The 72,089-nt window shown below is 46.1% G+C and overlaps 1 protein-coding gene and 1 long non-coding RNA gene across 2 annotated transcripts; one reads left to right on the top strand and one right to left on the bottom strand.

Annotated features, from left to right (window-relative positions):
- Positions 1-30,589: 30,589 nt before the first annotated feature.
- On the top strand, positions 30,590-37,017 carry LOC123054580 (uncharacterized). The gene is made up of 2 exons (XR_006426251.1): positions 30,590-31,496; positions 36,386-37,017. It is a non-coding gene; the product is annotated as an uncharacterized lncRNA (long non-coding RNA).
- A 487-nt stretch (positions 37,018-37,504) lies between these two features.
- LOC123050049 (uncharacterized) lies at positions 37,505-38,143 on the bottom strand. Its single transcript, XM_044472893.1, has one exon. It carries the CDS (start codon positions 37,981-37,983, stop codon positions 37,744-37,746), a length of 240 nt encoding a protein of 79 aa, XP_044328828.1. The 5' UTR covers positions 37,984-38,143; the 3' UTR covers positions 37,505-37,743.
- Positions 38,144-72,089: the final 33,946 nt, after the last annotated feature.

The following is a 72,089-nucleotide window of genomic DNA, read 5'->3' as shown; positions in this document are numbered from 1 at the left end:
TATTTTGCGGTCGAGGCTTTTTGCGTGGTCTGCTAGAAATGCTCTAAAACCTTCCCAAGACCTGTGGGGGTCACCCTCCGTTGTAGACTTTTGAGATTGATGCAAAAGTTTTGCGTCAATGCAGCCCTTTCTAAAGGTTTGTGATTTTCGAAGTCCACAAAAAATATTGGTTATGTGGACAAGGGATATTGATAGGTTCGGACTCCTCGGGATAATGACCCTACTCCTGCATGTATTGCAATACAAATGTTTGCTTTGCTAACCCCTTCCCCTTTCAAAGTTTATGGATCTTAAACCATGCTTTAGGCCTTTTGCCCTCTTTTGGTTTATAGGAACTTTGTATGAATTCTGAAGGATAGGTGGAGAAGTAAAAATGAGAGATAAGGAGAGACATAGAGGGAGTGAGAAACAATTGAGAAGACAAAAAAAATCCTGCCACTACCATTTTCAGTTAAAGGGACAAGTATTTTATTCACATAAAAAAATACTTCTATACTCACCAAATATCTCTTGATTTTTCTATATACATACTCCTACCTTTTAAAATTCGACTACTATTCATTTTACCAATCGTCTACCTTGGGATCAAACTTGGTCACCAACTTCGCCCCCAGTGCCGCCTCGAATTCTATTCTGATCAATGGATGCCTGATCAAGCGGACCGGGGTTGCTACACCGCTCGGTTCAGTGACTCAAAATACGCCATTGAAGAACATGAAAGGTTGTGAAAACACGTTGTAAATTTCATAGAACCTGTATCATGGAGTTTCCCTTATTTTCGTGGTTTTGGATATGTGCACATAAGCCCTATACATCTTTACTGCTCGTTTGATGCTGTTGGGATATTATTATTTGTTTGATCACCTTGACAACGCTTTGATATATCCTATATTTAGACATACCAGCTCGCCTCAAATTAAATATACATGCCAGTAGAAACGAATTCCAAAACTTTAGACATTTTCTTTTACCAGAACAACTCCAGAGTATGGTGGGCTGTAGGATATAAGTGTTCTTTCTGATATAGCTTCTGCGGTCTTTGGGGGCTGATGGGTATATCTCTTTTTTTTTTGCGAGAAAACTTCCCATGTATTTATCTTAAATCATGGTAATACAACGAACACCAGAAATAATAAAATTACATCTAGATCCATATACCACCTAGCGACGACTACAAGCACTGAAGCGAGCCGAAGGCGTGCCGCCGTTATCGCCCCTCCCTCGCCGGAGCCGGGCAAAACTTGTTGTAGTACATAGTCGGGAAGTCGTCATGCTAAGGCCCCATAGAACCAGCGCAATAGAACATCAACCACCGCCGATGAAGAGTAGCGTAAATCGGAAGGATCCAACCTAAAGAAACACACCCGTAGACAAACTACGAGCAGATCCAAGCAAATTCATCAAGGATAGATCCGCCGCAGACACACCTCCACACGTCCACCGACTATGCTAGACACACCACCGGAACAGGGATGGGCGGGGAAGACCTTATTCCATCTACAGGGAGCCGCCACCGTCTCGTCTTCCTGAGCAGGACACACACCCTAACAAAATTTGAAGAAACATCTAAAATCGGAGCCCTCCCACCGGCAAGGGCCGGGATCCACCTCGCCGCCATGGCCCTAAGGCCACCGGAGACGAGGCGGATCGGCGGCGGCGCCGGCGGGAGGCAAAGAAACCCTAAGCTTTTCTTGGGTATATCTCATTTTGCTCCTTCAGATCATGTGTCGTCGTTTCCTAATATCTCTGCTTGCCCTTAGTAGTTTGTATAACAAGATACTGTGGTTTCTGTTAATGAAAATCGGAGCGGAAGCTTTCTTTATCAAAAAAAAAGGAAACTCCGGAGTCGGGACCTTGTGATCAAGTGATGAAGTAGTAAATTGATGATGCAAGCTGCTGATATGTATCCAAGAAGGTACTCACGATGACAAAGTAGTATTTATTAGGTTGACGATACATCATACTAGAACATGAACTGAAAGAAAATACAGAGGAACGGAAAATACTAGAACATGAACTGAAAGAAAATACAGACGATAGGATAGTTGATACAGACGCTCATTAAGGAACATGGAAATGAGCCGGCGTTTATCTTACGGACGGTGCTACCTAGAAGTCATAAACCTACAAGTTCAGCTTCAGCTTGTAAGCCAGCACATGAAGTGGAGATGATCATGGGTGTGCCGGGATCCCGGGAAGGGCAGGAACCACCACCACAGGGCCGGTAACGGTACTGGTCCCTGTAACAGTTCCCACAAGCGGCAGCTCCGGCAACCCCAAAACCTTCTCCTCGCGGACGCCACCACCGGCAGCACCGGCACCGCGTGCCGTTGCAAGTGCCTGGTCCTTCTGGTTCAGCTCCCTCCCGTCGCAGTACGCGAGCACCACCAGTAGCAGGAGCGCGACGGCGAGATACTTTGCCATATTGCTAACTGGGAGGCTCTGATGTACTGAGGAGATGGTGTTGTGTGGCTGCGTTTGAGTGAGCTTTGGCTTAGCATCGCGTGTACGCTGCCTTTTATAGGCGAGTTTTGGTTGGTGGCACTTGCACGTAGGTGCACTGCGCGGCACGGCAGTGCGTCGTCGGCGCAGGTACGTGTTAGGAGACGGCAGCTGCCGTCGATCACCACTGTATAGTTGGGCACATGTGCCCCGTCGCAGACCCATGCTTCCATTTGAGTTGTTCGTATGGCTGTGTGTATCGCAATAATGCATATAGGCTGAAGACTTCAGCCTCATATATTATATAATAATAATAAATGGTTATCATTTCTTTCTGTGCCATATGTATTCTGCAGAAGAAAATCAGGCGTTCCGTGTCTCCTGCAGCCAAAACAACTTAGGAGCAGTCAACTTTTTATTTGGATTGCTTAGCACATGTGCACGTGGCTGTGTGCATCTAACTATGCAAAGACCAGACTTTCTTTCGATGCGATTGTATCATCTGGATATATCTATTCAATGAAAAGTCTTTTATCGAAAAAAGCACATGTGCACGTGGTAACCTAGGAGCAGCCAAGTAGTCCTGCTGCTTCTCGTCAGTCGACCGCGAGAAGAAGACGCGCAATCGTTGATTTTGGTTTGGAGTTTAACTAATTAGACAGAGTGATTTACTTCCTTGGAGCAATTGACGAAGAAACAGCCAAAGAAGGCGGAAGGTTTCACAAATTCTTCTTTTTCGAGAAAGGGAATATATTAATATTATGAAGATACCAATTACACTCGGTCTCTGTACCAACAAGAAGTCCAAAGACATCAAGGATACACACGGTCAAAAAAGAAAAAAAAATCTTCTGATGATGATCGATTCAATCTCTGAACAAAAAAAAACCCGCCACGGTGATCAGTCACTAGCAACAACAACACTCTAACCGCCATCAAAGACAACATCCCGGCATACAAAAAAGTTCTCCAAAAGCAACAATGTGCCTCGTGGCTCTCGTCGGTGGCGGCGAGGAAGGTGGCGGCGGGGTAGGGAACCCTAGGCAGTGACGGCGGCGGCGGCGGTGCGCTCCCGGGTCACCCGCGGGGAGGGCGACACGGGAGGGGTCGTGGAAGTTTTCTATCCCTTTGATCTAAGTATTTATTCTTATCTCTGCCTTGTTTATTGCACCTCGTTTGATCCATATGGTGCTGGTTTAGCTGCTGTGCCGCGTAGTTTAGGAGAGCGGAATGGAGCATGGCTTCGTTTTCCCGCAGTGGCATACGTGCAGAGCACCCTATTGCAATGGATGCTCGATCAGGTGGTAAGCCCTAGTACGTAGTTCTCCCTCCGTTCGAAATTACTTGTCATAAAAATAGATATATCTACAACTAAAATACATTTAGATACATTTATTTTTTGAACAAATAATTTCGAACGGAGGGAGTAACAGTTTGCTAAACCTTTGGTCCAGCAGCGCCTATGTACACTAATACACATCGTCGGCCTCCATGCTGGAAATAATCCAAAGTTCCGAGTTCGTCCCGACTCCGAGACAGAATCACAGAACCTGAGAGGTCGAGAGATAAAGAAAACGAAACTGTTTGATATTTCTTTTCGCGAATAAAAACTGTTTGATATGATCGTGAGACGTGAGACCGGAAGACAAGACGAGAAATAATCCAAAGTTTGGATTATTAATTACGTGAGAACGTGAGACAAGACGTGCCATTGGCAAATGTTCTCGACCGTGTGTCGTTTTCTTGTATGATGTGATCCATCCAACAATTGATAGGTGGTCGGCACTACAGTACTACGGTACCACCATAGCCTACTCTCATTATATTCTCCATGTTGGGTGCACGAGTTCCAAGTTCCGACTGGTACGAGCGTGTTTGGTTCACTACTTCAGCCCGCCACGCCAACCTGTGACTTGCCGCAAATGAGGCGTACGATTCGTCCGCCGCACCTTTTTGATAAAGAAAACACGAATACATCAATTAAATGGAGCCTATGCACCAAGAAGATATCGAAAGAGATACACATGGTCAACCCGTCAAAAAAATAAGAATACACATGGTCAAGAATAAAAATAAAAATAAATATAAATATAAATATAAAAACAAAACCCCATCGCAATGATGAAACACTCGCAACAACAACACTCTAACCCCCACCAAGGAAACACCCGGACTACAGAAGAGGTTCTCCAAACGCGACGCTTTCAAAAAAGAAAACAATGCACAAGTGTTGTCGTCGCGCGATTAAGGATCTTCAGTTTTCACCTTGAAGAGAGTCCGAGATCTAAAAATAATGCCTTCACAAGACCATTGCCAGATACAACCAATGAAGGTCAGACCTTCACCTTGGAGATTGCGGCTCGGTACTCGAGAAGCACCCCCAAAAATGTTGTCCGCCTGTGTTACCGCCCCCTCCTGCCAAGGCCGTCGCTGCAAGTCCTCAACACCTGACACACATGAAAAAACCTGTGCCGCCATTTCTCCTCTCCGCCATTACAACTCCCCGATCGCATCCACCATGACTTCCTTCACTACAGTCAACACCATGGAAATCTATACTTAGACATGTCTCATGGCACTGGCAAGACAGCGAAGCTTCGCGCCACACCCTCGTGAAGCCTCTCTAGCCGAAGATGAGGGTGCGCCCGACCGAATCAATTCCGATCTAGATATCCATTGGTGTCATGTGCCAAAAGTTGAGATCTCTGAAAGAAAGATCAGAACCCGTCAATGTACAGATTGAGGAGGCCAGCATGAAGCAGACCGAAGTTCTGAAGCACGGAGAACAACAGGGCTAACCACCGCAGGACTCCCCTGGATCCCGATAGAACCGATCTGGGCAGTGCCCCCGCCAGCCGGCGCCAACCCAGGGGAGAGCTGCCGCCGCTGTTAGAATAAATCTGAGGCATACCGTCGATCATCCGAGGACTAAGCAATCACACGAGGCACGACACCGAGATTTGTTAACGGGGTTCACCGATATGGATACATCCCCAGGGCCTGACTATGGGCGCTCCTCCCCATGACATCGCTACAATACTGCACCCGGTCGCCCTGATCGACGCCGGCACATGCCGCCGGCTACCCCTGTGTTCCTGTGCTATTATGTTGGCATAGGTTACATCGTGTGTCTACCCTCGCTATATCAGAGAGGCCTAACATACAAGTGTTCTATTAGGACACGACTCCATATCCTATTTAAACACAATACAACTCAGAGTCCAACCGTGACCTACCTTATACACAATATTCGGCACAACTCTAACAGTCGCGACCACCGGGACGAAGAACCGAAGACCGGCCGCCTCCGAGCTCCGCTCAGCGCCGCCGCGCCCCGCCCGGGATCGCCCGCCCGCGCTAAGCACCCACATGCGGAGAGCAGCGAGGACCCCGCCGCCGCCAGTACCAGCCAGGCTTTGCCCGGCGGCGGCGACGGTAGGGGGGATGGAGACAGAGGACTCTGCTTCGGCGGCGACTGGTTAACCTCCCGTGACGCGCGTGCGGGGCACGTCGCGGGGACGATCTATTTTCCACGGATCCCGTCCGCCACACCTTAGGCATGGAAAAATGCGGAGTTAGTTTTGCTATGGCGTACAAGAGCGTGGCAGGAAGCAAACAGCTGCCGGAGATTGTTTGACATCATCGCTTGTTTGAGTGCAGCACAGCAGTTAGTTGTGCGGTGTGCGGCATAGTTTGACTTGTTTGATTGAGCTTAGAGCATCTACTGTCGGACTTGACAAATCCGATCCTTTATATGTTCACGGACGCGTCCGGATACATCCGCAAATGCATTCAGACGGACACTCATCATATCTTGTGTCCGGCATTCAATAACTCAAATCCGGACTCCTAAAACCATGCAAATATCATACACGTCAATGTCGCACGTAAATAAAGATACTGAAAATACAGTGTTACCATAAAATTTATTTTAGGTGCGCAACTCAAACATCAGCTCTTTGGATTGCATTGTGGGTCCATGTATGGTTCACAAGATCACTGAGTAGTTGCGTGCGCACATAATGATCTCGAAGATTCTAATGCATATGTCAAACACATTGAGTGCAGGGGGCTCGGGAGTTGCCGGACGTACAACGGTGGCGTTCGGGCCGGCGACGACGTCCCCAACAGCGAGGACGGGAGACAGGAGCGTTGTGCTAGTGTTGGCGGCGCACAGGCTTAGAGCATCTCCAACAGCCGCCGAACGCGCCGCGCGCTAAAACCTACTTTGTCGCGCGCCCATCGCCTGGTTTGGCGCGGCGGGCAGCGCTGGCTCCAGCAGCCGCGCTAAAATGCAGCGCGCAAAAAATGCAGCGTGCGACTCGCACAAACAACATATGCATTTCAAATAGAAGCAAAAATGATCAAACTATAACAAAATAAATCAACAATAAATAGTTCAGTTATGTTATTACAATCCAAACAAATAGTTTATCGTTCAGTACAACAAATAGTGCAATAAACACAACAAATAGTTCATGAACAATACAATGTCGAACGCACAAATCATGCTCTTTGTCGTCCATGCCATGCCCACCACTCCTCAATGAGATCCTTCTGAAGATCATTGTGCGCTGCGGGACGCCAAATGGCATGATAGGAGGCAACAAAACGGGCCACCCTTTCAGCCCTCTGTCGCACTCGCACGGGATGTCTCAAGAGCTCATACTGTGAGTAGTCACTAGTGCAGAACTGGGCTTTAGCGCCGGTTCGTAAGGGCCTTTAGTGCCGGTTCTGCAACCGGCACTAAAGAGTGGAGACTAAAGCCCCCCCCCCCTTTACTACCGGTTCGGCACGAACCGGCGCTAAAGTGCCACCATGTGGCACGAGCCAGGCTCGGGTACTGGTAGACCATTAATACCGGTTGATAGCATCAACCGGTACTAAATGTTTGCCGGGGTTTTGGTTTTAATTTTTATTTTTCCATTAATTTTGTGTTTTCCATTTAATTCTTTTTTGTTTGCTAGTATTTTACGATACTACATATTGTACATGTTATGCATATATATAAATAGATTTTCTCGTAGAACCGATCATATATATATAATCGAATGTCTCACAACCATCATTAATTATTCACACATACACATGTATATATATACAATTTCTCCTACATGTTGCCTTGGTGCCTTCGGAGCACGATGACAAGTGGTTCATGGAGGCGGTAGCGGGTAATAGTATTCTCCTTTGGGATCTATGATCTGGTCGAGCAAAAATCCCGCTATTTCCTCTTGAAGCGCTCGTATGCGCTCTGTTGGTAGGAGCTGGTCCCGCACGTCTTTGAACTGTTAAAAAGGAGATCAATATGCATGTGTATTAGTTGTGTGACTAGATATCGACAATCATGTAAGATTTGTTAATAATGTTCTGGCAAACGTACCCATTGCTGTCTATCAGATCTGCTCCTTTCGGACGCCGCGCCATCATGCGAATGTTCTCGCAAACGTAGTATGCACACACTTCAGTCCCCGGCGCCTGCTTCAGGGCCTTTACGAGAATAGAATTTAATCAGATAATAATTAATCAAGCATGTTAATTAATTAATGGTATTGAAACAAGAATTAAAGAGATGGTAGCTAGCTAGCTAGCTAGTACTCCCTCCGTAAACTAATATAAGAACGTTTAGAATACTAAAATAGTGATCTAAACGCTCTTATATTAGTTTACAGAGGGAGTACTACTTAATTACTTAATTACCTTGGGTCGATACCAAATCAGCTTTTCTGGCCATTTTCCTGGAGTCACCTTGATGTACTTTGCCCAAGCCCTGCCCGCCGGCAAAGAAAATTAATAAATGGGTTATTAAAAATAGTTCATATCAGGAAATGACGAACTAAATAGGCCGAGATATAGTTAATAATGATTGAAATTACCTGTTGACTATCCCCTTCACGATGATGTAGTCACTATCTTTTTTAAGTAGTGAGTCCCGTACTTCAACTTTTCCTTCATCAACTTTAATGTCTAACAAGATCCAGTGGAACCTGCATGCGCATACGTTTGCATGTATAAATTAAGCGGGCATGTGCATAACACTAATCAACTATAACCCTAAACCCTATACACTTATTAACATCTAGCTAGTAAGCAAAAACAGAATTTGTAGTACAAGACAGTGTGACTCACTCGAAGTTGTAAGGAAGTAGTATATCTTCATTGCTATTGAGGCACTTCAAGAACTCTAGCATGTTTTTCTCTACATCTTGTCTACACCATTCCAATTTCCATGTGTATTCATTAACGGTATTTGGGTCAATGAACCCAATGCCATAGCGTCCAGCTTTTTTCATTTCATACATCTTCATCCTGCATAATACCATAGAAAAGAATATATAGTGAGGATATATAATTACAGGTAATTAATGAGCAATCAATGAGCACTAGAGCTAGCTTGAGACTTAAATTACAGAAAGAAATCACTTACAGACAATAGCAACTAACGATAGATTTGTCGAGTGCATATTGATTGAATAACTGAAATAGTTCTGAATACTCAACGGACATAGCTTTCTTATTGAAGTAATGATCTTCCTGGACTTGCACCATGAGGGACTCTCGATTGGAAATCTTGGTAATTTTCATGTACCAATCATGCAATTCATACATTCTCGTTGGGAGGTTCTTCACCTCCTCGGGCTCGACCAAAGGTTGGCCCTGGACATATTTCTGTTTTATTTCCTCCTCTCTAAGCGGAGACATGGGCTCGATATCGAGGAGTTGTCCAACAGTGATCTTGAGCATTTCAGCCTGCATTATATGCTCCTCGGTTATTACCACATCGCCCAGCTCGGGAACGTAAACGGTTTGCCCACAATAATATTGGGCGCGCGTACTCTCATGTGTTGTTGGCACAACAAGTGGGGGGGTCGATTGCGCCGCCTGTTCTCCCAGCTGGGGAATGGTTTTCCCGCATCTTTTGACAGCTGCTTGTTGGCTCGAGCTCGAGCTCGCTTCTTTCTGTAGTCGTGCTCGATGTGCCTTCCTGATTTGGCGCTCATAGTCTGAGTCAACAGGCTTGGGAGCTGGTGGTCTAGCCATACAAATGAAGTGGTCAATCTTTTCCTCAGGCACTTTCTCCCTCAGCGGCGGCGCCGGTTTCGGTCCAAAATGGGCGTCCACTTCGGCCCGCACTATGGCATCGTTTTGCTCCTCGGTCATGTCGTAAGGCCTCTGAGGAAGAGGAGCGAGGCTGCTTGGACCATATCTATATAGCTTGTCTCCGCCTGTACTTCCTGTACTACCTCGACTCGTACCGCTACGCACCATAGCTGCGGCGTGTCTCTTCTGCGATTGCTTAGGCGGCGGAGACGGCTGACGTGGCTTAGTTGGAGCAGGAGGAGTGGCCTGACGCTGTGCCGGACTTGAAGCAGGAGGTGTGGCCTGACACGGTGTCGGACTTGAAGCAGGAGGTGTGGCCTGACACGGTGTCGGACTTGAAGCAGGAGGTGTGGCCTGACGTGAAGGAAATATGCCCTAGAGGCAATAATAAAGTTATTATTTATTTCCTTATATCATGATAAATGTTTATTATTCATGCTAGAATTGTATTAACCAGAAACATGATACATGTGTGAATACATAGACAAACAGAGTTTCACTAGTATGCCTCTACTTGACTAGCTCGTTCATCAAAGATGGTTATGTTTTCTAGCCATAGACAAAGAGTTGTCATTTGATTAACGGATCACATCATTAGGAGAATGATGTGATTGACTTGACCCATTCCGTTAGCTTAGCACTTGATCGTTTAGTATGTTGCTATTGCTTTCTTCATGACTTATACATGTTCCTATGACTATGAGATTATGCAACTCCCGTTTACCGGAGGAACACTTTGTGTGCTACCAAACGTCACAACGTAACTGGGTGATTATAAAGGTGCTCTACAGGTGTCTCCGAAGGTACTTGTTGGGTTGGCGTATTTCGAGATTAGGATTTGTCACTCCGATTGTCGGAGAGGTATCTCTGGGCCCACTCGGTAATGCACATCACTATAAGCCTTGCAAGCATTGTAACTAATGAGTTAGTTGCGGGATGATGTATTACGGAACGAGTAAAGAGACTTGCTGGTAACGAGATTGAACTAGGTATTGAGATACCGACGATCGAATCTCGGGCAAGTAACATACCGATGACAAAGGGAACAACGTATGTTGTTATGCGGTCTGACCGATAAAGATCTTCGTAGAATATGTAGGAGCCAATATGGGCATCCAGGTTCCGCTATTGGTTATTGACCAGAGAGGTGTCTCGGTCATGTCTACATAGTTCTCGAACCCGTAGGGTCCGCACGCTTAAAGTTCGATGACGATATAGTACTATGAGTTTATGTATGTTGGTGACCGAATGTTGTTCGGAGTTTTGGATGAGATCACGGATATGACAAGGAACTCCGGAATGGTCCGGAAGTAAAGATTGATATGTGGATAGTAGTGTTTGATCTTCGGAAAGGTTCCGGAATCCATCGGAAGGGGTTCCGGATGTTTCCCGAATTGTTTGGGCACGAGAACACTTTATCTGGGCCAAAGGGGAAAGCCCACGAGGTTTTTGGAAAGCACAAAAGGAAGTCTTGCGGAGTCCAAGGGCCAGACACCAGGGTCCCTGGCGTCTGGGTCCAGACGCCGGGAACCCTGGCGTCTGGCCCTGGACTCCGAGAAGGACTCTTGCCTTTCGGGTGAAACCGACTTTGTGGACGCTTTTACTCCAAGTTTCGACCCCAAGGCTCAACATATAAATAGAGGGGTAGTGCTAGCACCCAAGACACATCAAGAAACACCAAGCCGTGTGCCGGCAACCCCGTCTCCTCTAGTTTATCCTCCGTCATAGTTTTCGTAGTGCTTAGGCGAAGCCCTGCGAAGATTGTTCTTCACCAACACCGTCACCATGCCGTCGTGCTGCCGGAACTCATCTACTACTTCAGCCCTCTTGCTGGATTGAGAAGGCGAGGACGTCACCGAGCCGAACGTGTGCAGAACTTGGAGGTGCCGTGCTTTCGGTACTTGGATCGGTCGGATCGTGAAGACGTACGACTACATCAACCGCGTTGATATAACGCTTCCGCTTATGGTCTACGAGGGTACGTAGACAACACTCTCCCCTCTCGTTGCTATGCATCACCATGATCTTGCGTGTGCGTAGGAAATTTTTTGAAATTACTACGTTCCCCAACAGTGGCATCCGAGCCTGGTTTTATGCGTAGATGTCATATGCACGAGTAGAACACAAGTGAGTTGTGGGCGATATAAGTCATACTGCTTACCAGCATGTCATACTTTGGTTCGGCGGTATTGTTGGATGAAGCGGCCTGGACCGACATTACGCGTACGCTTACGCGAGACTGGTTCTACCGACGTGCTTTGCACACAGGTGGCTGGCGGGTGTCAGTTTCTCCAACTTTAGTTGAACCGAGTGTGGCTACGCCCGGTCCTTGCGAAGGTTAAAACAGCACCAACTTGACAAACTATCGTTGTGGTTTTGATGCGTAGGTAAGAACGGTTCTTGCTCAGCCCGTAGCAGCCACGTAAAAACTTGCAACAACAAAGTAGAGGACGTCTAACTTGTTTTTGCAGGGCATGTTGTGATGTGATATGGTCAAAGCATGATGCTAAATTTTATTGTATGAGATGATCATGTTTTGTAACCGAGTTATCGGCAACTGGCAGGAGCCATATGGTTGTCGCTTTATTGTATGCAATGCAATCGCCCTGTAATGCTTTACTTTATCACTAAGCGGTAGCGATAGTCGTAGAAGCATAAGATTGGCGAGACGACAACGATGCTACGATGGAGATCAAGGTGTCGCGCCGGTGACGATGGTGATCATGACGGTGCTTCGGAGATGGAGATCACAAGCACAAGATGATGATGGCCATATCATATCACTTATATTGATTGCATGTGATGTTTATCTTTTATGCATCTTATCTTGCTTTGATTGACGGTAGCATTATAAGATGATCTCTCACTAAATTTCAAGATAAAAGTGTTCTCCCTGAGTATGCACCGTTGCCAAAGTTCGTCGTGCCCAGACACCACGTGATGATCGGGTGTGATAAGCTCTACGTCCATCTACAACGGGTGCAAGCCAGTTTTGCACACGCAGAATACTCAGGTTAAACTTGACGAGCCTAGCATATGCAGATATGGCCTCGGAACACTGAGACCGAAAGGTCGAGCGTGAATCATATAGTAGATATGATCAACATAGTGATGTTCACCATTGAAAGCTACTCCATTTCACGTGATGACCGGTTATGGTTTAGTTGATTTGGATCACGTGATCACTTAGATGATTAGAGGGATGTCTATCTAAGTGGGAGTTCTTAATTAATATGATTAATTAAACTTTAATTTATCATGAACTTAGTCCTGGTAGTATTTGCATATCTATGTTGTAGATCAATTGCTCGCGTTTAGCTCCCCTGTTTTATTTTTGATATGATCCTAGAGAAAACTAAGTTGAAAGATGTTAGTAGCAATGATACGGATTGGATCCGTGATCTGAGGATTTTCCTCATTGCTACACAGAAGTATAATGTCCTTGATGCACCGCTAGGTGACAGACCTATTGCAGGAGCGGATGCTGACGTTATGAACGTTTGACAAAAGCTCAGTATGATGACTACTTGATAGTTTAGTGCACCATGCTTTACGGCTTAGAATCGGGACTTCAAAAATGTTTTGAATGCCACAGAGCATATAAGATGTTCTAAGAGTTGAAATTGGTATTTCATACTCATGACCGAGTCGAGAGGTATGAGACCTCTGACAGTACTTTGCCTACAAGATGGAGGAGAATTGCTCAGCTAGTGAGCATATGCTCAGAATGTCTGAGTACTACAATCACTTGAATCAAGTGGGAGTTAATCTTCCAGATAAGATAGTGATTGACAGAGTTCTCTAGTCACTATCACCAAGTTACTAGAACTTCGTGATGAACTATAATATGCAAGGGATAACGGAAATGATTCCCAAGCTCTTCGTGATGCTGAAATCGACGAAGGTAGAAATCAAGAAAAACATCAAGTGTTGATGGTTGACAAGACCACTAGTTTCAAGAAAAGGGCAAAGGGAAGAAGGGGAACTTCAAGAAGAACGGCAAGCGAGTTGCTGCTCAAGTGAAGAAGCCCAAGTCTGGACCTAAGCCTGAGACTGAGTGCTTCTACTGCAAAGGAACTGGTCACTGGAAGCGGAACTGCCCCAAGTATTTGGCGGATAAGAAGGATGGCAAAGTGAACAAAGGTATATTTGATATACATGTTATTGATGTGTACTTTAATAGTGTTTATAGCAACCCCTCAGTATTTGATACTAGTTCAGTTGCTAAGATTAGTAACTCGAAACGGGAGTTGCAGAATGAACAGAGACTAGTTAAGGGTGAAGTGACGATGTGTGTTGGAAGTGGTTCCAAGATTGATATGATCATCATCGCACACTCCCTATACTTTCGGGATTAGTGTTGAACCTAAATAAGTGTTATTTAGTGTTTGCGTTGAGCATGAATATGATTTGATCATGTTTATTGCAAAACGGTTATTCATTTAAGATAGAGAATAATTGTTGTTCTGTTTACATGAATAAAACCTTATATGGTTACACACCCAATGAAAATGGTTCGTTGGATCTCGATCATAGTGATACACATATTCATAATATTGAAACCAAAAGATGCAAAGTTAATTATGATAGTGCAACTTATTTGTGGCACTGCCGTTTAAGTCATATTGGTGTAAAGCGCATGAAGAAACTCCATGCTGATGGGCTTTTGGAATCACTTGATTATGAATCACTTGATACTTGCGAACCATGCCTTATGGGCAAGATGACTAAGACTCCGTTCTCTGGAACAATGGAGCGAGCAACAGACTTATTGGAAATAATACATACTAATGTATGCGATCCGATGAGTGTTGAGGCTCGCGGCAGGTATCGTTATTTTCTGACCTTCACAGATGATTTGAGCAGATATGGGTATATCTACTTGATGAAACATAAGTCTGAAACATTTGAAAAGTTCAAAGAATTTCAGAGTGAAATGGAAAATCATCGTGACAATAAAATAAGGTTTCTACGATCTGATCGCAGAGACAAATATTTGAGTTACGAGTTTGGTCTTCAAATTAAAACAATGTGGAATAGTTTCACAAATTCGTGCCACCTGGAACACTACAATATAATGGTGTGTCCGAACGTCATAACCGTACTTTATTGGATATAGTGCAATCTATGATGTTTCTTACCGATTTACCACTATAGTTTTGGGGTTATGCATTAGAGACAGCTGCATTCACGTTAAAAAAGGGCACCACCTGAATCCGTTGAGACGACACCGTATGAACTGTGGTTTAGCAAGAAACCTAAGCTGTCGTTTCTTAAAGTTTGGGGCGGCGATGCTTATGTGAAAAAGTTTCAAACTGATAAGCTCAGACCCAAATCGGAGAAGTGCATCTTCATAGGATACCCAAACGAAATTGTTGGGTACACCTTCTATCACATATCCGAAGGCAAATTCGTTGCCAAGAATGGATCCTTTCTAGAGAAGGAGTTTCTCGTGAAAGAAGTGAGTGGGAGGAAAGTAGAACTTGATGAGGTACCTGTAACTGCTCCCTTATTGGAAAGTAGTTCATCACAGAAATCTGTTCGTGTGACTCCTACACCAATTAGTGAGGAAGCTAATGATGATGATTATGTAACTTCAGATCAAGTTGCTATCGAACCTCGTAGGTCAACCAGAGTGAGATCCGCACCAGAGTGGTACGGTAATCCTGTTCTGGAGGTTACGTTACTAGACCATGACGAACCTACGAACTATGAAGAAGCGATGGTGAGCCCAGATTCCGCAAAATGGCTTGAGGCCATGAAATCTGAGATGGGATCCATGTATGAGAACAAAGTGTGGACTTTGGTTGACTTGCCCGATGATCGGCAAGCCATTGAGAATAAATGGATCTTCAAAAGGAAGACGGACGCTGATAGTAGTGTTACTATCTACAAAGCTAGAATTGTCGCAAAAGGTTTTCGACAAGTTCAAGGTGTTGACTACGATGAGAGTTTCTCACTCGTATCTATGCTTAAGTCTGTCCGAATCATGTTAGCAATTGCCGCATTTTATGAAATCTGGCAAATGGATAAACAAAACTGCATTCCTTAATGGATTTATTAAAGAAGAGTTGTATATGATGCAACCAGAAGGTTTTGTCGATCCTAAAGGTGTTAACAAAATGTGCAAGCTCCAGCGATCCATCTATGGACTGGTGCAAGCATCTCGGAGTTGGAATATACGCTTTGATGAGTTGATCAAAGCATATAGTTTTATACAGACTTGCGGTGAAGCCTGTATTTACAAGAAAGTGAGTGGGAGCACTACAACATTTCTGATAAGTATATGTGAATGACATATTGTTGATCGGAAATAATGTAGAATTATTCTGCAAAGCATAAAGGAGTGTTTGAAAGGAGTTTTTCAAATAAAGACCTCGATGAAGCTGCTTACATATTGGGCATCAAGATCTATAGAGATAGATCAAAACGCTTGATAAGTTTTTTCAATGAGTACATACCTTGACAAGATTTTGAAGTAGTTCAAAATGGAACAGTCAAAGAAAGAGTTCTTGCCTGTGTTACAAGGTGTGAAATTGAGTAAGACTCAAAGCCTGACCACGGCAGAAGATAGAAAGAGAATGAAAGTCATTCCCTATGCCTCAGCCATAGGTTCTATAAAGTGTGCCATGCTATGTACCAGATCTATTGTATACCCTACACTGATTTTGGAAAGGTAGTACAATAGTGATCTAGGAGTAGATCACTGGACAGCGGTCAAAATTATCCTTAGTGGAATAAGGATATGTTTCTCGATTATGGAGGTGACAAAAGGTTCGCCGTAAAAGGGTTACGTCGATACAAGTTTTGGCACTGATCCATATGACTCTAAGTCTTCATCTGGATACATATTGAAAGTGGGAGCAATTAGCTAGAGTAGCTCCGTGCAGAGCATTGTAGACATAGAAATTTGCAAAATACATACGGATCTGAATATGGCAGACCCGTTGACTAAACTTCTCTCACAAGCAAAACATGATCACACCTTAGTACTCTTTGGGTGTTAATCACATAGCGATGTGAACTAGATTATTGACTCTAGTAAACCCTTTGGGTGCTGGTCACATGACGATGTGAACTATGGGTGTTAATCACATGGTGATGTGAACTATTGATGTTAAATCACATGGCGATGTGATCTAGATTATTGACTCTAGTGCAAGTGGGAGACTGAAGGAAATATGCCCTAGAGGCAATAATAAAGTTATTATTTATTTCCTTATATCATGATAAATGTTTATTATTCATGCTAGAATTGTATTAACCGGAAACATGATACATGTGTGAATACATAGACAAACAGAGTGTCACTAGTATGCCTCTACTTGACTAGCTCGTTGATCAAAGATGGTTATGTTTCCTAGCCATAGACAAAGAGTTGTCATTTGATTAACGGGATCACATCATTAGGAGAATGATGTGATTGACTTGACCCATTCCGTTAGCTTAGCACTTGATCGTTTAGTATGTTGCTATTGCTTTCTTCATGACTTATACATGTTCCTATGACTATGAGATTATGCAACTCCCGTTTACCGGAGGAACACTTTGTGTGCTACCAAACGTCACAACGTAACTGGGTGATTATAAAGGTGCTCTACAGGTGTCTCCGAAGGTACTTGTTGGGTTGGCGTATTTCGAGATTAGGATTTGTCACTCCGATGGTCGGAGAGGTATCTCTGGGCCCACTCGGTAATGCCCATCACTATAAGCCTTACAAGCATTGCAACTAATGAGTTAGTTGCGGGATGATGTATTACGGAACAAGTAAAGAGACTTGCCGGTAACGAGATTGAACTAGGTATTGAGATACCTATGATCGAATCTCGGGCAAGTAACATACCGATGACAAAGGGAACAACGTAAGTTGTTATGCGGTCTGACCAATAAAGATCTTCGTAGAATATGTAGGAGCCAATATGGGCATCCAGGTCCCGCTTATTGTTATTGACAAGAGAGGTGTCTCGGTCATGTCTACCTAGTTCTCGAACCCGTAGGGTCCGCACGCTTAACGTTCATTGACGATATAGTACTATGAGTTATGTATGTTGGTGACCGAATGTTGTTCAGAGTTTTAGATGAGATCACGGATATGACGAGGAACTCCGGAATGGTCCGGAAGTAAAGATTGATAAGTGGATAGTAGTGTTTGATCTCTGGAAAGGTTCCGGAATCCATTGGAAGGGGTTTCGGATGTTTCCCGAAATATTTGGGCACGAGAACACTTTATCTGGGCCAAAGGGGAAAGCCCACGAGGTTTTTGGAAAGCGCAAAAGGAAGTTTTGCGGAGTCTAGGGGCCAGACGCCAGGGTCCCTGGCGTCTCGGTCCAGACGCCGGGAACCCTGGCATCTGGCCCTGGAGTCCGAGAAAGACTCTTTCCTTTCGGGTGAAACCGACTTTGTGGAGGCTTTTACTCCAAGTTTCGAACCCAAGGCTCAACATATAAATAGAGGGTAGGGCTAGCACCCAAGACACATCAAGAAACACCAAGCCGTGTGCCGGCAACCCCGTCTCCTCTAGTTTATCCTCCGTCATAGTTTTCGTAGTGCTTAGGCGAAGCCCTGCGAAGATTGTTCTTCACCAACACCGTCACCACGCCGTCGTGCTGCCGAAATTCATCTACTACTTCGCCCCTCTTGCTGGATCGAGAAGGCGAGGACGTCACCTAGCCGAATGTGTGCAGAACTCGGAGGTGCCGTGCTTTCGGTACTTGGATCGGTCGGATCGTGAAGACGTACGACTACATCAACTGCGTTAATATAACGCTTCCGCTTACGGTCTACGAGGGTACGTAGACAACACTCTCCCCTCTCGTTGCTATGCATCACCATGATCTTGCGTGTGTGTAGGAAATTTTTGAAATTACTACGTTCCCCAACATGACGTTGTGCCCGACTTGAAGCAGGAGGTGTGGCCTGACACAGTGTCGGACTTGAAACAGGAGGAGTGGCCTGACGCTGTGCCTGACTTGAAGCAGGAGTCTGCTCACGTGTTCGTGGACTTGGAGGAGCGGGAGTCTGCTGACACGCTGGCGGACTTCGAGGAGGAGTCGGCAGACGCGGTGTCGGTGGACTTCGAAAGATGATGCAATCCTTTCTCCATAGGATGATACGATGTATGGCCTCTCCCAGTGTGTGCTCGTTGTCACCTCCAGGAATGTCAAGCTGTAGCCCCGAATATGGGTCCACCACCTCATCAACCAGGACACGAGCATAGCACGCTGGAATCGGGGCGTAATCGAAGGTTGCTTCGGGGGTAATTGTAAAAGCAACGGCGTCCACCACCTTCATGGATTTGTTCTTCATTTTGAAGTGTAGCTCACAGTTAGTGTTCTCTATGATGTCATCCACAGGGTATGTATCCAGCAGTGCGTCGCCCGGGACGGAACCAACGCTGCTTCTCGGCATGGATGGGACGGTGCTATCCAATGCTGGATGATCATCCGCTTACTGCTGCCGCTGCTGAGACCCCCTTTCCTGGCTAAGTGAGTCGATCTGCTGCTGCTGCTGCTGCTGGAATTTGAGTGCCAAGTCCGTGTGCCTTGCTTCTAGGCCTTGAAGGCATTCCGCGTCCTGCTTCCTCTGCTCCTCCACCAGCTTCCTCTTCTTCTCCTCCTCCATCTTCTTTCTTGCACGGGTCCTGTAGTCTTCGTTCCATTCCGAAAAGCCCTCATACCAGGGAATAACGCCCTTGCCTCGTGTTCTTCCTGGGTGTTCAGGATTTCCCAGGGCGCGTGTAAGCTCGTCGTTCTCTCTGTTGGGCGTGAACACCCCCTTTCGAGCATCTTCTATTGCATCAAGTAACTTTTGTTCTGCTCCTTTTGGACTTGCCTTCTTCAAAACCAGGCCTGTCTTCGGGTCCAATGCCCCCCCCATGCGCATAGAACCAAGTTCTGCACCTGGGGGGCCAGCTCCTAGTAACCGGAGTGACCCCTGCATCCTCCATCTCTTGCTCAGATTTATCCCACTTAGGCATTGCCACCGCGTAGCCACCTGGACCCAGCCTATGGAACTGCGTCTTTTTGCGGCATTGGCCTTGTTTTTTCTCGAACGTTCCTTAGATAATTCTGATTCCTTGAATTTCACGAAAGCGGGCCAGTGTTCTCTTTGCTTCTCCAGTGTTCCCTTGAATTCTGGAGTCTTCCTTTCTGCAGCGAGGTAGTTGGCCCATACAGTTTTCTTGTGGGCGTTGAATGCAATTGCCATCTTCTTAAGATCAGCGTCCTTGACTTTCTGCACATCTGCATCAGTGAAATAATCTGGTAGGGTGAAATGTTCCATCAGAGATTCCCAAAGCTTTTGTTTTGCTCTGTCGTCGACCCAAGTAACATCTGGGCGTTTAGTTTTTGGCTCTTTCCATTCTTGAATGGAGATCGGGAGTTGGTCCTTCACAAGAACTCCGCACTGACGAACGAACTTGTTCGCAATGTTCTTAGGCGTGAGGGGTTCGCCACTAGCTTTGATGGAATCGATGTTGTACTTTACACCCTCCTTCAACTTTTTGCCCGGGCCGCGCTTTGTCCTGCTGTCTGTAGAAGCAGATTTTCTCGATCCGGAGGGTTGAAAGAAGAAGTATCGATTCGTTAATATATCTTCAAATAAAAAAAACATGTGATGATCACTAGATGCATGCTTATATAAATATACCTCGCCGGTAGTCTTTGTTATTTCAAGATCAACATTGTATTCGTCATCATAATCATTGTCTGCGTCATCATAATCATAATCATAGTTCATGACTTCATCAGCTCGGTCGTCGAGATCGAATATCTTATCATCACCCTCCCCGGTATTGTTCAGATATTGGGAGCCGTCATTTGCTTCATTCAGATCATCTGGCCTGTTAGGGCTGCGTATGATCTCGAACAGGGCCTCTTCTCCCTCTCTGCCGGTATTGTCCGCCATAGCTTTTATTTAACTAATACAGAAGAAATATAAAACAATTTTGCATTCAAATAACAATGCATGGATGCAATCAATAAGGAAAAACTGAATCATATAGTACATAATATGCATCGTCTCGAATAATATATAATCTCGAATACATCGTCTCGAATAATATATAATCTCGAATACATCACTGGCTAGGTAGCTAATAAAGATCGAATACTATAGAAGAATCTAGGCCAATCGTGGTTCCTGGGGTGCGGGCGGTGGACGCCCAAAGACAAGGAACCATCACAGGATCATATCTCCGGTCATCTGCCCAAAGAACCTGCCAGGTATTGGAGAACCTGACGTCCATAGCAGCCATGTAGCGATGGACGTGCTCGTCCTCCTCCCTGACACGACGACGCACCACCTCCGGCGGGGCCGCTCCCTCTGCACCGAATGTGGCCCACGCGAACGCCACCAAAGGAGATCAGGGTCGACGACGGGACCCGAGGCCGGGTTCCTCACCAAGCAGCGCGCCCCTCCAGGTAGCACCTCCCAGTGCCAGCCCGGCGGAGCCCAGTCCCGGACATGGGTCAGCCAGACGTCGTGGCGAATGGGTCGACGGCGAGGATGCGGGCCGGGCATCGTCGAGAACAAATACTATATGCCCGCAAAAAGTAACATTTTTAAATGATTGGATTGTGATAACTAAAATTCTATATGCAAATTCTAACAATTTGACATTAATCTAATTCATCTAGCTAAAACTAACTCTAAAATTTCTAACATTTATATATATATATAACTAACATTTCTAATATTTCTATAACTAAAAAACAGAAAAATTGCTAACATTTCTATAAATATTTCTATAACTAAAAAACAGAAAAATTTATAACATTTCTATATAACTAACGTTTCTAATATTTCTATAACTAAAAAACAGAAAAATTGCTAACATTTCTATAACAATGTGTGTATGTGTGTGTGTGCGTGTGTGTGGACATGGCGGCCGGGGCAGGAGCTCACCGGCGAGGCGCGGCGACGGGGGGCGGCGACGGGGACGGAGACGGGCGGTGACGACGGGGATGGGGACGGGGCGGCGGCGACGGGGATGGGGACGGGCCAGGCGGGGACGACGGGAGGACGGGGCGGGGCGCGGTGACGGGGCGGGGCGCGGCGACGGGGACGACGGGGATGGGGACGGCGACGGCGACGGACGCCGACGGGGACGGCGACGGACGGCGACAGGGACGGCGACGGGGGCGGCGACGAGGGGCGACGGCGAGGGGCGGCGGCGACGGGGCAGAGGAGAAAGAAGCAGAGGGAGAGATGAGAAACTGATTTTTTTTGAAGTTTTTTCTTATATAGAACAACCTTTAGTACCGGTTGAAGCCACCAACCGGTACTAAAGGTCTGTTTTGGCCAGGCCAAGCGGCGGGAAGCGCACACCCTTTAGTACCGGGTGGTGGCTCCAACCGGTACTAAGGACCCCCATTTTAGTACCGGATTCAACCACCACTCGGTAGTAAAGGGGGTGCGCTGGCGCAGGTGCGGTGCGTCATGTTTAGTCCCACCTCGCTAGCCGAGGGGCGTCCGCACTGGTTTATAAGCCCCAGTGCGGTAGCTCTCTCGAGCTCCTCTCCAAAGCAGGCCTACTGGGCCTAAATGTTCTGTGATGTCCTGTGGGCCTACTGGGCCTTTGCGGGCCTGCATCCTGGCCCAACAACAGGTTGGGTTTCTAGTCGTATGCAGGCCGCTGTGGCGCAGTAGGCGGGCTTTTTATTTTCTTATTTATTTTTGCTTTATTTATTTTTGTTTTATTTATTTTTGAGTTTTTTTTGCTGTACTTAGAGTTTCTTTGTGAATATTTTTGCTTTAGGTACAAAAATTACAAACTTTCTATTAGTGCCGGTAGTTTACAAATTTGAATAGTTTACATTTTGAATTATTTGAAATTTGTGTGAATCACTAGTTTGTGAATAACTTAACTTTGAAAATAGATTTTGCAGTGATTCTTTTTTCTTATGTTTAATATTAGTGTGTTTTATCATTATATTCAATTTGGTAATGCTTAGGTTATTTAAAAAATGAAATGCCTTTGTAACGGATGAGTTTTCGTTCGAAACCCTCATACTTCAAAAGAGATTGTCCATTTTGTACACGAAGTGCATCCAGTTTTTGCGGTAACCCTCTCTACTTTTTTTTGCACATGCTATGTGGGTGAAATTATGATACCATGCCAACTTTCAACCTTTTCTGGGTTCATTTGAAATGCTTTTCAATTTCAGGGTCATTTAGTTGAAAAAATCAGTAAATGCATGAAAGAATTTGTTTGCACATAAAATTTCTTCGCGTTTCAAATGCCAAAACACATAACTACCCTAACTATTACAGAGGTTCCCTCCTGGGTGTGAAACACAGAAGAAAGTGATGATAGTGAAGCCGATCACATCCCAGATCTTTGGGTGTGAAACTTTTTCTTCGCGTGTGTCCCTTTGCGCCGTAGCCATGGAAAATCTTCATCATTTAACTGGATGCTCGGGTCAATATTCACTGTGAATGGAGCAATTTCATCAAACTTTTCATAATCTTCTGACATGTCTGTCTTGTCATCCACTCCCACGATGTTTCTCTTCCCAGAAAGAACTATGTGGCGCTTTGGCTCATCGTATGATGCATTCGCTTCCTTATCTTTTCTTTTTCTCGGCTTGGTAGACATATCCTTCACATAGAAAACCTGTGCCACATCATTAGCTAGGACGAATGGTTCGTCTGCATACGCAAGATTGTTGAGATCCACTGTTGTCATTCCATACTGCGGGTCTTCCGTTACCCCGCCTCGTGTCATATTGACCCATTTGCACCGAAACAAAGGGACCTTCAAACCACGTCCATAGTCAAGTTCCCATATCTCCTCTATGTAACCATAATATGTTTCCTTTCCCGTCTTGGTTGTTGCATCAAAGCGGACACCACTGTTTTGGTTGGTGCTCTTCTTATCTTGGGCGATCGTGTAAAATGTATTACCATTTATCTCGTACCCTTTGAAAGTCATTATATTCGAAGATGGTAACTGGGACAGCGAGTACAGGTCATCTTCAATAGAGGCGTCATGCATGGTACGTGTCTGCAACCAGCCGGCGAAACTCCTGGTTTGTTCACGTGTAATCCAGTCATCAGACCGCTCCGGGTGTTTGGAGCGTAGAAAATTCTTGTGTTCGTCCATATACGGAGCCACCAAGGCGGAATTCTGTAGAACTGTGTAGTGTGCTTCAGTGAGAGAATGTCCGTCCATACATATTTTTTGATTCCCTCCTAGCGTGCCTTTTCCATCCAGTCTGCCCTTATGCCGCGATTCAGGAACACCAATCGGCTTAAGGTCAGGAATAAAGTCAATACAAAACTCAATGACCTCCTCATTTTCATGGCCCTTGGAGATGCTTCCTTCTGGCCTAGCACGGTTATGAACATATTTCTTTAAGACTCCCATGAACCTCTCAAAGGGGAACATATTGTGTAGAAATACAGGACCCAAAACGTTAATCTCTTCGCATAGGTGAACTAGGACGTGCGTCATGATGTTGAAGAAGGATGGTGGGAACACCAACTCGAAACTGACAAGACATTGCACCAAATCATTCTCTAACCTTGGTATGATTTCTGGATCGATTACCTTCTGAGAGATTGCATTGAGGAATGCACATAGCTTCACAATGGCTAATCGAACGTTATCCGGTAGAAGCCCCCTCAATGCAACCGGAAGCAGTTGCGTCATAATCACGTGGCAGTCATGAGACTTTAGGTTCTGGAACTTTTTCTCTGCCATGTTTATTATTCCCTTTATATTCGACGAGAAGCCAGACGGTACCTTAATACTGAGCAGGCATTCAAAGAAGATTTCCTTCTCTTCTTTGGTAAGAGCGTAGCTGGCATGACCCTGATGTATGCCGTCTTTTCCATGCATACGTTGCTGGTCCTCCCGTGCCTCAGGTGTATCTTTTGTCTTCCCATACACGCCCAAGAAGCCAAGCAGGGTCACGCAAAGATTCTTCGTCACGTGCATCACGTCGATTGCAGAGCGGACCTCTAGGTCTTTCCAATAGGGCAGGTCCCAAAATATAGATTTCTTCTTCCACATGGGTGCGCGTCCGTCAGCGTCATTCGGAACAGGTTGTCCGCCAGGACCCTTTCCAAAGACTACCTTCAAATCCTTGACCATATCATGTACATCAGCACCAGTACGGTGGCGAGGCTTCGTCCGGTGATCCGCCTCACCTTTGAAATGCTTGCCTTTCTTTCTTACGGGATGCCTGCTCGGAAGAAATCGACGATGTCCCAGGTACACATTCTTCCTACAATTGTCCAAATATATACTGTCGGTATCATCCAAACAGTGCGTGCATGCGCGGTATCCCTTGTTTGTCTGTCCTGAAAGGTTACTGAGAGCAGGCCAATCATTGATGGTCACGAACAGCAAGGCCTTTAGGTCAAATTCTTCCCCCATGTGCTCATCCCACGCACGTACACCTGTTCCATTCCACAGCTGTAAGAGTTCTTCAACTAATGGCCTTAGGTACACATCAATGTCGTTGCCGGGTTGCTTAGGGCCTTGGATGAGCACTGGCATCATAATGAACTTCCGCTTCATGCACAACCAAGGAGGAAGGTTATACAAACATAGAGTCACAGGCCAGGTGCTATGGTTGCTGCTCTGCTCCCCAAAAGGATTAATGCCATCTGCGCTTAGACCAAACCATACGTTCCTTGCGTCATCTGCAAACTCCTTCCCGTACTTTCTCTCGATTTTTCTCCACTGCGACCCGTCAGCGGGTACTCTCAACTTTCCGTCTTTCTTACGGTCTTCTCTGTGCCATCGCATCGCCTTGGCATGCTCTTTGTTTTGGAACAAACGTTTCAACCGTGGTATTATAGGAGCATACCACATCACCTTGGCAGGAATCTTCTTCCTGGGGCGCTCGCCCTCGACATCACCAGGGTCATCGCGCCTGATCTTATAGCGCAATGCACCGCATACCGGGCAAGCGTTCAAATCCTCGTACTCACCGCGGTAGAGGATGCAGTCATTAGGGCATGCATGTATCTTCTGCACCTCTAACCCTAGAGGGCAGACAACCTTCTTTGCTTCGTACGTACTCTCGGGCAATTCGTTGTCCTTTGGAAGCATATTCTTTATCATTACCAGCAACTTTCCAAATCCCTTGTCAGATACACCATTCTCTGCCTTCCATTGCAGCAATTCCAGTGTGGTGCCCAACTTTTTCTTGTCAGCTTCGCAATTCGGGTACAACAATTTCTTGTGATCCTCTAACATGCGCTGCAACTTCTTCTTCTCCAAATCACTTGCGCAGTTTCTCTTTGCATCGGCAATGGCCCGACCTAGATCATCAGCGGGCTCATCTGATGCCTCTTCTTCAGCTTCTTCCCGCATTGCCGGCTCAGCTTCTTCCCCCATTGTTGTATCATCGTATTCAGGGAACCCATGGCCAGGATAGCTGTCGTCGTCCTCTTCTTCTTCATTGTCTTCCATCATAACCCCTCTTTCTCCGTGCTTGGTCCAAACATTATAGTGGGGCATGAAACCGGACTTAAACAGGTGGACGTGAATGGTTCTTGACGTAGAGTAATTGTGATCATTCTTACAGACTAAACATGGACAAGGCATAAAACCATCCGCCCGCTTGTTTGCCTCAGCCGCAAGCAGAAAAGTTTGCACGCCATTAATGAACTCGGGAGAGCATCGGTCATCGTACATCCATTGTCGGCTCATCTTCATTACACAACACCGAAAAGACCAAATTAATACAAGTTCATACATAAAGTTCATACAAACTTAAATGCAACAAACAAATAACTCTCTAACTAAAGCATTTAAATGCAACAACAAATGCGATCAAGATCGCAACTAAGGTAACAATTGATCCAACAGCATAATGATACCAAGCCTCACTATCAATGGCATATTTTCTAATCTTTCTAATCTTCAAGCGCATTTTCTCCATCTTGATCTTGTGATCATCGACGACATCGGCAACATGCAACTCCAATTCCATCTTCTCCCCTCAATTCTTTTCAATTTTTCTTTCAAATACTCGTTTTCTCTTTCAACTAAATTTAACCTCTCGACAATAGGGTCGGTTGGAATTTCCGGTTCACAAACCTCCTAGACAAAAATATCTATGTCAACTTGATGGGCATAATTTGTCATAAACACGAAATGCAACAACTAGTTTTAAAAGAGAATATACCACATCCGAATCATAACAAGGACGAGGGCCGACGGGGACGGATATCAAAACCATGGCACTATGTATAACAAACAACGTACGGGTAAGATAATTATACGAGTAACTATATATCCAAATCACACAAACATCAATTTGGTAATGTAAAACATTCATGAACAAGAGGCTCACCACAAGGTGGTGCCGGCGACGGAACGGTGCGGGCGATCGACTGTGGTTACGACGGAGATTTAGAAGGCACTAAGTAAACCACACCTACATATGCAAACTAAGTGTTATTTTTGACCTCAAATTGCATATAAATCAAATACTAGCACATATATTTCCTCCCAAATTACTAAACTCATAAATTAATCACTATACAAAGCATTGCAAGAGCTAATCTAGCAATGAGAGATGAAAGGACAAAGTTGCTAACCTTTGTGATCATTTGAATGGATGGGGGCCTTCAAATCTTGAGAAATTTTGGGCAAAATGTCTGATGAGCTCGAGAGGAAGAGGGGAAGAACAGAGAGGAGAGGGGAAAGGGGAAGAACAGAGCGAGCTCGGGTGGACGAAGGGTTTATGTAGGACGACCTTTAGCACCGGTTCGTGCCACGAACCGGTACTAAAGGTGCTGGAGGGGCCCCGGACTGACAACATCCTGCCACCACTCACTTTAGTACCGGTCTGTGGCACGAACCGGTGCTAAAGGTCGGCCAGGAACCGGTACTAATGAAAGCGGCCGGCTAGCCGTTGGAACCGGCACTAATGCACACATTAGTGCCGGCTCAAAAGCAAACCAGCACTAATGTGCTTGACATTTGACCCTTTTTCTACTAGTGAGTCTAAATCTTGGCCACGCTCATTCTCGATGATCATGTTGTGCATGATCACACAAGCGTGCATGATGTACCAAAGCATTTTTTGATACCAAAATCTAGCCGGTCCTCTCACAATAGCAAATTGGGCTTGCAAAATCCCAAAAACTCTCTCCACATCTTTTCTAGCCGCCGCCTGAGCATTGTGGAAATCAAGATTTTTCTTACCTTCCGGCTTTTTCAACAGCTTCAGGAAGGTTTGCCACTTTGGATAGATGCCATCCGCTAGATAATAGCCATAGTTCTATGTACGGCCATTTGCTACAAACTGCACCTGTGGCAACTCACCATTTGCAATCTTACTCATCAGTGGTGACCGGTTGACAACATTGATGTCATTCAAGGATCCAGGCATTCCAAAGAATGCATGCCAAATCCAAGTCTCTTGATCGGCCACCGCTTCAAGGATTATAGTGGAACCCTTTTTTGCCCGTGGAATTGCCCATGCCATGCCTTTGGACAATTCTTCCAACTCCAATGCATGCAATCTATTGAGCCAAGCATGCCAGGAAAGCCGCGAGCTTTGTTTATCGCCAATAGCCTTGCGACGTCTTCTGCATTGGGAGATCTCAAATACTCCTCGCCAAACACTTGCACAATTCCGACTGCGAAGCGCTTGACACACATGATGGCTTGGCTCTCACCCATAGCCAAGTGATCATCAACTAGATCAGTCGGGATACCGTATGCCAACATACGCAAAGTGGCTGTCACCTTCTGAAAGGTGCTATGCCCGAGCTCTCCGGCGGCATTCCTCCTTTGCTGAAAAAACCGGTCATGGCTCGCTAGTTTCTCTGCAATGCGCCTGAACAACTCGGTGCTCATCCTAAACCGGCGACGAAAGTACGACTCCGGGTATGTGGGATTCTCCACGAAATAGTGCCTCATCAATCTGTTATGGGCATTGATCCTATCCCTCCAAATTTTCTGCCGACCCATAATCGAACCACCGTGCTTCGGTTTTTTATTGATATGCATAGCTAGGATCATTGCAAGATCCTCCTCCTCTTCCATATCAGATTCTTCTTCGAAAGAATCATACGACGAACTCATCTACAATGTTCAATACTATGCTATAAAAACTAGAATCAACGTGCACCAAGTTCATGACGTTTGAGCAATACATACCTTGCAGGCGTTTTGTCGAACACCTTGCGGGCGCCGAGCGGCAGCGAGCGCTCGGGCGCTGTTGGTCAGACGACGGACGCGCGTGAGGGGCGGCGGGACTAGAGGGGGGCGGAGAAGCCGCCGCGGCACGGGGATAGGCCGGGGAAGCGTCGGAACGGTCGCCGGGTGGCGCGGGCGGCGGCGGCGCGGCTGGATGGGGAGTGGGAGTTGCGAGCGAGCGCGCGAGAGTCCAGTGCGTGGGAGCGGGCGCATCAAATAAGCGGCGCGTGATCCCGTTTCGGCCCGCGCGTTGAACTAGATATGCCGCGTGCGCTGTTTTTGCGCGCCCGCTGGAGCCACTATACCGGTTGCGCGCACGCTAAAACGGGCAATTTTGCGGCGCGGCGCTAGTTTGGCGCGGCTGTTGGAGATGCTCTTAGAACGGCTGTGGAGCGCGCGTGGCGGCGGAGCTGCGAACGGATGTCGCGGAGGAGGAAGAAGAGAGGAGAGAGCAAAGAGATCCGGTAGATCGAGGGGGTGGCTTTGGTGCAATTTAAGGTGGGATAGAGCAGTCGGATCCGACGTGACGAACACATCTGGGCGCTTCATATCCGCCCACTATTTGGTTGAATATTGAGGGGTGCCGGTCAGTCCGGGCGTTTAAAACCTATTTAGAGCAACCGTCTGGATCGTATTTTCGTGACGACTCAATGACTGGGCGTCTGCTCGGGCGTTCGAAGTGGGTTTTGGACGTCGTCGGCGCAGGCAGTGGCGGAGCCAAGGGGGGGAGGCCCCTGCTCGCCCCCTAACGATCGAGGGAACAGTTGCAGGCAACGGTTAATTAGCGATATGATTTGCATGGACAACGTGCTTGGCCCCCCTTATCTTTACATGAATTCTGGAGAAAGGGAAGAAAGGCCCACATACAAGCCCATTAGTTAGTTGTTTTCCAAGTCCATGCCAAGGTAGATTAGACGATTGGCCTCCGCCAAGTCTCCTGGCACTACACATTATTTCCGTGATTAGCGTGAGGGTGGATAAGTGGTGCGCCGTTGCTGTCCTATGCCTTCGCCGCCGGCCTGCCTCTTGTCTTCCCTCTTAATAAGATCTGATTCATACGACGCTGGCGACACAGGCTGCTTCACTCACAATTATTCTGGCTGCAGCCAACGAACTAGCCGAGGTAAACATATCACACCATCTGTTAATCTCACTCAATTCTCATCTTGTATCATATTGAACTTCTACATCAGATTTTAGTTATTTTGGTTGTGTGATTTATGCGTCGCTCACTAGGGTATAGGCACCTGCAGTCGCTCAAAAGCTCGGATCCGTCAATGCTTCGCCGGGCATTCATAAACAGTGATGGTTGTTGCGTCCCTGCGAACTTCGACCAGACGATCTAATTCGACCTAGCGGTATAGGGGATACGGAGGGGCTGGATTTAATTCTAGGTATGTGTTCTGCCTACATTGATTAATTTTTGCTAACTAAACAATAAAATTCCCTAATACAATCAATGACGATTTGCCATTCAAACCTATATAAAGGCAAACTAAAAGCCAACCATTTGATAATACAAAATTATTCTAGTTAGTATATCTTAAATTTTCGTATGACAATGTTTTCTAGCATTGGCATTTCACTATCACCTTCGACTTCTTGGCGCGTATATGGAATTGTTGACCAACATTAACCATGCTCCAGCTACAAGAATTTTTTTTTGTCTAGGCACAAAGCTAAATGCGAATGCTACTTCATTATAAAACTATTAGGTAGTATGTGAGGCACAAAAAAATTTCTGCCTTCATTGCCATCTGGCCCCTATGCTCAAATCCTGGCTCCGCCCCTGGGCGCTGGAGAGGAGGATAGAATGGATAGAATGCGGGGAGAGAGCCAGAGGCATGCATGCATGGCGGCTTGTGCAAACGTCGCTTGATTAGACAAGGGCGGATGGATTCTTGCCGTGAATCTGTGCCAGACTTATTGCAGTTGAGAAGGCCAACTAGTCGAGGTGCCGCAGTCGACTAGAGTTATTGGTTTGGCTTCTTCAGCAAACTCCCTCCGTTCCTCTATGTAGTGCGCAGAACTTTTTTGCCCATATTCCAATATGTAGTGCGTATTAGCTACTTTGGGCGCTTTTGGACCGAACTAGCCCCGCAGCAACACTCCCGCACGCAACGCTAGCCTTTATCCCCTTCCTCCGGTTCCAACTCCACGGCGGCGGAGATTTCAGGAGATGGAGGCCGGCGTCTCCGGCATCTCCGCATCCGCCTCCAGCGTCGCTTTGTCCACGGCCGGCGCATCCGGTGTCGTCGCTTTCGTATCCGGCGTCGTCGCGTCCGTATCCGACGCCTTCGCTTCCACGGCCGAACTCCGGCGTCATCGCATCTGCTGCTGGTGTCTCCGCCTCCGCATACGGCGTCGTCGCGTTCACATCCGGTGCCTCCGCGTCCACGGCCGGCCTCCGGCGTTGTCGCATCTGCTGCTGGTGTCTCCGTTGCCACTGTGCCCCTGGAGGCCTGGACTGCATCCCGGAGAATGAGCTCCAGCACGAGCCCACGGACGCCGGGGAGCAGGGCCACCAGCTGCTGGAGCTCGGCGCGCGTGTGGAGCTCGTCCACCAGCCGCCAACGCACCCAGCAGTCGTGCCTCGAGTTTCGTCAGCAGCGCGCGTGGCCGTCCCCGGCACCCTGCCGTCGCGCGGCCACAGCTGTGCATGGCTTCCTCGGCCAGCTTCCCCACGTCCATGCCTGATCTTCAAATGATGGGGCTGATCTTCAAATGATGGGGCTGACTGTAGGATCTTTGTGATCTCCAAGTGGTTGCTGGAGATAAGCTCCGACAGGTACGTTTCATTCCATGTTTGACCATCTCTCACGGGTACTCGGAATCTCGGATGCCACTACATTCAATATAAAGAGCTGCACTGATTATGCGTTCTTTCATATAAAAGATTGAGTTCCCTAACTTCAGAGGGAAAGTAAATTACCTAAGAGACACCAAAGAACTGCACTGATTCCTCAGATGCATTGATTTAGTCACCCAAGCTAGTTAGATCACTTTGAACGGGATTTTAAAGTTTTCCCTCTCTGAGTAAAATGGGTTCTGACTGAGCACATTGAGCACTTACAATCTTGCTTCACACTTTGACCTCTCTTAATTTTACGGTTTGTCCTATGATTCAATGAAGAATTAGAGAAACAAGAAAAGAAATTATACTCCACAACTTCTGATTCTTCACTGGTAGACCGAAGAGCTCAATGTTTTCCTCAACATTCTAGGGGTTGAAATCCTTCGGTTAAATCAAACCTTCAGGGATGTAACATCCATTTTAAGCTTCATGCACGAGCCGTACTCAATAAATGCACTGATGCCTTAATTATTTTGTAATTAATAACCAAAACCCACTAGGGGGAGGTGTAAATGTGCTTGCCTAAGATATGACACCCATGTACTACCAAGCAGGCAAAGTGTTGGCCACCTCATCTCCGAGCAAACCGAGAGGAGGCAGCCGGCTATCGTAGCATGCAGGGAGGCAAGGCAACGTTAGAGCATGTCCAGCCGTTGGCCCCTCCAAGACGCATAAAAATGGCCCCCTGGGGCGAGTCGGCAATACAATCGGCGCTGGGGCGGTTGAGCATCCAGCCGTCGCCCTCAGGCGTCGATATTGTCCCATTTTTTGGTCCACTTTCAGCGAATAAAGGGCCCATATGGGCGAGAATAGGCCCATATTCGGCGTGGTTCGTCGTGGTTCGGCGTTCAATTATCAACATAAATATATTTTTATCACATAGTGCATCACAGAAAATCAAATACTTCAACAAAATAGTGCAACAACAAATCGTTCAATACAAATTATATAGTTCAACAAATAAAAACTCATCACACTTCGCGCCCGGCTTCGCCCTTGAGCCTCCATAGGTGATCCACCAGATCCTGCTGCAGTTGATGATTTACCTGTGGGTCTCGGATCTCCTGACGCATACTGAGGTAGGCAGTCCAGGTTGCCGGTAGCTGGTGATCAACTTCGGCTAGAGAATCCTACGTGTAGTATGGTTAAGTATCAAACACTGGCTCTTCTTGCTCGCTCTCGATGGTCATGTTGTGCACGATGACACAGCAAGTCATGATCTCCCACATTTGATCTTTCGACCAGGTCTGAGCAGGGTACCGGACAACAGCAATTCGAGATTGGAGCACACCAAATGCCCGCTCGACATTCTTCCGGCAAGCCTCCTGCACCTTGGCAAAGTGGGGCTTCTTGCCTCCTGGCACAGCGTTTGAGATAGTCTTCACAAATGTAGACCATCTCGGATAGATGCCATCAGCTAGGTAGTACCCCTTGTTGTAGTGCCGCCCATTGACCTCGAAGTTCACCGGAGGAGAATGACCTTCAACAAGCTTGGCAAAGACAGGGGAGCACTGCAGCACGTTGATGTCATTGTGAGTTCCTGGCATACCAAAGAAGGAGTGCCAAATTCAGAGGTCCTGTGTGGCCACCGCCTCAAGTACCACACTGCAACCGCCTTTGGCGCCTTTGTACATCCCCTGCCAAGCAAATGGGCAGTTCTTCCATTTTCAATGCATGCAATCGATGCTTCCAAGCATCCCAGGAAATCCTCTTGCAGCATTCTGTGCTAGGATCCGAGCAGTGTCTTCCGCATTGGGTGTTATCAAGTATTGCGGTCCAAACACTACCACCACTGCCCGACAGAACTTGTAGAAACACTCAATGCTGGTGGACTCGGCCATGCGCCCATAGTCGTCGAGTGAATCACCGGGAGCTCCGTATGCAAGCATCCTCATCGCTGTCGTGCACTTCTGGATCGAGGTGAATCCAAGTTTGCCGGTGCAATCCATCTTGCACTTGAAGTAGCTGTCGAACTCTCAGATGGAATTCACAATCCTGAGCAATAGCTTTCGGCTCATCCGATAACGGTGCCGAAATGTTTTGTCGCCGTGAAGTGGAGCATCGATGAAGTAGTCGGAGTAGAGCATGCAGTAGCCTTCGAGACGATGCCGGTTCTTTGCTTTCACCCGCCCCGGCGCCGAGCCACCTCGCCGCGGCTTTTCATTGCTCGCCAGCAGCTGGGCGAGGGCGGCGAGCACCATGAGATGCTCTTCTTCCTGGACGTCGGCCTCGGCTTCCTCCTCCAGCAGTGCGACAAGCGCTTCCTCGTCATCCGAGTCCATCGCCGAGGCAGGAAAATCGCCGAACACCTTGCGCCCGGTGGGCGTGTACCCCACCGATAAACTGCCCCTCTGCGGCCGGAAACGGCAGCCGGAAACGCCCAGCTGCTGGTGGAGGGGCTACCTCGGCGAACCTCTGCTATTTTTCTGGCGGGGATTGGCTATATAGCGGTGAAGGGCGACGGGCGGCGCCGGAATACAGCTAGTGGCGGCCGAGGGCGCGGGGGGGTGGGAGGTAAGTCGGGGAAGAAAAACTTGACTTTTCACCTGACGGTGTGGGCCAGCCGCGCTTTTCCCTTGCGCCGGAGCCCCCCGATCGCCCCTAGTTCGCCGGGTTCGGCCTGCGACCGCCGGACCCAAAAACGGGCCGAACCGGCACTTTTCGGCATCCTGGGGCGCGACTGGGGCCTTTTTTTGGCGCCGGCGCCGAAAAAGTGGCCTGGGGGGCTGTTGGGGGCGCAGCTGGAGATGCTCTTAGTCTATAGGCGCAACAGATGGTCTGACTTGACGCAGCAGTGCAAGCCCACCTTTTGTCCGACCCGGACCATGTAACCTTATCTCGACCAAGTATATTAGGCGAGATAGGGCCCTCTCAAGCGGCACCCAATACGTTCTAGAGCCATCTAGGGCTTGATTTTTCACCTAACCCCCTCTTCCACCTTGGCCTCTCGAGCACTCAAGCAATACAATCCAAAGCAAGCAGGAGTAGGGTGTTACCTATTCAAAGAGGGCCAAACCAGGGTAGGGCGCATTTCTGGTGTGCAACCATTCAGATTCGCCACTCGCCCCCCTCCAAATAAAGCAGACGTCTCTCAGTGACACTCTATGATCCAAAACACTAAAAAATATAAAATGTATTTAATATAAGGATAAGTATATTTTCGTTCCTCAACTATTTCGAAAGTCTACAAATGATCCCTCAATTTTAAAACCAGCAAATCCTAGTCCCTCAACTTTCGAAACCGGATAAGTTTAGTCCTTCCTACCATTTAGGGTGGTTTGGTGCTGATGTGGACATGGTTTTAACTAAAACTAGACATGTCACGTAAGTTTGACCGCCATGTCACACAGGTTTGACCGCCACATCAGTATCCACAAACTCACCGTGGCCACTGTCATCGAGCCACACCTCCTGTAGCCTGTAGGAACTTGCGACAACATACGGGTGCCGCCCAGAGGGCGTTGTGCTGCAGCAGCAGCACCTCCTCGGCAGCTCGTCAGGAGGCGGCGGCCGGCTGGGGTCAGGCGTGCTCTATGAGATTGCATATGGGTATGTACACGCACCAAAGCTGGCTTGGGTTCCACCAGAAGACAATACACACGTACAGTAGAGCTGCTGGACCGATTCACAGGAGACTAGCTAGAGACGTACTAGATGGATTTTTGCCGGATTGGAAAACGCCTTGACTCTCACCGGGAGAGGAGCTCGTGCCTCCGCCGCGTACAACCGGAGCTTGAGAAGCACCTCGCCATGTCCTTAAGCAACCTGGATTGACAGTGTGCACGGAGACGGGGTATCGGAGTTGAGCCTGGGCGTGGATTCATCCGCATCAGCCGGTAGGGCCATGCACGAGGTCGCCCATGGACATCCTTCGCTCGCCTCAGGACGCACTGGTGACCCTCGAGTGGTAACGGCCACAAACTGCAACGCTTCTTCTTTTAGGCTGCTGCGCAAAACCGCTCATCAGAGGCACCAGGACGTTGGGCGGGCTGCTGGGCATGGCCTCGGTGTCGAAGAAGGGCACGCCGTAGACCTGCTGTGCGGCCCTCGACGCCACCGTCCAAAAATATAACAGGCGCATGACATGTGTTTGATAAAATGCCAAAAAAACATGCCACGTCATCAACAAAACCACACAAAGCGGTATGAGAGACTAAACTTATCCGGTTTGAGAAGTTGAGGGACCAAGGTTTGCTGGTTTTAGAGTTGAAGGACCATTTCTATACTTCGGAGAAAATTAAGGGATGAAAAATATACTTATCCCTTTAATATACTATAATATGATCTATTTTCTAAATCCTGGAGCAGTTACTAGTGGCACGTACGTAGAACCAAAGTCACGCCACTGGTAGGTGACATCCTAATGTGGTGTGGGGCATTGGGGCTTAGAGCACGCCACTGGTAAGTGGTTACTAGCTCCTTCAATCTTGTTTGATGAATCAATCGCCACAGCTTGATGGGTCTTGACCCTCGAGTCTACGGTCATACACATACGTCAGACACCGAACCACTCATTGCATTGGAGATTGGACATTGCTGGCTACTCGTGGAGGGTGTCCTACTCTGAATTTTAATAAGCCATATAATGAGTCGTGAATGACGAAGGGAACACAGACGGAAACAAGCAATGTTGGTATATAGTACATAATTACCCTATATGAAGTGTGAAATAAGATCTTTATCATTTTAGGACGTGTGCCAAATTAAAGCAAAATTATGCATGCAATACATACATGAATATGGTTATTATCCTGAGGGTTTCGCTATACACACACTCCTCTATTGTAAGATCGATGACTACTCATTTTACAAATCATCCACAGCTAACCCAGGCCTAGAGGATATTGGCCGGAAAAAAAAAATGAAACTTCGCCAGCTACTTCGCCCCTGGCTCCGCCTGCAATCATGTCAAGTTCTGATCATCAAGACATGCAGAGAGCTATGCAATGTCCTAACCCCATTGAAATCTGATCAATCAACGATCCATTGAACGAAGGTAGCTACACCGGGCCTGTTTGTTTCGGTTTTCATCCGGTTTTTCGTTAATTAACCAGACAATTCTATTCTTCTTAATTAATCGATTAGACAAATCTTTTATCTCTGTTTAAAGAAATATGCCATTGACGAACAGGAAAGGTTGTAAAAATACGTTGTAAATTACATAGAAACCTGTATCATGGAGTTCCCCTTATTACTGTTGTTTTGGATTTGTGCACATACACTATTCTATACTGTTCATTCGATGAAGTTGAGATACTATTACTGGGTTGGTCACCTTGACAGCGCTCTATTATCTATGTATATACTCCCTTTGATTCTTTTTACTCCGCATGTAAGAGTTGTCTTAAGTCAAATTTTGTAAAAGTTGACAAAGTTTGTATGAAAAAATATCAACATTCACAATACTAAATTAATATCTTTAGATGCATCATATGGGATTAATTTGCATATTATATAACTTTCTATTATATATGTTTATATTTTGTAATATAAGTTGGGTCAAACTATAAGAAGTTTGACTTAAGACAAATTTTATACACTTAGAGCAATTCCAACGCGGCGACCCATTTCATTCGCCGCCGTCCGTTTGAGTCGCCGCGGACATTTGTGACAGCTCAACGCGTCGACCCATTCCCAAATGGCGTCAGGCCGCGCATCCTCTCGGTGTTCGCCGCGTCCCACGTGGCGGCCGTCCAACTACCGCCCATATCTTTATTAATGATGCGGGACAACCGTGGGCCCACGCGTCAGCGACGGCAGTGTGTCCTTTTTTAATCCGAGCGTGCGCGGGGGAGGGGGGGTGCGTTCTCATCCTCTTCACCCCCAATTGTCAACTCATTGTAGCCGATTGTTGGCTCTATTATTAACCATGCTCTTAGAGTGACAAAGTTGTAGGTAGGTGATGCAACCTGTCGACATGTCTATCCAAGGAGGCGAACACACTGACAAAGGAGTAGTATTTATTACGTTGATTATACATGTGGCACATCAAGGAACGAAAATTACTGGAACAGAGAACTGCAAAGAAATACAGATGACAGGATGGTTGATACAGACGCCCATTAAGGAGCATGGGCACGAGTGAAACGCCAGCGTTTTTCCTCCGGACGGTGTTAGCTAGAGCCTAAAGTCTAAAGCCACAAGGACAGCTTCATCTTGTAAGCACATGAACTCGAGATGATCATGGGTGAGCAGGGATCCCTGGAAGCACCACCAGCGGGCCGGTAATGGTGCTGGTACCGGTAAAGGTTCCCAGGACCGGCAGGTCTGGCAGCCCCAGCACCTTGGACTCGTCGACGGCACCACCGGCACCGGCACCGCGTGCCGTTGCCAGTGCCTGGTCCTTCTGGTTCAGCTCCCTCCCGTCGCAGTACGCGAGCGCCACCAGTACGAGGAGCGCGACGGCGAGGCACTTTGCCATGTTGCTAATACTACTGAGGAGATAGTCTAGCTTGTGCGGCTTTGTGATAGTGTTGGGTGGCTGTGTTGGAGTGAGCTTAGGCTTAGCATCGTCTACGCTGCTTCTTAATCTTATAGGCGAGCTGGACGGGGTGGCGGGGGTGGTGAGGCGGGGTGGCCGTGCGTCGTTGGCGCAGGAGAGGAGGATTGAATGGTAGAGGTGCGACAGGCGGGCTGGTCACGGGCAAGGGGAGAGGCATGTATGGGTATAGCGGAATGCGGTGGATTGGAATGAGACTAGCCACAATGGATAGTAACATAGACTAGTAACATGGGCCTTTATAGTGGGGAGTAACATATGTGTGGTAACATGGAGCACTTCATTTATTAGACTATAGACACAACTTGCCTTGATATGTGTGATGTTACTCATACTAGTAGTAACTAGCTATGTTACCACTACCATCTCTTTCTTCATTTATTACATGTCACATCATCTATTTAACCTAGATATGTGTGATGTTACTACCTATGTTACTCCCACTGTGGGTAGTCTGAGGCGGATATCCGTGCCGACGGGTCCTATCGCCGTCGAGAAGGCAAGGTGCCGCTGTCGAATTAGAGCATGGCTAATACATAGCCGGGGTGCTGGCTATATACTAATGCCATTCCACTTAAAGCCTTCTTAAAAGGGCAGTACTAGGCGCCGGTCGACCGGCCCAAATTTGGGCCGGTCACCGCGCAGCCGCCTGATACGTGCGCCCTGGACCATAGGATTGCCTCGCACACGTCCCTTTCCTTCTCGCGAGCGACGCCGGTCACGCAAATCCCCCTGCTTGTTCATCGTTCCCCCGCGGCTTTCTGCCTCTGCCTCCATGGCGTCGCTCTCACCGGCGCAGCTCGCTGGCTACATGGTTGCATCGCTCGTGCGCCGCGTCTATCCGCCCCTATGTAGCAAAAAGCGTTGTCGGTTCCAACAAAACAGCCCGCATGTCGCAACATCCCTCGCTAGTTCGTTGCTCCTGTCATAGTCGTCGTCATCACCATAGGTTCCAGCAAAATTGGCCGTCGGTTCCAGCAAATTTGGGCGATGGTTCCAGCTTTGCGAATTTCGTAGCTCCCCCGACACATCTCGCCTGAGGGAGAAAAGCGGCTGCCGGCAGATGGATCCAATACAAAAATCAAAAAGATGGGATGGTAGCAAAAATCTAAGACGGTGGTAGCAAAAACAAAGGATGGTAGTAGCAAAAATTTAGAACTGGTTTCATAAAAAATCAAAGATGGGCGGTAGCAAAAATCAAGACTTAGCAAAAATCATATATTGTGGCAACAAAAATTGAAGCTGGTTCCAGCAAAAACAACCCCCACTTACTGATCCTGGCAAAAAGAGTCATTGGTTCCAGCAAAACAAAACCCCGGTTGTAGCAAAAATTGCCGCCGATTGCAGCTCCTGCCGATGCTGATTCCAGGAACTCCGGCGTGGTGTTTGACTTGCAGCAGCGGCTGCCGCGGCGCATCCCCTCGGTACAGCTGGAGCAACTCTGGCGTAGTGCGCAGCTAGATAGCTCGCAGCGGCTCGCGGTGGTGGTGATGAGACAGCTCGCGGCGGCGGGGTGTGGTCGTGAGTCGGCGATGCACGGCGGGAGTTGTGCTTCTCTGGTGTGCTTTTGATGCAAGGCGGGGCTGGTGCGAGCTGGGAAAATATCAGGTGCTACGGGAGCACCTAAGTTTAGGTGCTCCAAGAGCTTCTCAGTCATTGGATCTGAAATCCAACGGTCATCTACAGATGCGCTGGACCCGATTTGCAATACCAAATTTTTGGGGGTGTTCTTTGAATAAAAGCGTGAGCTCTCTCCTCGACCTTCGGATCTCAGATCTAACGGTTGAAAAGCTCCTGGAGCATCTGATCTTAGGTGCTCCTGTAGCACCAGATATCTGTGACGCCCCCGATTTGACCGTACACTAATTATGCACGCAAATGTGTACGACCAAGATCAGGGACTCACGGGAAGATATCACAACACAACTCTAAAACATAAATAAGTCATACAAGCATTATAATACAAGCCAGGGGCCTCGAGGGCTCGAATACAAATGCTCGATCACAGACGAGTCAGCGGAAGCAACAATATCTGAGTACAGACATAAGTTAAACAAGTTTGCCTTAAGAAGGCTAGCACAAACTGGGATACAGATCGAACGAGGCGCAGGCCTCCTGCCTGGGATCCTCCTAACTACTCCTGGTCGTCGTCAGCGGGCTGCACGTAGTAGTAGGCACCTCCAGTGTCGTCGTCGACGGTGGCGTCTGGCTCCTGGACTCCAACATCTGGTTGCGACAACCAGATAGGAAGGAAGGGGGGAAAAGAGGGAGAGAAGCAACCGTGAGTACTCATCCAAAGTACTCGCAAGCAAGGAGCTACACTACATATGCATGGGTATATGTGTAAAGGGGCATATCAGTGGACTGAACTGCAGAACGCCAGAATAAAAGGGGGATAGCTAGTCCTGTCGAAGACTACGCTTCTGGTCATCTCCATCTTGCAGCAGGTAGGAGAGAGTAGATTGAAGTCCTCCAAGTAACATCGCATAGCATAATCCTACCCGGCGATCCCCTCCTCATCGCCCTGTTAGAGAGCGATCACCGGGTTGTATCTGGCACTTAGAAGGGTGTATTTTATTCGGTATCCGGTTCTAGTTGTCATAAGGTCAAGGTACAACTTCCGGTCGTCCTTTTACCGAGGGACACGGCTATTCGAATAGATAAACTTCCCTGCAGGGGTGCACCACATAACCCAACACGCTCGATCCCATTTGGCCGGACACACATTCCTGGGTCATGCCCGGCCTCGTAAGATCAACGCGTCGCAGCCCCACCTAAGCACAACAGAGAGGTCAGCACGCCGGTCTAACCCTATGCACGCAGGGGTCTGGGCCCATCGCCCTATGCACACCTGCACGTTGCGTACGCGGCCGGAAGCAGACCTAGCCTAGTGGTGTTCCAGTCCAATCCGGCGCGCGCCACTCAGTCGCTGACGTCAAGAAGGCTTCGGCTGATACCACGACGCCGGGATACCCATAACTACTCCCGCGTAGATGGTTAGTGCGTATAGACCAAATGGCCAGACTCAGATCAAATACCAAGATCTCGTTAAGCGTGTTAAGTAACCGCGAACGCCGACCAGGGCCAGGCCCACCTCTCACCTGGGTGGTCTCAACCTGCCCTGTCGCTCCGCCACAAAGATCCACTTGCGGGTACTCCTACGAGCCGACCCGACTTTAGTCACCACATGTATCATGTATATAATATATAAGTATATACCCGTGATCACCGCCCAGGTGATCACGGCCCGATAGTATAGCACAGCAGACGGACAAGAATGTAGGGCCACTGATGGAAATCTAGCATCCTATACTAAGCATGTAGGATTGCAGGTAAAGGTATCAACAGTAGTAGCAAGGATAGGCTATGCATCAGGATAGGATATCGAAAAGCAGTAACATGCTACACTACTCTAATGCAAGCAGTATAGAGAAGAATAGGCGATATCTGGTGATCAAGGGGGGGGCTTGCCTGGTTGCTCTGGCAAGTAGGAGGGGTCGTCAACTCCGTAGTCGAACTGGGCAGCAGCAGGGTCGGTCTCGTAGTCTACCGGAGAGAAGAGGGGGAAGAAAACAGTAAATACAATGCAAACATAAGCATGACGATGCGTGACATGACAATGAGCGGTGCTAGGTGTGCCCTAACGCGACAGTAGGTGGTACCGGCGAAGGGGGGGAACATCCGGGAGGTATTCCCGATGTTTCGCGTTTTCGGACAGACGGACCGGAGGGGGAAAGTTGCTAGTTCGATAGGTTAGGGAGGTGTGGTGGACGAACGGACTGCGTATTCGGATTCGTCTCGTCGTTCTGAGCAACTTTCATGTAGAAAACATTTTCATCCGAGTTACGGTTTAAAAGATATGAATTTTCAAAGATTATTTGAATTTCTGGAATTATTTAATTAACAGAAAAGGGATATGACGTCAGCATGATGTATGAGTGACGTCAGCGGTCAACAGTCCGGTTGACTGGTCAAAACTGATAGGGGGACCCACCTGTCATAGACAGTGGGTTAAACAGAGTTCAAACTAATCTAAATTTAGTTAGTAAAACTACTGGGCCCACCTGTCAGTGACTGATCAGGTTAATTAATTAGTTTTATTTATAAAAACATTTTTTTGTTAATTATGCGGCGGGGCCCGCATGTCAGTGGTTGGGCCTGCCCAGTCAGCAGTTGACTGGGGTCAACCCAGTCAACAGGGCCCAAGGGCCCACACGTCAGCCTCACAGGGGAGGCCACGCGACGCCACGTCGGCCACTGGCCGGAGACGCGCCGGAGTTGACTCCGACGAGCCAAACGCGGCGGCGCGGCTCAAGAGGGGCGCGGGTTTCGCGCACAGGGGGTCTGCGGGGTTGTGGCTGGGCGCGTTCGACGCGGCTCGGCGCCGCGCGTCCAACGGTGGTGGCCGGAGTGGCTGGAACGGACGGGGGCGAGTGTTGCGAGCTCGCCGGCGGCGAGGTGCTTCGGGCGAGCAACGGGATCGGTGGTACGGCGCGAGATCGGGCAATCCAGAGGGCGGGGCGAGGCCTACGTGCACGCGCGAGCAAGATGGGCGCTAGCTAAAGACCAAAAGGTCGCCAGAACGACGCCGGCGACGTGCTAGGCGGCGGCGAGCTCGGGCAAGTCGAGGACGGCGGCTAAAGGGAGTAAACGGCGAAGGGAGAGGGCTAGGAGGGCTAGGAGGCTCACATTGAGCCTGCAGGTGTGCGAGAGTGAGCTCGGGGGAGGCTCGAGGCGGCGAAACGGGGCGGCGATCGACGGCGGCCGTGCGGGGAAGACGAGCTCGGGGAGGTCGTTGCAGTGGCTCGAAGCTTCAACGGAGAGGCGGAGGTGATGTAGTCGAGGGCGGCGACGGCGTACGACACGGCGAAGTGGCGATTGGGGCACGGTGGCCGCGGGAACGACGGTGAACGGCGGCGACCGCGTCGGGCGTGGGGAAGGAAGGAGCGGCGTGGATCTGGGGGGGGAAGAGAGAGGCGCAGGGGCCGAGAGGTGAGCGAGGGCGAATGGGAGAGGTGCCCGAGGAGGCGGGGGGGCGCTGGCGTCCTTATCCTCCCCGTCGCCGGCGAGGGGGTGCGGCGGGGACCGGCCCCTGTTCCGACCCCGGTCGGGGGAACAGGGAAGGGGAGGGCGAGTGGGAGAGGTGGGCTAGGCCGGCTGGGCCGGGGGTCCAGTGGGTGGGGCCTTCTCCTTCTTCTTTTTCTTTTTTCTTTGTCTGTTCTGTTTTCTGTTGTATTTTCTTTTTATTTGTTTATTTTCTTTTCTGTTTTATTTCATTTAAAAGTATTTATGCATTTTATAAAAATGTGTTTTCTCCATAATAATTATCAGTGCAATTTCTGGCATGGCCCGAACATTTTTGTTTAAATTTTTGAAAACTTTTATTTTTCACTTTTAAATTTAATTGAAGTTTGAATTAGGAGTTTGAAAAGAAATGTGATTCAAATGTGATCAAGCCCTGTTTAGCAACATGATTAGCTTAATCACAGAGAGTTACTGTAGCATGATTCTCGGGGTGTTACAATATCCTCCCGGTGCGAGCTGCTGGCAGGTGGATCGGAAGAGAAGAGATGGAAGGGAAAGTACTAGCGAAAGAATAGGAACGAGAATGAGTGGACCAGAGCATTGCACCTGAGAAGATAAGGAAACAGAGGAGAAAAGCGGTGCAAGGGACCCTACTGCGCGTCACGCTCCGCGTGTGACCGGCCGAAATCGTGGCCGGTCGACCGGGTGGCACCGTTTCCCTTCTTAAAAGCCCACTAATATAATTGATTGACTATAAGCTACTCCCTCCGTTTCGAAATAGATGACCCAACTTTATACTAATTTTAGTATAAAATTGGGTTATCTATTTTAAACCGGAGGGAGTATGTATTAATTGAATGTAGCAATTAAGAGCATAATTGGTTTGATGCCAACAATTGGCATTGCCAATATTTGACAAGCCAACATTTGGCAAAATCAAAATTTACCAAATGTTGACAACTTTTTATGAGGTTGAGAAGAAAAATTGATCGCCAACCAATCACTAGCCAACATTTGGCATTTGTCAAAAGTTGGCATGCCAACTTTTAGCATCAAACCAATCATGCTTTAATGCTTGCATGCGAACGAAAGGCAATGAAACACGTCTGATTGGCAGAGACGAAGTAACGCCGGCCTTTTAGCTCTCACGTCGCTGCATGCAACTTCCTTTCTCTCGTTTGTTGCGCTGCAGCCCGGTGACTAGCGAAGCGCCCGCTGCCTTCTCTTTCATGCTTTCTCTCTCCTTCACGTGAGATTTTGATGACCTGTGATGTCTTGTACTCTCTGTAAACTAATATAAAATGTTTTAGGTCATTAAAATAGTGATCTAAAATGTCTTATATTAGTTTACAGAGGGAATACTAGTCTGCTGACTGTGTACTATTATACTTGCTTTTATGGAATTAGAAGAGCCTATTATTAGTTTTTTTTCATCAGCAGATATTTTCCCGATCAAGGTCGGGGGCTCCTGGAACTGCTCCTGATCCTAGATGGAGCTGGCCTAGCTGTTTTTTCCTGCAAATTTGTGTCACTGGTTTAGGTCCTGTTTGTTCTAGTTTTTGCTTTTACTTTTGCAGTTTTTTCATTTTAACCAAGAAGTCATAAAAGCTCCTGCCCAAAAGCCATAAAAGCTTCAAAAGCACATATTTAGAAGATTTTATGGTTTTTTGCTCAAAGTGAAAAAGTTACAAAAGCAGTACTAAAAGCCGAGTTAATTGCAAAAAACCACCACATTTGGGGCATCGATTGGAGAAAACCACCTAGTCCCTAATTTTATGCAAAAATCATCGCGTTTTCAGTAAACTTTTTGCAAAATGCACTGATGAGGTGATTTAGCCCATTTAATCATTTTCTAACAGATGGGACCGGAATGTAAGAAGCTGACCTGGCAAAAAAATTAGATACACATCACTGGATCTAAAAACAAAAAGCAATCAACCCCCTGCTCCCCTGCTCCCGATCCGATCAGGAGGAGGCAACCGCGCGCGCTCTCCCTCCTCCCGCAAGATGGGGACGAAGCCCGACATGCCTGACATGGTGGGGGGAGCCAGCTGGTCGGCCGCGCCGGCGGTGGAGTTCGGTCGGTACCCGAAGACCAGGTCGAGCGGTCGGGGTCGTCGTGGACGACGAGGGAGGCGCTCGTGGCCTGGGGTCGCTGTCGCGCCGTTCCTGCTGGTGCTCGCCGGCGACAAAATGCCGGTGGATCTTCAAGATCCAGCCATGGCGGACGCCGTGCAGCAGTGCACGAGCCGGTGCTGCTCCTCCGCTTTGCCTCCCACCGCGTGCTCCAGCACGGCCTCGCCCTCTCGGCACTGTCCATCCACACGGGCGACTCCGGCCTGGTGAACGCGGTGGCGAGTTGCGGCAGCAGGCCCCTGTTCAGGCCCAAGGAGGCAACCGTGGTGCCTACCCCGTGCCCCCAGTACGCTGTTGTGCTGCTGCGCGCTGATGCTGGGTGTCCCCTGCAGATGGCCGAGGCGCGGCCAATGCAGGGCCAGGGTGCCGCCGGTCTTCAAGGTCGCGAGCAGCAGTTGAGCTTTCGCTGCTGCCGGCGGATGGCACCGCGCTCCTGGGCGTCGAGTGGCCTGGGCGTGCCGTGTCCCGGCTGCTCCTCTTCCCGACTGCCCCCCTGGCCCGACGGCGAGATCCAACAATGTGCAGCTGGCAGCCCGACGCGCAAGCCCTCCGCCCAGCGCGTCGCTCCTGCGTCCCCGGCGAAGCAGCACGGCGGAGGCCATGAACCCGACGGCCAGCGCGCCTCTGCCGGGGGGTGGGGGGGCTGATTGCTTTTCTGTTTTAGATTAAGGGGGGCGTGTGTAAAATATTTGCTCTTACAATCTGGCCCCACTTGTCAGAAAATGGTTAAATGAGACAAATCACCTAATCAATGCAATTTGCAAAAAGTTTACTGGAAACACGGTGATTTTTTTACAAAATTAGGGACTAGGTGGTTTCCTACGATCGATGCCCTAAATGTGGTGATTTTTTGCAATTTACTCCCAAAAGTCCAAACAAACACGGCCTTAGGATTTTTGTGATCTGCAAGTGGAACGTGGCTGCCTTGCTGTAGATAAGCTTTGACTGACAGGTTCGTTTTCGTTCTCGTATTTGGCCGTCTCTGACATGTACTCTCGGATGCCGCTGCATTCCATTTAAGATACCGTACAACCGCTGACAAGTGCAGTGCCATCAACAGCCATATAGCAAGGTAATATTTACGCCAAAATGTGATTACTTAGACATTCAGAGATTTTCGGAAGTGAAAATTGGGAAGTTTCTTAACAAATAATAGCATGCTATTGGTTATCTGGTCATCGAACCTTAACCATAATAACATATTCATGTGCAAAAATAATCAGTGCTTAGAAGTTTCTCAATAAATAATAACATGCTATCAACTATCTGGTTAGTAAAAATTGGGAAATTTCTTATTAGCGGCATTCTTTATTCCCATTTATAAAAAAATGTTGTTAATATACAATTAACTTAGAAGAGTCCCACTTATGTACAACTTCCTTCAATAAACGTATAAATAGTAATATGGACCGTTGTCATGTTATATGAATAGGCCGTACGAGTGTCAAATAGACCGTGCCACGGAAAGTCCGCCCAATTGGGCCGGCCCATTTCCGCCCGTCGCACACCCCCTCCTTCATTGGCTAGGCCCGGTTACTTTTTCTTGGTTCTTTTAATCTATACTACTATTAAACGAGCGAACTGGTGAATCGTACTTTGCCAGAAAATCGTCCGCCAAGTACGTTTTCCCTCAAAGCGTAATTGTCTGATGTCCCACGTCCGCAACTCCTCGGCTACAATCACGGACGAGGCTTGCCTGCTCCCGTCCCGTGCTCCCATCCATGCTCCCGTTCCACTCATTCTCGATCGAACGGCTGGCCCAGTTTTCGTCTCCCACGCCCCTATTCTGGCCCAAAAAAGTCGTCGTGCTCCCGTATTTCCCCTGTACCCAATACGTAGTACCCTCCTTCCCCTTTCTCCTCACCTTCCGACAGCCGAGCGTGGACAGCGGAGAGATCCAGTGAGTCAGTCGGCGTCGTTCCCGTCCCAGATGTCGTCCCTCTCCTGCCGCAATGCAGGCTCCGCCTCATGGTTCGTTCTTGCGCTAAAGAGACGGAGATGGTGGAGCTCGGGGCGGGGATAATGGTGAAGGAAATATGCCCTAGAGACAATAATAAAGTTATTATTTATTTCCTTATATCATGATAAATGTTTATTATTCATGCTAGAATTGTATTAACCGGAAACATAATACTTATGTGAATACATAGACAAACAGAGTGTCACTAGTATGCCTCTACTTGACTAGCTCGTTGATCAAAGATGGTTATGTTTCCTAGACATTGACATGAGTTGTCACTTGATTAACGGGATCACATCATTAGGAGAATGATGTGATTGACTTGACCCATTCCGTTAGCTTTGCACACGATCGTTTAGTATTCTGCTATTGCTTTCTTCATGACTTATACATGTTCCTATGACTATGAGATTATGCAACTCCCGTTTACCTGAGGAACATTTTGTGTGCTACCAAACGTCACAACGTAACTGGGTGATTATAAAGGTGCTCTACAGGTGTCTCCGAAGGTACTTGTTGGGTTGGCGTATTTCGAGATTAGGATTTGTCACTCCGATTGTCGGAGAGGTATCTCTGGGCTCACTCGGTAATGCACATCACTTAAGCCTTGCAAGCATTGCAACTAATGAGTTAGTTGCGGGATGATGTATTACGGAACGAGTAAAGAGACTTGCCGATAACGAGATTGAACTAGGTATTGAGATACCGACGATCGAATCTCGGGCAAGTAACATACCGATGACAAAGGGAACAACGTATGTTGTTATGCGGTCTGACCGATAAAGATCTTCATAGAATATGTGGGAGCCAATATGAGCATCCAGATTCCGCTATTGTTTATTGACTGGAGACGTGGTACATAGTTCTCGAACCCGTAGGGTCCGCACGCTTAAAGTTTCGATGACGGTTATATTATGAGTTTATATGTTTTGATGTACCGAAGGTTGTTCGGAGTCACGGATGTGATCACGGACATGACAAGGAGTCTCAAGATGGTCGAGACATGAAGATTGATATATTGGAAGCCTATATTTGGATATCGGAAGTGTTCCGGGTGAAATCGGAATTTTACCGGAGTACCGGGAGGTTACCGGAACCCCCCGGGGGCTTAATGGGCCATAGTGGGCCTTAGTGGAAGAGAGGAGAGGCGGCCAGGGCAGGGCCGCGCGCCCCTCCCCCCTAGTCCGAATAGGACAAGGAGAGGGGGGTGGCGCCCCCCTTTCCTTCCTCTCTCCGTCCTCTTTCCCCCTCCACTCCTAATCCAACAAGGAAAAGGGAGGGAGTCCTACTCCTGGTGGGAGTAGGACTCCTCCTGGCGCGCCCCCTCCTGGCCGGCCGCACCTCCCCCCTTGCTCCTTTATATACAAGTAATTCCCAAGCTCTTCGTGATGCTGAAATCGACGAAGGTAGAAATCAAGAAAAACATCAAGTGTTGATGGTTAACATGACCACTAGTTTCAAGAAAAGGGCAAAGGGAAGAAGGGGAACTTCAAGAAGAACGGCAAGCAAGTTGTTGCTCAAGTGAAGAAGCCCAAGTCTGGATCTAAGCCTGAGACTGAGTGCTTCTACTTCAAAGGGACTGGTCACTGGAAGCGGAACTGCCCCAAGTATTTGGTAGATAAGAAGGATGGCAAAGTGAACAAAGCTATATTTGATATACATGTTATTGATGTGTACTTTACTAGTGTTTATAGCAACCCCTCGGTATTTGATACTGGTTCAGTTGCTAAGAGTAGAAACTCGAAACGGGAGTTGCAGAATGAACATAAACTAGTTAAGGGTGAAGTGACGATGTGTGTTGGAAGTAGTTCCAAGATTGATATGATCATCATCGCACACTCCCTATACTTTCGGGATTAGTGTTGAACCTAAATAAGTGTTATTTGGTGTTTGCGTTGAGCATGAATATGATTTCATCATGTTTATTGCAATACGGTTATTCATTTAAGTTAGAGAATAAATGTTGTTCTGTTTACATGAATAAAACCTTATATGGTTACACACCCAATGAAAATGGTTCGTTGGATCTCGATCGTAGTGATACACATATTCATAATACTGAAGCCAAAAGATGCAAAGTTAATAGTGCAACTTATTTGTGGCACTGCCATTTAGGTCATATTGGTGTAAAGCGCATGAAGAAACTCCATGCTGATGGGATTTTGGAATCACTTGATTATGAATCACTTGATGCTTGCGAACCATGCCTCTTGGGCAAGATGACTAAAACGCCGTTCTCCGAAACAATGGAGCAAGCAACAGATTTGTTGGAAATCATACATACTGATGTATGTGGTCCGATGAATATTGAGGCTCGTTGCGGGTATCATTATTTTCTGACCTTCACAGATGATTTGAGCAGATATGGGTATATCTACTTAATGAAACATAAGTCTGAAACATTTGAAAAGTTCAAAGAATTTCAGAGTGAAGTTAAAAATCATCGTAACAAGAAAATAAAGTTTCTACGATCAGATCGTGGAGGAGAATATTTGAGTTACGAGTTTGGTCTACATTTGAAACAATGCGGAATCGTTTCGCAACTCACGGCACCCGGAACACCACAACGTAATGGTGTGTCCGAACGTCGCAATCGTACTTTACTAGATATGGTGCGATCTATGATGTCTCTTACTGATTTACCGCTATTGTTTTGGGGTTATGCTTTAGAGACAGCTGCATTCACGTTAAATAGGGCACCATCGAAATCCGTTGAGACGACGCCTTATGAACTGTGGTTTAGCAAGAAACCAAAGTTGTCGTTTCTTAAAGTTTGGGGCTGCGAAGCTTATGTGAAAAAGCTTCAAACTGATAAGCTCGAACCCAAATCGGAGAAATATGTCTTCATAGGATACCCAAAGGAGACTGTTGGGTGCACCTTCTATCACAGATCCGAAGGCAAGACATTCGTTGCTAAGAATGGATCCTTTCTAGAGAAGGAGTTTCTCTCGAAAGATGTGAGTGGGAGGAAAGTAGAACTTGATGAGGTAACTGTACCTGCTCCCTTATTGGAAAGTAGTTCATCACAGAAATCTGTTCCTCTGACTCTTACACCAATTAGTGAGGAAGCTAATGATGATGATCATGTAACTTCAGATCAAGTTACTACCGAACCTCGTAGGTCAACCAGAATGAAATCCGCACCAGAGTGGTACGGTAATCCAGTTCTGGAGGTCATGTTACTTGACCATGACGAACCTACGAACTATGAGGAAGCGATGATGAGCCCAGATTCCGCAAAATTGCTTGAGGCCATGAAATCTGAGATGGGATCCATGTATGAGAACAAAGTGTGGACTTTGGTTGACTTGCCCGGTGATCAGCAAGTCATAGAAAATAAATGGATCTGCAAGAGGAAGACGGACGCTGATAGTAGTGTTACTATCTACAAAGCTAAACTTGTCGGAAAAAGGTTTTTGACAAAGTTCAAGGTGTTGACAACGATGAGATTTTCTCACTCGTAGCGATGCTTAAGTCTGTCCGAATCATGTTAGCAAATTGCTACATTTTATGAAATCTGGCAAATGGATGTCAAAACTACATTCCTTAATGGGTTTCTTAAAGAAGAGTTGTATATGATGCAACCAAAAGGTTTTGTCAATCCTAAAGGTGCTAACAAAATATGCAAGCTCCAGCGATCCATCTATGGACTGGTGCAAGCATCTCGGAGTTGAAATATACGCTTTGATAAGTTGATCAAAGCATATAGTTTTATACAGACTTGCAGTGAAGCCTGTATTTACAAGAAAGTGAGTGGGAGCACTACAGGATTTCTGATAAGTATATGTGAATGACATATTGTTGATCGGAAATAATGTAGAATTATTCTGCAAAGCATAGAGGAGTATTTTAAAGGAGTCTTTCAAAGAAGGACCTCGGTGAAGCTGCTTACATATTGAGCATCAAGATCTATAGAGATAGATCAAGACGCTTGATATGTTTTTTCAATGAGTACATACCTTGACAAGATTTTGAAGTACTTCAAAATGGAAAAGTTAAAGAAAGAGTTTCTTGCCTGTGTTACAAGGTGTGAAATTGAGTAAGACTCAAAGCCCGACCACGGCAGAAGATAGAAAGAGAATGAAAGTCATTCCCTATGCCATAGGTTCTATAAAGTATGCCATGCTGTGTACCAGATCTATTGTATACCCTACACTGATTTTGGCAAGGGAGTACAATAGTGATCTAGGAGCAGATCACTGGACAGCGGTCAAAATTATCCTTAGTGGAATAAGGATATGTTTCTCGATTATGGAAGTGACAAAAGGTTCGTCGTAAAGGGTTACGTCGATGCAAGTTTTGACACTAATCTAGATGACTCTAAGCCTCGGTCTAGATACATATTGAAAGTGGGAGCAATTAGCTAGAGTAGCTCCGTGCAGAGCATTGTAGACATAGAAATTTGCAAAATACTTACGGATCTGAATGTGACAGACCCGTTGACTAAAATTATCTCACAAGCAAAACATGATCACACCTTAGTACTCTTTGGGTGTTAATCACATAAGCGATGTGAACTAGATTATTGACTCTAGTAAACCCTTTGGGTGTTGGTCACATGACGATGTGAACTATGGGTGTTAATCACATGGTGATGTGAACTATTGATGTTAAATCACATGGCGATGTGAACTAGATTATTGACTCTAGTGCAAGTGGGAGACTGAAGGAAATATGCCCTAGAGGCAATAATAAAGTTATTATTTATTTTCTTATATCATGATAAATGTTTATTATTCATGCTAGAATTGTATTAACCGGAAACATAATACTTGTGTGAATACATAGACAAACAGAGTGTCACTAGTATGCCTCTACTTGACTGGCTCGTTGATCAAACATGGTTATGTTTCCTAGCCATTGACATGAGTTGTCATTTGATTAACGGGATCACATCATTAGGAGAATGATGTGATTGACTTGACCCATTCCGTTAGCTTAGCACAGGATCGTTTAGTATTCTACTATTGCTTTCTTCATGACTTATGCATATTCCTATCACTATGAGATTATGCAACTCCCATTTACCGGAGGAACACTTTGTGTGCTACCAAACGTCACAACGTAACTGGGTGATTATAAAGGTGCTCTACAGGTGTCTCCGAAGGTACTTGTTGGGTTGGCGTATTTCGATATTAGGATTTGTCACTCCGATTGTCGGAGAGGTATCTCTGGGCCCACTCGGTAATGCACATCACACAAGCCTTGCAAGCATTGCAACTAATGAGTTAGTTGCGGGATGATGTATTACGGAACGAGTAAAGAGACTTGCCGGTAACGATATTGAACTAGGTATTGAGATACCGACGATCGAATATCAGGCAAGTAACATACCGATGACGAAGGGAACAACGTATGTTGTTATGCGGTCTGACCGATAAAGATCTTCGTAGAATATGTGGGAGCCAATATGAGCATCCAGGTTCCGCTGTTGGTTATTCACCGGAGACGTGTCTCGGTCATGTCTACATAGTTCTCGAACCTGTAGGGTCCGCACGCTTAAAGTTTTGATGACGGTTATATTATGAGTTTATATGTTTTGATGTACCGAAGGTTGTTCAGAGTTTCGGATGTGATCACGGACATGACGAGGAGTCTCGAGATGGTCGAGACATGAAGATTTATATATTGGAAGCCTATATTTGGATATCGGAAGTGTTCCGGGTGAAATCGGAATTTTACCGGAGTACCGGGAGGTTACCGGAACCCCCCGGGGGCTTAATGGGCCATAGTGGGCCTTAGTGGAAGAGAGGAGAGGCGGCCAGGGCAGGGCCGCGCGCCCCTCCCCCCTAGTCCGAATAGGACAAGGAGAGCGGGGCGGCGCCCCCCTTTTCCTTCCTCTCTCCCTCCTCTTTCCCCCTCCACCCCTAATCCAACAAGGAAAAGGGAGGGAGTCCTACTCCCGGTGGGAGTAGGACTCCTCCTGGCGCGCCCCCTCCTGGCCGGCCGCACCTCCCCCTTGATCCTTTATATACGGGGGCAGGGGGGCACCCTAGAGACACAACAATTGATCATTTGATCTTTTAGCCGTGTGCGGTGCCCCCCTCCACCATAGTCCACCTCGATAATACTGCAGCGGTGCTTAGGCGAAGCCCTGCGTCGGTAGAACATCATCATGGTCACCACGCCGTCATGCTGACGAAACTCTCCCTCAACACTCGGCTGGATCGGAGTTCGAGGGACGTCATCGGGCTGAACGTGTGCTAAACTCGGAGGTGCCGTGCGTTCGGTACTTGATCGGTCGAATCGTGAAGACGTACGACTACATCAACCGCGTTGTGCTAACGCTTCCGCTTTCGGTCTACGAGGGTACATGGACAACACTCTTCCCTCTCGTTGCTATGCATCACCATGATCTTGCGTGTGCGTAGGAAATTTTTGAAATTACTACGTTCCCCAACAAATGGAGGTGGTGATAGTGGAGGTCGTGGCGGCGGCGGAGGCCGCGGCGAGCGACGAGGGTGTCCCCCTTCTAGCGGCTATTCCAGGCATGTGGCGTCGTCTTCGGTGCCGCTAGCACCATTCCCGTGCCTGCCGAGGTTGGCTTGCCCCGCTCCCTCTCTTCCTCCTATGTACTTCTACACAATTCAGATGTCTAGTCTGATTTCTTCGCCATTTAGTCTCGGGCCAAATCCATTTTTCCCCTAACTTTGTCTCGACCTCATCTTTACCCCTAAATAAAAACAGTGCTCAACTTTGCCCCTCTTCCGTTAAGTGCGGTTATAGAAATGCCCTTCCGTACATTTTCCGTCCAGTCAAAGGCCTTTGACCGTTAGATTTTTCTATACGCGCACTTAACGGTCAAAGGCCTTTGACTGGACGGAAGATGTATGGAAGGGCATTTCTATAAGCGCACTTAACGGAAGAGGGGCAAAGTTGAGCACTGTTTTTATTTAGGGGTAAAGATGAGGTCGGGACAAAGTTAGGGGGGAAAATGTAAATCTCCCTTTAGTCTGTGATCTGAGCTATTTTGTATGTAACTACTGGTATTTGAGCACACAAGCACAAGGGGATATTGAAAATTAATTTGGTCCATACAGAGATTTCTTAATAGCTCAACTTTTGTTGTGCAAAATTGTAGATCGAAATTAGCTTCTACATGTCCTGGATACCTATCTAGCTGTGTTTAAATTCACAATTAATTTATATCATTGTTCTGTGCGTACTGAAGGTGCTCAGCTTGATTTACTTTTTCTAACAAGATGGTTAATTTTAGGATGCAACAAAAGGAAAGCATAGTTTAAATGCAGTGGATTCAGTCTTGGAAAGGTCTTGCATTGCACAAAATACTAATGATGTCGTGTACTGATTGAATAAACTAAAATTTAATTAGCTAGTGGTGGTGATGTTTGCATACAGGATGAGGCCAGAAGACGGTTCAGTGAAGTGAACAAATTACTCCTTTCATCGATGCATGCAAAGTCATATTTTTGGGTCGATAGTTCATACTGATCTGCGTGACACTGGCACTTCATTACCGCAGTGATCGACTACTAGTCTGCTTGTCAGGTTAGGCAAAAAAGTGTTGTTGGTCATATGTACAGCTTATACCTGATGCAAACCAAGCGTAACTGCATCTTGGTTCACATTGCTTGTATAGCAGTATAGAAAGTAGAAATCACAATATTCCTATTAATCTCATCCAACCTGAGGGCTACCATTGTTTGGCAACTTGTCTATAATGAGTTGACAATAATTACAACAGATGAAAAGTGGAAACGTAATTCCTGTGTTCCATTCATAGTCCTTTAAGCTATGAACAGATGGTAACACGGAAAATAAGTGAAATATGTTTAATTAATATAGATAGTATCCTTCAATCCATGGTCGTATACTCATAGTTTCTAATATAGTTGCAAGCAAATACATGAGATAAAACTCTATAACATCGATTAAGCAGGCTTCTGTTGGAAGAATGGTAGATCTTGTCCTGGCATCATCGTAGGGGTAGAGGCACCAATGGTGAGATTATTTTCTTGGAAGGATGATAGATTCTATCCTAGCATCATCATAGGGGTAGAGGTACCACTGGTAGGAGTCTGTTGTTGGAATAATGACAGATTTTGTGCTGGCATCATCATAGGGTTAAAGGTACGACTGGTAGGATTCTGTAGTTGGAAGAATGGATTCTGTCCTGGCAACATCGTAGGGGTAGAGGTACCACTGGTAGGACCATGTTGTGCCAAATAGGGGTATAGATGATTTGGCAGAGCTCCCAGATGACCCTATGCAAATAAATAGGAAAGCTTAGGTCGTTGAAAATTAAAAAAGGAGAAAAATTTACAAGTAGCCTTCTTATACCATTTGGGCTGGGTTGTATTGTGGTAGATACCCCGACATTTGGTTTGTCAAAGGCATTCCAGGTTGTAGTTGTAAATAATCGGCGGTCTTCTTTTTCTTCTTTTTTTTGCTTTCTCCAAGTCACCAACGGGTCTTGCTGATCCTGGTCCAATATTTTCTCCCAAATGACCCTATGAAGATTAATAGCAAGCTTAGCAACACTAAAGTTTGAAAATGAGAAAGTTAAGAAGGGCAGACTTCCTATATACCAATAAGATTGGGTTATACATAGGCATTTGAATTGTGAAAGGCATTTCAGGTTGTAGTTGTAAAGAATCATCTGTCTTCTTTTTCTTATTTGTTTTTGCTTTCTCCAAGGCACCAACGGGTCTTGCTGATCCTCGTACGGTCTTCTCCTTGACCTTCATACCTCTTGGCCTGCATAGTCCCTCGTTATGTTTTGAAACTCTACTAGAGTCGATGTTCGGACTTGCAACCATAAAGTTAAATGTAAGAATCAGTTTGAAAAGACTCCATGCAAGTAGTAGTATAGTATATACCTTCTGAAATAGAGGAATTACCCACATCTGGGTTTGGATCTGGATCAGTTCTATTTTTCAAGCATTTCTCCACATCTCGTGCTAGCTGCTCTACGCATTTAGCAGCCATGTCAAATGTTTCATCGGACTCTGCGGCACGAGCAGCTATGTGGATAAACATTCTGCACAAGTCTTTGTAGAAGTTAGACATTCTTGCTTTTAAATCCTCTTGCAGATTGTGATTGCTTGTTATCTCTAGCACTTTGGCATCAATTGTCCATCTATTCAATACATACTGTTTAGGGATATGCTTGATATTATTAATATCAAGTATCTTTAAGCAATGAGAGCAGAGGATTCCAGCAAATTCAAATTTCTTGCAACTACAATTGACTTTCTCTTTGTTCGGGTCAAATCGGACAACATGCTCACGTTGTGTGCCATGAAATTTTATTGTATAAACCTTCTGCTCTTTGTCACTATCATCACAAAGAAATGTGTCATAGTTGAGGGTCCGAAGCACTTGCTCCTCAAACATCTTGAATATTTTTGGAGTATACATAGTTGCAGCTTGCCTTAATACATAGCTATCTACTGCCTTCAGCTTGGGAGTAGTTTGTGACGCCTTGAAGTCACACTTCACCTCTACAAATCTTTTATCTGCAACTAGCCGCTCAAAATGCTCGAAGAAAGTAAGCATGTCATATTTAATACTAATGTACCGCTTCAGCTCATTATTCATGCTTTCACTTCTTTGGGTAGTGCTCATGTGGGCTGAGAATGTATTTCTGCCATACACTAGTGCCCATTGCTCCCTTTTCTCAAACAGCCTTTGTAGCCATGTATTGTCACGTAGACCATATCTGTCCAGCATTCTATTCCATTCATTTATAAAATCGTCTTCTTCCTCAATATCATATATACAATGCTGAAAATCAGCATTGAACTTCTTATATTCTTCAACAACCCCAGCAAGGTGCTTGCAAGCATTTTGATTCATATGCCACACGCAAAGTCTGTGCTGAGACCGAGGCAGGACTACACTGATTGCCTTGGCCATTGCTGCATCTTCATCAGTCAGGATTGTCCTTGGATGTTTCCCAGACATAGCTGTTAGAAATGTTCTAAAAAGCCAACCAAAACTTTTAGCTATTTCATCATAGACAAGTGTGGCACCAAAGACAGTAGTTTTCTTGTGATTATTAACCCCAACAATTAAACCAAATGGACGCCCATCATCTAGTTTCCTATATGTGGTGTCAAAGCATATAACATCACCATATAATGCATAGTATGAGATCATTTTTTAGTCAGCCCAAAATATATTAGTTATCGGATCATCCTCGTCAATTTGAATTGAATAGAAAAAATTGGGATCTTCTTTTACCTACTTCTCCATGTATTCTAACACTCCCCCGGTGTCACCTTTCTTTGCTTGCAGTGTTCTCTTAGAGTACAAACGATTTTTCATATCTTTGGGTGCAAACCCAAGATTTGGAAGTCCACATGCTTCTTTGGCCATAAGATCAATAATTGCTTTATTCGAAATGCCTACAGACTTTGCGACCTCAGCGTTTGCTATTTGTGCTTCTGTCACTTTCCTTTGGGACCTTAAATATAAGGCCATGTCTCCAGTGGCAAGATTATGGTTGTGTGCAGCCTCAAATTCGTAGACATAATATAATCTGCTTTTCAGACTTATCTTCATATGGGCTTCACAACCACATCGTGTTTCAGGCCTACTGTAATTGAACGAATCCTCTCTCTTATCTTCTGCTCGGAATCCTGTCAATTAAAATAAGTATCTTGGTGAAACCAAAAGTAATATAACTAAAAGAAAAAACAAGCAGCCCATACCTTGACGGGAGCATGTAAATGTCCGTTGCTGTATCACGGAAGAATTCTTTACTTTATGTTGACTCCCTCTTCGGATGCTAAAACCGATAGCTTTTGCATACTTGTTATAAAAGGAGTAAGCTTCCTCTTCGGATAGAAATTGCATGCCAACCTTTGGTACCCTTTCATCGATGCAATCTGTTGCATTGCTAGGAGCCGTTTCATGCACATCCTATATGAGTCAGTATTCACTTTAGTTAATACTCATATGCTTGACAGTTAGATTTTTCAAAAAAAAGGTTCACAAACAGATTACCTTTTAGTTGCCCTTGACACAAGTAATCAATTCATGTCGCAGTTTTGTAGTCTAACCATTCAGTCCTCATAATCATACTACATTTGTGTCTACATGGCCACACTACTGGAATACTACTTGTAAACTAAATTGTTGTACAACTATTTGAATCTAAATCAACTGTAAAAGATCATAATGTTGATTTTGTGAGACTAATATTGATTATGGATAAAACAACAATTATACATCGGATTTTATTATGTACGGCAGGCCGTGAAAGAATAACAGATTCTTGTATATATAAGGTTGAAATAGCATGAACGACCTGACTAAGTTGTGAAAAACTGCTATTCCTTTTGTTCTTACATGGTTGTACAAATGTTGAAATCAGATTTGCATAGATCTTACACGATCATGATCAGTATTTTTGATTTGTTTGTCAGTAGGAGAAAGTAAGTAACCAGTTCGACAAGAAGGACAAGAACAATGAAAAGAGATCAAGAAGAATATGAGTCAGATTTCTTACTTCTGGTCCTGGAGATCCATTGCCATGTTCATGGTTCCCATGATCACTGCTTGAAGAAACCATACGGGGCAATAATTTCCTTTATTTAAACCTCGGATGGCTTGATATTTGCAGACTTTGCTATCTGCCTGAAATTTGTTCGTTGGATGCAGTCAGGCTCCAGATTGCAAATATCCTTCCGCCTGTGATTTAGGATCTAGCGTTTGTGAGGGTTTGGCTCATACCTCGGTTTCTAAGTTGGCGCGCAAAATAGTTAGATTGGCGGACATTTTCCCTCCAGAATCAGTCGCGAGTATTACGTGAGGGAGAGAGAGAAACGGAAATACGTCGATTCCCTTTTTTTGGGCCAGAAAAGGGACGTGGAGGAGGAAAACTAGGCCAGCCGTTCGATCGAGAATGAGTGGAACGGGAGCATGGATGGGAGCACGGGACGGGAGCAGGCAAGCCTCGTCCTACAATCACGCACTCAAGGCACACAAAAAGGAAACAAATTATCGGCCCACCTTGCCTCTCCCACGACGCCCTTCTGGGCAGGGCAGGTGCCCCTCTGCGCTCGGCCGCCACCACGACCCCCTCATGGGCAGGGCAGGCGCGCCCCTCCGCGCTCGGCCGCCACCCCTCCGTGCTCTCGCGCCGCCGCCACGCGCCTCCGGTGGCCACTGAGGCTCCCGGCAACCAGCACGGAGGCGATGCATCGACACCAACACGGGATCCGCCCGCCCTCCTCGCTCGCGTTGACTCTGCCATAGACGGAGGTGCTGCTGCGGCATGGGATTCGATGCGAGACCACGGAAGAATTGCTGCTGCTGATCCCCACCTCCACCCCAACCCACAACCGTCCCATGGTCGCCGAGGCCAACCACATCATAGGTATACAACTTAGCAGCAATCAGTCCCGTGCTGGCTTTCGTTGGTTCGAGTGCTTTTTTCTATGGAGTTTATTTGCTGATGAATCGATCTGGACATATCCTGACAAACCATAAAAAATAGATGAATCTATCTGGCCACATCCTTTTACGCTTATTGATTTATCTGAGTAATCATTTTGCAATTTATTGTACAAATCAACCTAGCTGATTTTTATAGTTGATCCCAGTAAGTGGAATATAATCTCACAAGGTCTTTGACTATTTTTCGAGTTGATTTTTGGATCCCTAAAGGTTTGCAGAATCAAACGGAATTAGGTCCTGTAGTGAAGGGCTTTAGGCCATAGCATGATGCACCTACAAGTGTTTGCAAGCATGCATATTGCCGAGCAAATGCTCACTTTAAGTGGGAATCGTATGCCACGAAAACAGATTCAGGCATCACTGTGCGCAACTTATCTATGTACGCCTTAGGTTCTATCCTCGAACAGTCAACTATGTCCGTGTTATCTGTGGGAGGTCGGTGGAGTTGACTCTGTCACGGCAGATTGGAGAGGATTGGGATCTTGATCTCATGCAGGGAGATGAGGCCACACTCTTAGAAGTTAGAACAATAGATGTGTATTTACGGAAAAATTGAATGGATCATGAAGTTGATTGTCAGACTTGTTTATTTCGAAGTTGATCCATATTTCAATTTAATACTGGAATACTCAAGCTACTACCATCTGGATGCAGCAAAGGAGGTTTAATCTCATACTGATGCTGGTTGAAATCCTCCATTGACTTGCAAGGACGAGGTCGAGTGCATCGTGGCCGCTGGAGTAGGAGAAGCAGCGGGCGGCAGGGCTGAGGGTCCCGGCGAGCGGAAAGAAGTGGGTGAGCGCGTGCGGCAGGAAGGCAGCGGGCAGAGGGAACGCGGCCGAATGGGTCGAAATGAAGAAAAGGAGGCGCTCGACAGGGTCCGTGAAGACCCAGGCATCGTCGTCAAAGAGGTGAGGGGGAGCTCCGGAGATGGCATCCCTGTCGCCGACGCCACGCAGGATCGCTCCAGCACGTGCACCTGATGAATCGTACTCTGCCAGAAAATTGTCCGCCAAGTACGTTTCCCATCAAAGCGTAATTGTCTGATGTCTCACGTCCGCAACTCCTCGGCTATGATCACGCACTCAAGACACGCAAAAAGGAAACAAATTACCGGCCCACCTTGCCTCCCCCACGACGCCTTGTGGGCAGGGCAGGCGCCCCTCCGCGCTCGGCCGCCGCCACGACACCCTGGGCAGGGCAGGCGCGCCCCTCCGCGCTCGGCCGCCGCCTCTCCGTGCTCTCGTGCCGCCGCCACGCGCCTCCGTTGGCCACTGAGGCTCCCGGCAACCAACACAGAGCCGATGCATCGACACCAACGCGGGATCCGTCCACCCTCCTCGCTGGCGTTGACTCTGCCATAGACGGAGGTGCTGCTGCGGCATGGGATCCGATGCGAGACCACGGAAGAATTGCTGCTGCTGATCCCCACCTCCATCCCAACCCACACCCATCCCATGGTCGCCGATGCCAGACACATCATAGGTACACAACTTAGTAGAAATCAGTCCCGTGCTGGCTTTCGTTGGTTCGAGTGCTTTTTTCTATGGAGTTATTTGCTGATGAATCGACCTGGACATATCCTGACAAACCATAAAAAATAGATGAATCTATCTGGCCACATCCTTTTACTATTGATTTATCTGAGTAATCATTTTGCAATTTGTTGTACAAATCAACCTAGTTGATTTTTATAGTTGATCCCAGTAAGTGGAATATTAATCTCACAAGGTCTTTGACTAGTTTTTGAGTTGATTTTTGGATCCCTAAAGGTTTGCACCATAAAACGGAATTAGGTCCTGCAGTGAAGGGCTTTAGGCCATAGCATGATGCACCTACAAGTGTTTGCAAGCATGCATATTGCCGAGCACATGCTCACTTTAAGTGGGAATCGTATGCCGCGAAAACAGATTCAGGCATCACTGTGGGAAACTTATCTATGTACGCCTCAGGTTCTATCCTCGAACAGTCAACTATGTCCATGTTATCTGTGGGAGGTCGGTGGAGTTGACTCTGTCACAGCAGATAGGAGAGGATTGGGAGGTTGATCTCATGCAGGGAGGTGAGGACACACTCTTAGAAGTTAGAATAATAGATGTGTATTTACGAAAAAATCGAATGGATCATGAAGTTGATTGTCAGACTTGTTTATTTGAAGTTGATCCATATTTCAATTGAATACTGGAATACTCAAGCTACTACCATCTGGATGCAGCAAAGGAGGTGTAATCTCATACTGATGCTGGTTGAAGTCCTGCGTTGACTTGCAAGGATGAGGTACAGCGCATCGTGGCCGCTGGAGTAGGAGAAGCAGCGGGACGCGGGGCTGAGGGTGTCGGCGAGCAGAATGAAGTGGGTGAGCGCGTGCGGCAGGAAGGCAGCAGGCACAGGGAACGAGGCAGCCGGGTCGACATGAGAGTTGAAGAAGAGGCGCTCGACAGGGTCCGTGAAGACCCAGGCATCGTCGTCGAAGAGGTGATGGGGAGCTCCGTAGACGGGATCCCTGTCTCCGACGCCACGCGGGATCGCTCCAGCACGTGCACCTGATGAATCGTACTCTGCCAGAAAATCGTCTGCCAAGTACGTTTTCCCTCAAAGCTTAATTGTCTGATGTCCCACGTCCACAACTCCTCGGCTACAATCACGCACTCAAGGCACGCAAAAGGAAACAAATTACCGGCCCACCTTGCCTCCCCCACGACGCCCTCGTGGGCAGGGCAGGCACCCCTCCGCGCTCGGCCGCCGCCACGACCCCCTTGTGGGCAGGGCAGGTGCGCGCCTCCGTGCTCGGCCGCGGCCTCTCCGTGCTCTCGCGCAGCCGCCACGCGCCTCCGGTGGCCACTAAGGCTCCCGGCAACCAACACAGAGCCGATGCATCGACACCAACTCGGGATCCGTCCGCACTCCTCGCTCGCGTTGACTCTGCCATAGACTGAGGTGCTGCTGCATCATGGGATCCGATGCGAGACCACGGAAGAATTGCTTGTGCTGATCCCCACATCCACCCCAACCCACACCCATCCCATGGTCGCCGAGGCCAGCCACATCATAGGTACACAACTTAGTAGAAATCAGTCCCGTGCTGGCTTTCGTTGGTTCGAGTGCTTTTTTCTATGGAGTTTATTTGCTGATGAATCGATCTGAACATATCCTGACAAACCATAAAAAATAGATGAATCTATCTGGCCACATCCTTTTACGCTTATTGATTTATCTGAGTAATCATTTTGCAATTTATTGTACATATCAACCTAGCTGATTTTTATAGTTGATCCTAGTAAGTAGAATATTAATCTCACAAGGTCTTTGACTAATTTTCGAGTTGATTTTTGGACCCCTTAATGTTTGCAGAATCAAACGGAATTAGGTCCTGCAGTGAAGGGCTTTAGGCCATAGCATGATGCACCTACAAGTGTTTGCAAGCACGCATATTGCCGAGCAAATGCTCACTTTAAGTGGGAATCGTATGCCGCGAAAACAGATTCGGGCATCACTGTGCGCAACTTATCTATGTACGCCTCAGGTTCTATCCTCGAACAGTCAACTATGTCCGTGTTATCTGTGGGAGGTCGGTGGAGTTGACATTGTCACGGCAGATTAGAGAGGATTGGGATCTTGATCTCATGCAGGGAGGTGAGGCCACACTCTTAGAAGTTAGAACAATAGATGTGTATTTAAGGAAAAATTGAATGGATCATGAAGTTGATTGTTAGACTTGTTTATTTTGAAGTTGATCCATATTTCAATTTAATACTCGAATACTCAAGCTACTACCATCTGGATGTAGCAAAGGAGGTGTAATCTCATACTGATGCTGGTTGAAGTCCTCCATTCATTTGCAAGGACGAGGTCGAGCGCATCGTGGCCGCTGGAGTAGGAGAAGCAGCGGGCGGCGGGGCTGAGGGTGCCGGCGAGCGGAAAGAAGTGGGTGAGGGCGTGCGGCAGGAAGGCAGCGGGCAGAGGGAACGCGGAAGCCGGGTCGACATTAGAATAGAAGAAGAGGCGCTCGACAGGGTCTGTGAAGACCCAGGCATCGTCGTCGAAGAGGTGATGGGGAGCCCCGGAGACGGGATCCCTGTCGCCGATGCCACGCGGGATCGCTCCAGCACGTGCACCTGATGAATCGTACTCTGCCAGAAAATTGTCCGCCAAGTACGTTTGCCATCAAAGCGTAATTGTCTGATGTCCCTGATACGTCTCCGTCGTATCTACTTTTCCAAACGCTTTTGCCCTTGTTTTGGACTCTAACTTGCATGATTTGAATGGAACTAACCCGGACTGACGCTGTTTTCAGAAGAATTGCCATGGTGTTATTTATGTGCAGAAACAAAAGTTCTCGGAATGACCTGAAACTCCACGGAGATTATTTTTGGAAATAATAAAAATTACTGGCAAAATAATCAAGGCCAGGGGGCCCACATCCCCTGGGCACGCCCCCTGCCTCGTGGGCCCCCTGGAGCTTCACCGACCTCAACTCTAACTCCATATATTCGTGTTCGGGGAGAAAAAAATAAAAGAGAAAGCTTCATCACGTTTTACGATACGGAGCCGCCGCCAAGCCCTAAACTCTCTCAAGAGGGCTGATCTGGAGTCCGTTCGGGGCTCCGGAGAGGGGAATCCGTCGCCATCGTCATCATCAACCATCCTCCATCACCAATTTCATGATGCTCACCGCCGTGCGTGAGTAATTCCATCATAGGCTTGCTGGACGGTGATGGGTTGGATGAGATTTATCATGTAATCGAGTTAGTTTTGTTAGGGTTTGATCCCTAGTATCCACTATGTTCTGAGATCGATGTTGCTATGACTTTGCTATGCTTAATGCTTGTCACTAGGGCCCAAGTGCCATGATTTCAGATCTGAACCTATTATGTTTTCATGAATATATGTGAGTTCTTGATCCTATCTTGCAAGTCTATAGTCACCTACTATGTGTTATGATCCGACAACCCCGAAGTGACAATAATCGGGACCACTCCCGGTGATGACCGTAGTTTGAGGAGTTCATGTATTCACTATGTGTTAATGCTTTGGTCCGGTACTCTATTAAAAGGAGGCCTTAATATCCCTTAGTTTCCGCTAGGACCCCGCTGCCACGGGAGGGTTGGACAAAAGATGTCATGCAAGTTCTTTTCCATAAGCACGTATGACTATATTCGGAATACATGCCTACATTACATTGATGAATTGGAGCTAGTTCTGTGTCACCCTATGTTATGACTGTTACATGATGAACCACATCCGGCATAATTCTCCATCACCGATCCAATGCCTACGAGCTTTTCACATATTGTTCTTCGCTTATTTACTTTTCCGTTGCTACTGTTACAATCATTACAAAACCCAAAAATATTACTTTGCTACCGTTACCGTTACTTCCATACTACTTTGCTACTAAACACTTTGCTGCAGATACTAAGTTATCCAGGTGTGGTTGAATTGACAACTCAACTGCTAATACTTGAGAATATTCTTTGGCTCCCCTTGTGTCGAATCAATAAATTTGGGTTGAATACTCTACCCTCGAAAACTGTTGCGATCCCCTATACTTGTGGGTTATCAAGACTATTTTCTGGCGCTGTTGCCGGGGAGCATAGCTCTATTCTTTGAGTCACTTGGGATTTATATCTGCTGGTCACTATGAGGAACCTGAAAGACGAGAAAACAAAAATTATCCCTCAACTACGAGGGGAGGTAAGGAACTGCCATCTAGCTCTGCACCTTATTCACCTTCTGTTTTGAGTAAGCTTGCGACACCTAAACCTGCTTCTGCTATTCATTCTGATATGTCGCATGTTATTGATGATGCCACTTCTGCTATGCATGATACTTATGATGAAACTACTTCTATGCTTGATACTACTGTGCCACTTGGTGAATTTCTTGATGAACAACTTGCTAGGGCTAGAGAGAATGAAATTATTGAAACTGATAATATTGATGAAAGTGATGATGAAGACTCTCTCAATGAATATGAATTGCCTATTGTGCCTGAGAGCTATGTTATGAATGAAGAAACTAAAAGAGACTTTCTTGCTTGCAATGATAGAAGTGATCTTAAGAAATTATTAGTTAAGCTTAAACAAAAAACTCTGAATGCTAGAATGAAATATGATCCTGCTTATGCTACTTCACCTATCTTTGTTACTGATAAGGATTATGAATTCTCTATTGATCCCGATATCATTACTTTGGTTGAATCTGATCCTTTTTATGGCTATGAATCTGAAACTGTTGTGACACATCTTACTAAATTAAATGATATAGCCACCCTGTTCACTAATGATGAGAGAACTCGCTACTTTTATATCCTTCAAATATTTCCGTTCTCATTAAAGGGTGACACTAAGATATGGTTTAATTCTCTTGATCCTGGCTGTGTGCGTAGTCCCCAGGACATGATTTATTACTTCTCTGCTAAATATTTCCCTGCTCATAAGAAACAAGTTGCTTTAAGGGATATATATAATTTTGTGCAAATTGAAGAAGAGAGTCTCCCACAAGCTTGGGGGAGGCTTCTCCAATTACTTAATGCTTTGCTTGATCATCCTCTTAAGAAAAGTGAAATACTTGATATCTTTTATAATGGGCTAACCGATGCTTCCAGAGAGTACCTGGATAGTTGTGCTGGTTCTGTTTTCAGGGAAAGAACACCGGATGAAGCTGAAATTCTATTGAATAATATGTTGACAAATGAAAATAATTGGACACTTCCTGAGCCAACTCCTGAGCCTATCCCTAAGCCAACTCCGAAGAAAAGGGGTGTTCTATTTCTCAGTCCTGAAGATATGCAAGAGGCAAAGAAATCTATGAAAGAAAAGGGTATTAATGCTGAAGATGTTAAGAATTTACCTCCTATTGAAGAAATACATGGTCTTAATTTACCGCCTGTGGAAGAAATATATGATCTTAATTCATCACCTATTGAAGAAACACATGGTCTTGATAACCCGACACAGGTAGTAAAGGTAAATTCTCTCTATAGATTTGATGAAGGTGATATTCCTCACTATAAGTCTGCTAGACAATGCTTAGATGAGTTTGATAATTTTATTGTTAAACAAGAGAACTTCAATGCTTATGTTAGTAGACAATTGAAATACAATTCAAATATGCTTGAACACTTGGGTGATTATATTTCTAGAGTTAAAGGTGAACTTAAACTCATTAGTAAACATGCTTCTATGGTTACCACTCAAGTAGAACAAGTACTTAAAGCTCAGAATGATTTGCTCAATGAATTAAATAATAAGAATAATGACTATGTTGTTAGAGTGGCTACTAGAACTGGTAAAATGACTCAGGAACCTTTGTATCCTGAAGGCCATCCTAAGAGAATTGAGCAAGATTCTCAGAGAAATAATTTAGATGCACCTAGTCCCTCTAAAAAGAAGAAAAAAACGATAGGACTTTGCATGCTTCTAGTGAACCTATTGCTGAACCACCTGAGAATCCCAATGATATTTCTATTTCTGATGCTGAAACACAATCTGGTAATGAACATGAACCTAGTGATAATATTAATGATGATGTCCATGATGATGCTCAACCTAGCAATGATAATGATGTAGAAATTGAACCTGCTGTTGATCTTGATAACCCACAATCAAAGAATCAACGTTATGATAAGAGAGACTTTGTTGCTAGGAAACACGGTAAAGAAAGAGAACCATGGGTTCAGAAACCCATGCCTTTTCCTCCCAAACCATCCAAGAAAAAGGACGATGAGGATTTTGAGCGCTTTGCTGAAATGATTAGATCTATCTTCTTGCGTATGCGTTTAACTGATATGCTCAAAATGAATCCTTATGCTAAGTATATGAAAGAAATTGTTACTAATAAAAGATAGATACCGAAAGCTGAAATTTTCACCATTCTTGCTAATTATACTTTTAAGGGTGGAATACCAAAGAAACTTGGAGATCCAGGAGTACCCACTATACCATGTTCCATTAAAAGAAACTATGTTAGAACTGCTTTATGTGATCTTGGAGCCGGTGTTAGTGTTATGCCTCTTTCTTTATATCGTAGACTTGATTTGAATAAGTTGACACCCACTGAAATATCTTTGCAAATGACCGATAAATCAACTGCTATACCTGTCGGTATTTGTGAGGATGTGCCTGTTGTGGTTGCAAACGTTACTATTTTAACGGACTTTGTTATTCTTGATATTCCCGAGGACGATAGTATGTCTATTATTCTTGGAAGACCCTTTTTGAATACTGTAGGGGCTGTTATTGATTGCAACAAAGGCAATGTCACTTTTCATGTTAATGGTAATGAGCATACGGTACACTTTCCGAGGAAACAACCTCAAGTTCATAGTATCAATTCTATTGGAAAAGTTCCATCGATTATTTTTGGAGGTTTTGAATTTCCTCTACCTACTGTCAAGAATAAATATGATATTCTTATTATTGGGGATGTGCATATCCCCGTTGAGGTAACATAGTGTTATTCAAAATTTCTCCGGTCCCATGATATTCGGAATGAGTTTGTTAACAAGACTTGATCAACCTTGTTAGTGGATTCCTTTTCATGAGCATGAGATGGATGAAGTTAGAAAGCACAACATTCTGTACCTTCTTTTTACTTTCTGTTATTTAGATTAAATAAAGCAAAAATAGTGCCTAGCTAGGGGCGTTAAACGATAGCGCTTGTTGGGAGGCAACCCAATTTTATTTTTGTTCCTTGCTTTTTGTTCCTGTTTAGTAATAAATATTTCATCTAGCCTCTGGTTAGATGTGGTTTTATGATTTAATTAGTGTTTGTGCCAAGTAAAACTTATAGGATCTTCTTGGATGATAGTTATTTGATCTTGCTGAAAATTCCAGAAACTTTCTGTTCATGAAAACAATTGTTAAAAATCACCAGAACGTGATAAAATACTGATTCCAATTGCAGCAGATCAATAAACAAATTATCTAGGTCGTCCTATTTTGGTAGATTTTTCGGAGTTCCAGAAGTTTGCGTTACTTACAGATTACTACAGACTGTTCTGTTTTTGACAGATTCTGTTTTTCGTGTGTTGTTTGCTTATTTTGATGAATTTATGAGTAGTATCGGAGGGTATGAACCATAGAGAAGTTGGAATACAGTAGATTTTACACCAATATGTATTTAGAATGAGTTCACAACAGTACCAAAAGTGGTGATTTATTTTCTTATATTAACGGAGCTCATAAGATTTTCTGTTAAAGTTTTGTGTTGTGAAGTTCTCAAGTCCTTGGGTAAAGATCTGATGGATTGCTAACCAGTGGCAATTCGAGGCTTATTCCCAGTACGACCCCAGTTACAACTTCGGGTATCCGCCAGGCCAGCCGTGGCAGTAGACCAACTTAGGCCAAAAACCTAAGCTTGGGGGAGTACGTATTTCTCACTGACATTACATTTATGTTCACACACTCATTGCTAGTTGTCGGTGCTCATACTTTTTCACTGTAATATCCATGCTAGTTTATTTCCTTTTTATGCTTTCTTCTTGTATGCTTGAAAAACCTTAAGAAAAACAAAAAAATTAGTAGTAGCTTTTAGCTAGTTTACTTTTCTTACTGTAGTAGTAATAATTAAAAAGAAAGCCCAAAAAGATTTCCCGTTCTTCTTTTGCTTGTTGGGAGCTTTCCCGTGTAAATAGTTTTATTTCTTTTCTTTTCTTTGGGGGTCGATAGGAGAAGCCATGATTTAATTGTTGAAGTGGCTCTTATATGCATTATTGTTGATTTAACCAAGAGCCCATATTGCCTTGTCTTCTCCTGTTTATTGAATGCTTGCAGATTCCAGCTTAGTCCAATGCACGTGCACTATTATTATTATTCACATCATTCGGTCGTGCAAGCGAAAGGCAATTATGATGATATATGATGGACTGATTGAGATGGGAGAAGCTGGTATGAACTCGACCTCTCTTGTTTTTGTAAATATGATTAGCTCATCATTCCTGATTCAGCCTATTATGAATAAACATGTTTGCAATGACAATTAGAGATTATAGTTGCTCGTGCCATGCTTGATTAGCTATGAGTTATAATGGTTTACCTTGCGTGCCAACATGCTATTAAAATGGTTGTGATGTGGTATGATAGGGTGGTATCCTCCTTTGAATGATTTGAGTGACTTGACTTGGCACATGTTCACGCATGTAGTTGAAACAAATCAACGTAGCCTTCACGATATTTATGTTCATGGTGGATTATATCCTACTCCTGCTTGAACTCAATGTTTATTAATTTTAATGCATCTTCATGGCTGTTGTCGCTCTCTAGTTGGTCGCTTCCCAGTCTTTTGCTAGCCTTCATTTGTACTACGCGGGAATACTGCTTGTGCATCCAATCCCTTAAACCCCAAAGTTATTCCATATGAGTCCACTATACCTTCCTATATGCGGTATCTACCTGCCGTTCCAAGTAAATTTGTATGTGCCAAACTCTAAACCTTCAAATGAAATTCTGTTTTGTATGCTCGAATAACTCATGTATCAACTAGGGTTGTCTGTATCTTCCATTCTAGACGGGTTATTCTCAAGAGGAGTGGACTCTGCTCCTCACTCACGAGAAAATGGCTAGTCACCGGGATGCCCAGTCCCATGCTTTATGCAAACTAAATCAAATTAATTGCAAACAAAACTCCCCCGGGGCTGTTGCTAGTTGAAGGCACTCGTTGTTTCGAGCAAGCCATGGATTGATGCTTGTTGGTGGAGGGGGAGTATAAACTTTACCATTCTGTTTGGGAACCGCCTATAATGTGTGTAGCATGGAAGATATCGCCATCTCTCGGTTGTTATGTTGACAATGAAAGTATGCCGCTCAAAATATTATTTATCTCTATTTCAAAATCGAGCTCTGGCACCTCTACAAATCCCTGCTTCCTCTGCAAAGGGCCTATCCATTTACTTTTATGTTGAGTCATCACCCTCTTATTAAAAAGCACCAGCTGGAGAGCACCGCTGTCATTTGCATGCATTACTATTAATTTATATTAGGTATGACTATGACTAGATCTCTTTTACCATGAATTACAATGTTTAGTCAGTCCTTGATCTTTAAAGGTGCTCTGCATTTATGTTTTGCGGTCTCAGAAAGGGCTAGCGAGATACCATCTTGTTATATCATATCATGATTGTTTTGAGAAAGTGTCGTCATCCGAGATTTATTATTATTGCTCGCTAGTTGATTATGCCATTGACATGAGTAAACATGAGACCTAAATGTTATTGTGAATATGGTTAGTTCATAATCTTTGCTGAAAACTTGAATGTTGGCTTTACATATTTACAACAATAAGAGCAAACAGAGTTTGTAAAAGTTTTTCTTTATCACTTTCAGTTTGTCAACTGAATTGCTTGAGGACAAGCAAAGGTTTAAGCTTGGGGGAGTTGATACGTCTCCGTCGTATCTACTTTTCCAAACACTTTTTCCCTTGTTTTGGACTCTAACTTGCATGATTTGAATGGAACTAACCCAGACTGACATTGTTTTCAGTAGAATTGCCATGGTGTTATTTATGTGCAGAAACAAAAGTTCTCGGAATGACCTGAAACTCCACGGAGATTATTTTTGGAAATAATAAAAAATACTGGCGAAAGAATCAAGGCCAGGGGGCCCACACCCTTGCCACGAGGGTGGGGGGCGCGCCTGCCCCCCAGGGCGTGCCCCCTGCTTCGTGGGCCCCCTGGAGCTCCACCGACCTCAACTCCAACTCCATATATTCGTGTTCGGGGAGAAAAAAATCAGAGAGAAAGATTCATCGCGTTTTACGATACGGAGCCGCCACCAAGCCCTAAACTCTCTCGGGAGGGCTGATCTGGAGTCCGTTCGGGGCTCTGGAGAGGGGAATCCGTCGCCATCGTCATCATCAACCATCCTCCATCACCAATTTCATGATGCTCACCGACGTGCGTGAGTAATTCCATCGTAGGCTTGCTGGATGGTGATGGGTTGGATGAGATTTATCATGTAATCGAGTTAGTTTTGTTAGGGTTTGATCCCTAGTATCCACTATGTTCTGAGATTGATGTTGCTATGACTTTGCTATGCTTAATGCTTGTCACTAGGGCCCGAGTGCCATGATTTCAGATCTGAACCTATTATGTTTTCATGAATATATGTGAGTTCTTGATCCTATCTTGCAAGTCTATAGTCACCTACTATGTGTTATGATCCGACAACCCCGAAGTGACAATAATCGGGACCACTCCCGGTGATGACCGTAGTTTGAGGAGTTCATGTATTCACTATGTGTTAATGCTTTGGTCCGGTACTCTATTAAAAGGAGGCCTTAATATCCCTTAGTTTCCGCTAGGACCCCGCTGCCACGGGAGGGTTGGACAAAAGATGTCATGCAAGTTCTTTTCCATAAGCACGGATGACTATATTCGGAATACATGCCTACATTACATTGATGAATTGGAGCTAGTTCTGTGTCACCCTATGTTATGACTGTTACATGATGAACCACATACGGCATAATTCTCCATCACCGA

The sequence above is a fragment of the Triticum aestivum genome, chromosome 2D (assembly GCF_018294505.1).
Source record: "Triticum aestivum cultivar Chinese Spring chromosome 2D, IWGSC CS RefSeq v2.1, whole genome shotgun sequence".
NCBI classification, from domain to species: domain Eukaryota; kingdom Viridiplantae; phylum Streptophyta; class Magnoliopsida; order Poales; family Poaceae; genus Triticum; species Triticum aestivum.
This window is presented reverse-complemented; position numbering and strand designations above follow the sequence as displayed.

Excerpts from the sequence above, each read along its gene's own strand:
- LOC123050049 (XM_044472893.1), bottom strand. The coding sequence starts at position 37,983 with ATGGCAAAGTGCCTCGCCGTCGCGCTCCTCGTACTGGTGGCGCTCGCG.